Below are 67,033 nucleotides of genomic sequence, written 5' to 3' on the forward strand. Positions count from 1 at the left end.
CCAGCCGCGAGTTGCCCAGTGATGCAAGCCGACCAGGCTAGCTAAAAGCCTTTTATGCTTGCTTCGAGGCAAGCAACACTGAACCATGCATGACAGAACCAGCTGTTCTGGATGACAGCGTGATCATGCTTTCTGTAGCCGATGTGAATAAAACCTTTAAACAGGTTAACATTCACAAGGCAGACGCATTACCAGGACGCATACTCAGAGCATGCGCTGACCAGCTGCCAAGTGTCTTCAGTGAAATGTTCAACCTCTCCTTGACCCAGTCTGTAATATCTACATGTTTCAAGCAGACCACCATAGTCCCTGTGCCCAAGAATGCCAATGTAACCTATCTAAATGACTATCGCCCTGTAGCACTCAAATCTGTAGCCATGAAATGCTTTGAAAGGCTGGTCATGATTCACATCATCATCCTAGACACCCTGGACCCACTCCAATTCGCATACCACCCCAACAGATCCACAGATGACGCAATCTCGATTGCACTCCACACTTCCCTTTCCCACCTGGACAAGAGGAACACCTATGTGAGAATGTTGTTAATTGACTACAGCTCTGTGTTCAACACCATAGTGCCATCCAAGCTCATCACTAAGCTAAGGACCCTGGGACTGGACACCTCCCTCTGCAACTGGATCATAGACTTCCTGACCCCAGGTGCTAAGGGTAGGCAACAGCACATTCGCCACGGTGACCCTCAACACGGCAGCCCCTCAGGCATGCGTTCTTAGTCCCCTCCTGTTTCCCCTGTTCACCCACGATTGTGTGGCTGTGCACGACTCCGACACAATCATTAAGTTTGCTGATGACACAACGCTGGTAGGCCTGATCACCGACGACAATGAGACAGCCTATAGGGAGGAGGTCAGAGACCTGGCTTTGTGGTGCCAGAACAACAACCTCTCCCTCAACATCAGCAAGACAAAGGAGCTGATCGTGGACTGCAGGAAACGAAGGGCTGAGCACACCCCCATTCACATCGACTGGGCTGTAGTGGAGCAGGTCGAGAGGTTTAAGTTCCTTGGTGTACACATCACTAAGAATCTATCATGGTCCCCCTCAGGAGGCCCTCAGATCCTTAAAAAGTTATACAGCAGCACCATTGAGAGAATCTTCACTGGCTGCATCAGCGCTTGGTATGGCAACTGCTTGGCATCCTATCGCAAGGCGCTACAAAGGGTAATGCGTATGGCCCAGTACATCACTGGGGCCGAGCTCCCTGCCATCCAGGACCTCTATACAAGGCGGTGTCAGAGGAAGGCCCTAAAAATTGTCAAAGACTCCAGCCACCCAAGTAATTGACTGTTCTCTCTGCTACTGCACGGCAAGCGGTACCAATGCACCAAGTCTAGAACCAACAGGACCCTGAACAGCTTCTACCCACAAGCCATTAGACTGCTAAATAGTTAGTTAAATAGTTAACCAAATAGCTACCTGGACTATCCGCATTGACCCTTTCAGCACTAACTTTTTTGACTCATCACTTATGGTGTTGCTACTGTTTATTATCTGTCCTGTTGACTAGTCACTTTATTCCTAGTTATATGTACATATATACCTCAATTACCCCATACCCCTGCACATCGACTCAGTACCGGTACCCCATGTTTGGCCTCCTGAGTGGCGCAATGGTCAAAGGCACGGCATTGCAGTGGTAGAGGTGTCAATACAGACCCAGGTTCGATCCTGGGCTGTATCACAACTGGCCAAGATCAGGAATCACATAGGGTGAAGCACAATTGGCCCAGCGTCGTCCAGGTCAGGGGGGGGTTTGGTCGGGAGGGGGCTTTACAAGTAGACTGTCATTGTAAATAATAATTTGTTCTTAACTGACTTGCCTAGTTAAATAAAGGTTTAATTAAAAAATGATATATAGCCAAGTTATCGTTACTCATTGCGTATTTATTATGAATTTTATTATTATGTGTTATTACTTTTCTATTATTTCTCTATTTTCTTTCTCTCTGCATTGTTGGGAATGTGCCCATAAGTAAGCATTTCAATGTTAGTCTACACATGTTGTTTAAAGAGCATGTGACAAATACAAATGTGATTTGATTTGGACAGTGGGCAGTGCTAGAGGGTTTCCAACACAAACCAGAAGAAACCACAAAACCGCATGCTCCTTCACTCATTCACTCATTACATTAATCAAATGATCACGTTGGAGGTGCCAACTGAGGGAGCGTCAATATTTCAGTTAAGGCCTCTCTCTCATTAATGCCAGAGAGAAAGGTATGAAAGACTGTTTGTTGATGTGATGCGCTACCTCTCCACCTAGCCTGTTCTAGTGATCCCTGGGACCTCTCCCTGCCGTGCCTCTGGAACCAAGGGAGAGCTGGAGCGCAGGGAGATTCAGGGGGGATTCATCCATAGCTTCAGATGTGAAAAAAATACTTACATTGTACAATAACCTCTTAACAGAATTTACAACATTTTCTATTACATTTCATTTCTATATTCCAATGTGAAAAATTCCTGACAAACGTAATCTGCCAAAATATTTTCAACTCCATTTTTGGTGTGTTACAGGTAACAAAAAAAAACTTTAGGATCAAAACAATCATGTTTTCCAACAGCAGTTATGGGCATATAAGACATATAACACTTAACATATAACATCATGGCCTCTTAACTGACCCTCATTTGTCTTTAACAGCTAATAGCCTAATTGCTCTGTAGGTTTATTGGCACAGGGAGAGCCTGTCCCTCACATTTGTTATGATACATTTTGTCATAACAGATGTCACAGTCCTTGGTGCAAATATAGATGTATGATGGGATGTCATGGAGACATGACTGAAAGATGAAGCAAACCTTATACCTTATAAATCCATTAAAATGAAATGTCCATTGTCCATTTAATTTCTATGGATACATATTTAAACTGAAATGCAGGGAAAAGAGATATGGATGAATACAATTGACAAATAACTTCACAATGGTTATTGACTCCTGAGTGAAATATGGTGTCATGGTTAACTAGTAAGGAAAGAAAATGTATAAAAATGACAGAATAGAGACACAATCAAAATGAACAAGAGTCCATCATTGATTTAACAGTGACAACATCATTAGTTTGAAATTAAATGCAAAAGACAAATGTCCTGTTGGTCGTCATTGAGATTTGGATGGGACGGGATTGTTATTTGTTGCTATGCAAATATCACTTGACACCTCTTGGAGAGCTCTTTGAAGAGGGAAAACGGTCACCGCTGCAAACTGTTGTGTCTGCATTTGCAATAAGATTAGATATGGCCTTCACTTGAACCCGTGGAGGGAGATCTTCCAAAACCATCCGTTTGATTGATTTTCAGACGGTATTGGGGCGCTTTGATCTTGGATTATTATACAGAATGAAGAAAGAAACAACAACAAAATGTAACCACCAGCTCAACAAATTTCCAAATACTTGCAATGAAATAGTAGTAGACCACCTATCATAAAAAGACAAATTGTGGATATTTGGCCATTAGTGAAATCAGGCTAATTCGGCACAAAGAAAAAACATTCTCCCAGATGTTCATATAGCCTACACTACTGTAGCCTATATACTATATGCTGCAAATACGCATCCAAAATAACACTGTTTTTTTTTTTACTGTAGTAATTTTGCAGTGTAACTGCAGTTAGTGGACAGTATAACTGCAGTAAGCTGCAGTTATTCTGCAATTACTGCATCCAAAATACCACAGTGTACTGCAGTTACTGCACTTTTAATGCAGTTTCAAAACTGCAATATTTTTTTGTAAGGGTAAATTATTCAGGTTAACCATATAGTAAATGTCTATGTCCCTCGCCCCTCCTCTCTTTCTGTCACTCACTGGGCGGATTCGATTATGCTGAGCTGCAGGGGACCAGGCAAAGGCCGGTCAAGTAATCGGGAGAAATGAGCGCCATTCTCAAATCAAATAGTAATCGAACATTTTGTCAACCGGGCAGCATGGTGCATCGCCCAGCTCTTTTCCATAAAATAAATGTTATAATAAAAAAATAAAAAAAATGCATTGGCAAGGCAGATAAAGCGTTTAGGCCTAATATCAAAACCAATCACCTTTGGATGAGAAAACACAGAATCCTACTATTTATGTTACTGCAAGTGCTTAATTACGTCACTTTTGTTTTGAGCCGACTTCGCCGTGGACTTTTAACAGGGCGCTTGGCTCTAGCCCGGGAGGCAGCCCGGTTCCAAATCGAATGCAATCAATTTAACTTTCAGCCAATGCAAAACACGCCAACACTGGCGCCCGGGCGAGATTAATCTAGCCCTCTCATTGACACACATGCGCGCACACACAGACGGTTCTTACTTTATCTGTACTGTGAAATCTCTCCAAAACGAGATGCTGCCAAGAATGTGTCGATTGGTTCACCGCACACTTCAAAGGATATCCAGTCATAGCGTTCGAGGCAATCAGTGAAGACAAGGATGCAGAAGGGATACAGCCGAAGCCCGTATTTTGGAATTAATAATTTCTACAATCCATTTTTTTAATCCACTTTTATTTCTTCACAACAATATAAAACACGTTATGAAGTTTTTTTTTTTTCTTCAGAAAATTAGACTGACTTTGTGCTGAGACCAGTTAAAAAACTAAGTTGGCCGCAGAAGCACGCAAAAGTCATGGCCGCTTTTCCGGGGACCGACCACTTTCTAAACCCTTTCTTACAGGTGAGGAAAATCAGTTGGAATTGTTTTTAGTGGAATTTGGTATGGGAGAGTCATTTCAGTGTTAGCCTTCTTTAGAGTACATTTTGAAATTGTCAAGTGCAATTGTTGATACATTTTCTCCCAATATATTTATAGGAATTCGTCTGGATTAATTTGTTAGAAGCAGTATTTTACCTTAAAATATTTACTCTATTTTAGTTAATTAAATACATTGACTACATCAATACAATTATAACACATATTTTAGAAATAGAGATGTAGAAGTCCACAGTAAAAGGTCACCACTGTTCTATAGTTTCTCTATATTATCACATTAGAAAGAAGGTCTAAGTTCTGTGTTATCACTATAATATCTTGATTTTGTATGTGGTTTTTGCTCAGGAATATCCAATTCAATAGTGTACAGCATGTCTAACATCCATTCTCTCTATACCCCATAGGACCGCACACCCAGCTCCTCTCCTGAGAACGGGCCCCATCCCCTCTCCTCCTTCCTGGCCCGACCCTGTGGCCAAGCCCGGCTGGGGGGCAGTGGACTGGGGCAGGAACGGCCACACTCATCCTATGAAGGGACCATGAGCTCCATGACTGGGATGCTCCAGCTATTGGGCAATGAAGTGGCCCAGACCTCCAGTCTAGGGGTCCAACAGGTGGCAACTCTGACAGTGCCAAAACTACATTTTCCTGGACACGTCCAGAGCGGACTGGACCTTCATCCCCACCAGCACCACCACCTCCATGAGCTGCCTCTCACCCCTCCTGCTGAGGCCTCCTCCACCCCGGCTGCCTACGCCTTTGAGCTCCCCCCAGTGAAGATGCTCGCTCCTCAGGTCCAGGTTAGCTCTCATACTCCATTCTTCCACCCCCAGCACAATGTTATGGGGGAGAACTTTCCTAACTTCCTCCAAGGTTCCACAGCAAGACACCCCCACCACCCTGGTCGGCATACAGAGGAAGGTCAGCAGTGGTGGATATTACCCCAGACCACCAGCAGCCCCCATGGTCATCAGCAACCTCATGGCCAGAGCCACCATCACCACCCTCACCCCTTTGCCCTGGACAGACAGCTGGTGTTGGGGAACCAGCCTCAGATTGCAGCCCTCCTCCAAGGCTCCTCCAAGTGCCTGCTGGGCTCCACACGCTGCTGCAGGCGCTGCAAGTGCCCCAACTGCCTGGCCTCCTCTGGGGGCACAGGGGCTCCAGCTAACGCTGAGGAACCAGGCCAGAGGAGGCTCTACATCTGCCACTTGCCCGAGTGTGGCAAGGTGTACAAGAAGACCTCCCACCTGAAGGCCCATCTGCGCTGGCATGCCGTGGAGCGACCTTTCATCTGCAGCTGGATCTTCTGCGGGAAGAACTTCACACGCTCAGATGAGCTGCAGAGGCACCTGCGCACACATACTGGGGAAAAGCGCTTCGGCTGACAGACGTGTGGGAAGAGGTTCATGCGGAGCGACCACCTGGCAAAACACGAGAAGACCCACCAGGGGGGAGGGGCCACGACAGCCACGACACCCAACAGGAGGCTCCACAGCCACAGGGTGGCACCAGAGGACCAGCCAGGAACATCAAGAAGGAGTAGAGAAAATACCAAAAGCCAAGTGACTCGCAGTCAGTCTGGTGTGTTTTATTGAGAACCCCAGCTCCTGTCTCTGTGTGTGTGGAGTTCAGGCCATGAGAACCTCAGAAAGAGCAGAAACACAGAAGGGCCAGTGTGGAGACAGAGTCAAGGGCAGACCAATGGCCTTTCTCTGGAGAAAGAGACTTCTTACAAACACACAAACCTTTACACCATCAAACCATTGTCATGACAACATGTTTGTCATGGTCATTGTAGCCAGCATTGTCACTGGGCCGCCAGCAGGAGGCCTGTGATCTTCAGAGGCTGTTCTGTTCAGCATGACTGCCTGTGTGGACATTGGCAATAAAAGCAGAAGAGTTGTGGTGGTTGAATATTCCTTTCTCATGGAACTCTAATGGAGATAACTGGTCTCAGAGAGGGACCAAAGACATCAGGGAGGAAGTCAGAATATAAATAATTTTGGAAATAATGCTGTAATGCTGTTTACAATGGCTATTTTCATTCAGTCTGCCAGTAGAGAATATCTGAATGCGGTGTTATGGTTTTCAATAACACCACACTAGAATGTATTGTACTAATTAAGGACCAAATTCTATTTTGGATAAGTAAAAAGTAACGGTTTATTGGCCTTATTTCTTAACTGTGTATTTTTGGGACATTTGTATTGATATAATACAATGTATTGTAAATTAATTAGATATATTAGTCAATTTAGCATGATGCACAGGATAACTGACGTTAGTTGTAATTTGGTTGTCAGAAAGCCAAAATAATAGTGTGATTCAATTAACACTGATCTACATTACATGAGTATAAAATCAGAAATAATCAAAACTATGTTTGAGTAAAACAAACTGTTTGAGCTTGGTTTCATTCAAGTAAAACAATAAAAGCCTGAACACTTTCAGTAATGTCACGGATTCCCTCGGTACTGCTGGTCATTCCATGCACCAGCTTCTGAGGTCTACTTCACCGGACTCTAGGCATCGCTGGACTGTTTCATTACGCTCACCTGGTTCCCATTCCCCCTGATTAGTAATTGTATATATGTGCCCTCTGTTCACCATTGTTTTGTTCGGTTATTGTTCCCAGGTCCGTTGTTCTTGTGAGTACCTGTACTTTGTTTTGGCTTTTGCACTGCGTGTTTTGTGAACTCGTTATTACGGGTCTCGTCCTGTGCATTGTTATTACGGGTCTCATCCCGTGTATTTATTAGAGGTTGTACCTCGCTCTTTAGTTTGGGTTACATCCCTGTGTTTTTGTATACGTGTTTGTTTTGGGATTCGTCCCCGTTCCTCTTCATGGCATGTTGTATTTTGGGTGGAGTATTGAAACCCCCTATTACGTATTCCTGCGCCTGTCTCCAATCACTTCTACAACGTGACAAGTAATGATAACTCAAATGATTGTTTAGCCATTTTGTCAACTGTTGTCAATTACTGTTGACAGCATATTTGAACATGTGCGTGAGCATCTTCTATCATCAGGTAGACATCTATCACCAAGCGCCCTATTTTGAGCATTTAAAGTTGTCCCTCAACTCACCATTTGAGGAAGCTAAATACCTGTAGTATTTTTCCAATACCCTCCCAAAGCCTGTTAGGTAGGCAAAATGAACCGCATGCACATTAAACAAATCACCAGTGGATGTGAAATGTTATTGTTTAGTCTTATACTGAATAAATTGAATTACTCTTGCTTAGCGGTGCTATTGTTCACTTTTTTATTGTTCCTGTGTGGTGGAAGTATTCATCTCACAAAGGCAACAGTTAGTGTTGGCTTTGTGAAGGAAATGGTCATTCTGGGAATTTCCAGGATATTTAAGTCATCTCACTATCAGTTTCTTTTTGGCAGTCTTATAACGTAACATGACCAGAAGTATGATGGGGAGAAACAGCAGCAGTGTTTCAGAAAGTTTTTTTATTATGATCCCACAGCAGATTATTTCCATTCATGACACTGACAGATGAGCACGCCCTCTATCCGTGTTCCCCTTTCCCCTCTCTCCAGAGTTTACAGTGGGCTTTGTATGGGTTTACGTGTGTTTTCTTCAGATAACGTTGGAACAATGGCAGGGTTAAAGTGGCCCCTTAAATGAAGGAAAAGTATGCATACCGAGCAACACAGTAATAATGGATAGACTAGACAATCATGACTGCTCAAGCCCTGGACAAATTCAGTCCCACAATCAAGCTCAAATATATCTCCAGCCCACAATGTCAACACTCTTGACCCAAAGGCTGCTTTATGAAATGGTGAGGATGAATTCAGAATAGGAGGATAGCTATTTAGGAAGAAGGACAGAGAATAGATATGGCATTACCTCCCCACTGCTGTTTTACTTTCCTTGTTGTGCAAAGTGATAAAAGCTGTCACACGTAGCAGTAGCATAAAGGTAATATGGTCCCCGTGTTTAAGAAAAAGCAACAGGAAAGGGCTGGCGACTTAAGTGGTAGTTCCCAAATGTCTATTTCTATATGAAAACAAATGGTGTTAAGAATGTCACCATATGAGTGATGCTGTAGAAACGGTTTCCAGTGTGAATAGGAACCGTTGCAATGCAGATGCATTCCACCAGTCACACGCATACCAACATGCACACACACACAGAGACCATTGGTTACTTTTCCTTTTCTCTCACAGAAACACCAGAGGGCTGCATTTCTGCTTCACTTCTCGCATCCCAATAGTAAGTACAGGTTACAAAATAGTAGAAAATGTAATACGATAACAGAAATACCAACAAAAAAATCCTAATTAGAAGCTAGAGATACCATAGTAATCGTAATATGTTATTAGGGTAATCACAAGAGTTGTGCTAGTGAACCTGTCTGAACTAACCCCGCCCCAGGCCCCCTGCCTGTCCTAAGTGGAGTGGAGCCAGGTTAACCAGGGCTCTATCAGCCTGCCCCCTCATTCGCTCTGGAGTGAAGGTTACACTAGGTACAGATCTAGGATCAGCTTCCTCATCCCCCAAACCTAACCTGGGGGAAATTCTAAACTGACCTAAGATCAGCGTCTAGGGGCAACTTCACCCTACACCCCTTCATTCAGGCTGTGAAGTCAAAGGTTATCACAGGTTATCAGCACTCATGCTCATGCAGAGAGAGTTCAGTTAGCTGATCCAGGTTGCCTGGGCGATGTGATGCGTAAGCCCCTCCCTCCCCCGGCATGGCTCCATGGTAACAGTCAGTACCCCCCTGAGAAGACCAGAGTAGACAGAGGCAGCGTGTTCAGTTACATACACATAGTGGAGTCATACCTGGGCCAAGAGGCCTAATATGTCAACTTTTATATCAAAGCCTTTATTACATAATCCGTTTGTACATCTGTGCAGTCTGAGTCATATTCCAAATGTAAGTATGTATCTGCTCCCGAGTGGTGCTGCGGTCTAAGGCACTGTATCTCAGTGCAAGAGCTGTCACTGCAGTTCCTGGTTCATATCCAGCCTGCATCACGTCCGGCTGTGATTGGGAGTCCCATAGGGCGGTGCACAATTTGGCCCAGCGTCATCCGGGTTTGGCTGGGATAGGCCGTCAACCCAGTGACAGGACTACACTTTTTTTTTCCAAAGGCCCCAAAAGTTCCCTATCCCCCTGTCTGCATCTACCAGAGAGAAAGAGTTGAGGAACTAAATGAAGTGTGGAAACATGCATGACAAGCCTCTGATAAGAGCCCTGAAATCAAACCCATTTCCTCATTTTAATGGGGAGAGTCTGGCTAAATAAGATAAACCACCAGTAAGGGCACTGGGCTAGTTATCCCTGGCAACTGACTGGAGAACATTGGGACAAAGGAATGTTTTTAACCCCTGAGCCTATCCAAAACTGACTAAGGATCAGATTGTCTGCTGAAGATGAAGTCAACCTCAGAGTTTTCTGACTTGGGATCAGCGGGACTTGACAGCAATCTTTATCTTTATGGTTTCTATAGTATTTCTAGGAACTGACCATAGATCAATATGACAGCCAGCCAGGGTGCCGTTAGTAGTGTAACCCCAGCTGGGAACAACAACAGGATATCTCCATTCGGACAGAGGATAGGACTGGCCCAGTCATTTCCCTCTAGCACTGGCAACCACGACAACCCGGGCCAATGGCCAGGGGAATAATATGATAAAACAGTAAAGAACCTGGGGAAGAGCTGAGTTCACAGCTATTTATAAACTAAACTAGTCACTGATCTGTAGTGATGAGAGAGTTTAATGACAGATATCCGGCACATTTTTTTATTTAACTAGGCAAGTCAGTTAAGAACAAATTCTTATTTACACTGACGGCCTACCCCAGCAACACTGGGCCAATTGTGCGCTGCCCTATGGGACTCCCAATCACAGCCAGTTGGAATCGAACCAGGGTTTTTAGTGACAACTCTAGCCTTCGACCGCTGCGCCACTCAGGAGCCCAAATGGCAGTGAGTCCTAAGTTAACTCAGACTTTCCCGTAATGTAAATCATGCTTTGATTATATTTCTGTAGAAATAGGATTTTGTCAATGTGGATAGCAGTATATCACTGCTATACTACGAGTGTTGGAGTCAGTGGGTTCTTATTGTATTTCTCTGTAGTGTGGTTGAATACCTGTAAGCTGTGCTGGGTAGGGGGGCACAGGCCGTTGGACACCCCCTGGCAGTGCCTGGCCTCATGGGACAAGCTGAGCTTCAGAGGGAGGTGAGAGGGACGGGGTGTTGCAGGGCTAAGGTACAGTGGGGACTGAAAGAGAAAAAAGAGGGGTGAGTAAGAGAAAGACAGACATGGAGAGAGATAAATAATTAGGTAATTAGATTAAATATTTACACTTTAGTCATTTAGCAGACGCTCTTATCCAGATTGACTTACAGTAGTGAATGCATACATTTCATACATTATTTCTTTTTTTTGTACTGGCCCCCCGTGGGAATCGAACCCACAACCCTGGCATTGCAAACACCATGCTCTACCAACTGAGCCACAGGGAAGGAATATATTCTTACCAGTGGCTACTGACACTATTGTATCTTCACTTTCTGTGGTCAGCCTCCCAAATGGCACCCTATTCAATAGGGCTTCGGTTCCCTACTATTATTAGTGCCTACCTGTGTGTCTGCAGTGGGTCCCTGGCTGGGCAGGTGCAGGGAGGGCAGAGAGGTGTTGTAGGAGTGCAGGTAAGGTAGCCGGTGGCGGTCAATGGAGGCCGAGGAGTGGGGTCGCAGGCCAGAGGTCGTTGCCACGGGCGCCCTCATGGCTCGTCCCAGGCTGTTGGACTCCCTGCGCTGGTACTCTATAGGAGACTGGAGAGCTATGGACCACAGGAGATGGGGGAGGACAGGAGGTTAGTTGTAGGGAGAAGTGAGATACAATCATGCAGTTGATGCTTAACAAATGGTACTATTCATTTGTTTATTGAGCGTCTATAAATGTATCCATATACGACAGAATCAGTCAATTGATACAGTGTTGCTCCCCTATTGCAAATACTTAATAAACACAGCTTAAAAATATCCTGAAATGTTTCATCATATTTTCAAACATGCACTGAGTGTACAAAACATTAGGAACACCTTCCTAATATTGAGCTGCACCCCCTTTTGCCCTCAGAACAGCCTCAATTCGTCGAGCCATGGACTCTACAAGGTGTTGAAAGGGTTCCACAGGGATGCTGGCCCGTGTTGACTCCAATGCTTCCCACAGTTGTGTCAAGTTTGCTTGATGTCCTTTGGGTGGTGGACCATTCTTGATGCACACAGGAAACTGTTGAGTGTGAAAAACCAAGTAGTGTTGCAGTTCTTGGCACACTCAAACCAGTGCGCCTGGCACCTACTACCATACCCCGTTCAAAGGCACTTCAATAGTTTTTCTTGCCCATTCACTCTCTGAATGGCAGACACACAATCCATGTCTCACTTGTCTCAAGGCTTTAAAATCCATCTTTAACCGGTCTCCTCCCCTTCATCTACACCGATTGAAGTGGATTGAACAAGTGACTTCAATAAGGGGTCCTAGCTTTTACCTGGATTCACCCGGTCAGTCTATGTCATGGAAATGTTTTGTATACTTGTGTAAACATCAGAGAAAAAAGTAGTACACTAAATAGGGAATAGGATGTCATTTGGAACACATGATGTATGTGGCCCTGGGTCCAGCTGTCAGCAGCAGTACCGTTGAGGAAGTTCCTCTGTGTCTCCAGGATCTGGACCAGGTCGTTGACCCAGGCCCTCCGCGTCTCAGGGGACGATGCCTGTAGGACGAAGCGCGTCACGCTCCCATCGGGCCCGCGGGACGTCAGCACCAGACGACATGGGTCCTCCTCACAGTGGTCCTCCACACCCAGACAACTGAGCTGCAGTAGAGAGAGACAAGGGTCACACACACACACACACACACACACACACACACACACACACACACACACACACACACACACACACACACACACACACACACACACACACACACGCGCGCGCCCAGAAACACAAACACACACAGTACTCCGTCATTCTTACCTTGATGCTGTTTTTAAATGTGTACCCTGGCAGAGAGAAGCCTTTCTTCCTGTCGATTGGCTCACTGATAATGACCAGCTGTTCAAACAGGAAGACACGCCTCTCCTTGGCACGAGACAGGAAGCTGCTGTCCTGCTCACTGACTGTAAAGGTGTCCTGCTGGAGCAGCTTCCCCTGGGCTGTGATCTTCCCCTGAGAGAGAAAGAAAGAAAAACACTCATTTGAGTCATATAGCAGACACTCTTATCCAGAGCGACTTACAGTAGTGAGTGAATACATTTACATACTTTTCTGTACTCATCATGTATAATGTTTTTGTTTGACAAGTGATATCAAACTGGTTTCCACCTGTTTTCAGTAATCTCATACATGCTTGCCAACTGTACTAGAAAACAGCGTCTGGTGTCTGATATCTCACCTCAAAGCCCTGCAGCCTGCCCACATTCATCATATCATTACAGCGCTTGGGCACGAAACACATCACCTCCACCGCTCTCTGTGTGTGGAGGGAGGGTAGAGAGGGGGGAGAGAGAGGGGGAGAGGGGGGGGAAGAGAGAGGGAGGGGGGGGAGAGAGAATTATGGTTTGCAACTTAAAACAGTATTTTTTTTCTCGTTCTCCAACAGAGCTGTGTACATGAGAGAGAACTCTGTGTGCAGTTCACAGTAATATCACAAGTAAGTGTTGGAAATGTTTTGACCATGACTGTTTGTACCATGGTTTTGGGAGAACTCTCACCTCCAGCTCTGAGGTATCCCTTCCTGCTTTGGTGTAGTACTTCAGGAAGTCCTGAGGGAGCCAATCAGAGAATAGTTACTGAATGTTTCAGAGGGATTTCTGAACAAAATGGGACTGTAGTGTATCTTGTGTTTCATCATGTAAGAGCGACATATTATCCACAGTGAGATGAGGGAGCTGATAAGAGGACTTGGGACTCTTGGGACAAAAGCTTTCAACATTCATCTCTAAATCACAGTAAAAGCTCCCACAATGCTGGGGGGGCAGGCTGCTTATTCTCCAGTCACTCACAATTTGTCTTTCTTCCTGCCTTTCTTTCTCTTCATCTCTTCCAGTGACACGTCATTCAATACAGCTCCATTACACGATGACTCAAATCAGCTAGGGCTAGATGACATCATGCTAATTATACCAGTTCTTTTCCATATTCCAGAGGGATTTCAAACACACACGTATATGCACACAGGCACACAGGCCGACGCGCTTGGACAAGTACACATACAGAAGCGCACGCAAACACACACACACACACACCTTGAGCAGTAGTTGGTATTTCATGATCCTCTGTACTGGTTTGATGAGCAGGTCGTTGAGTTGTAGTCTGTGGCCCAGCTGCTGCCTCAGCTCCTACAGAACCAGACAGGTTAGCTCCTCATAGCAACACACACATAGGACACACACATAACTAAGGGCAGCTTCGGGTCAGTCAGACAGAACCCACTGAACAAAAATGGATTGAATCAACGTTGTTTCAACGCCATTTCAACAACAAAAAATGTATGTGATGATGTTCAATCAACATGGAAAACTGATTGGATTTTCAGAAAACGTCTTTTTTTGTTGATTTCACATTGAATTCAAGTTAGTTGACAACTCAACCAAATGTAAATCAAAACTAGATGTTGAACTGACGTCTGTGCCCAGTGGGAAGACATACAGAACTAAGGGCAGGTTTGGGTCAGTCAGACATAAACAGACATAGAATTAGCACTTAAGATACAAACAACCCAAACCAGAGTTAGAGGAATTGGGCTAGAATGATGCCTGAGTGGGATTCAAGTGCTCTTAAACTGTCCTTGTAGTTGTACTGTGAAGAGTCACTCACCTCGAAGTAGGTCTCGATATACTCTGAGACAATGTGCTCTGACTTGGGCTTGTTCTGACAGTACACTACGTACATGTGGAGACGCCGCTCCTAGAGGTCCAAAAACAAACACAGAGATGATGAGAGAGCTATACCAGATGGTGGCGCCTGTGGTCCCTGTGTGTGAGCAGGTCTGTGTGTGTGTTGGTGTGTAGGCTAAGTGTCTCCCCCATTATGGATGCTCTAACCCTCTTATTCCTCTGTTTGACTCGGTTCTCCTTCCCCTCCAGGCCCTTTTGAAATCTGTTAAATAAGAGGAGGAACTTTGCCTTATTAAATGGTTCCGGCAGCTTGGGAAGAATCGTTTAATTCACTGTTGCTTAATAAACTTGCTGGACTAATGAAGGAACAGAGAGAGAGAGACAGGGAAGTGGGAGAGAGAAAGAGAGCGAGTATGTGCGTGTGTCTATAGAAAATAATGTAAGAATGTGTGTATGTGTGCATGGACTATTTCCTGCCAAGGTCCTGCTCTTCTCACTCGGCCTCATTTTTTCTGTGAGATCCTGACCTTCACACACAAACCCAGCTGTGTGTGTGTGTGTGTGTGTGTGTGTGTGTGTGGTGTGTGTGTGTGTGTGTGTGTATGCGCACGTCTGTGTGTTTGTGTGTGTGCACTAAGTACAAACACAGCTGTTTATTTGCTTTGAATGTCATTTATCTGTCATTATGGCTCATTTGGTTCTGCAGTTTCACAAACAGCCTGGCGTTTGAACACTGGCTCTTTGTAACTGGACCTGTTAGCTGACCGTAGCACAGCACAAAGCCCTGTAGGATAATTATGCCTGCACTTATTATTATTCTACTGGCTTTCGCCTCTCCTCTCCTCCAGGCAGCCTGAACGATCAAGACACATCTGGATGGCAGTGAACCAGAGACGGGGACAGTAAACACAGTAGTACTCTGAAGAGACCAGGACTTCTTACCAGACACACAGAGGGACACCCTGGAACTTCATTCCAAATACAAGAAAACAGAATCAAAGACCATGTAAGGGGCTAGGTTGTCATGGTGCGCCCGCAAACAAAGAGTTACACTTATGCAAACACATACACGAATGCACACACACACACAGACTCACATGCTTGATGAAGAGTTGGGCCAGTCTGTCGGGCTCAGACACACACTTCTCCAGCTCCCCCAGGAGATAGCTGTGACACACAGAGCAGAGAGGAGGGTCGAACACCAATATACACTCGTCTACACACACACAGGCAGAGGGGAAGAGACACACAGATACACACGCAACTATACACATGGAAACAGATACACACAGAAACACAGAAGGAGCGAGAGAAACAGCTCTGACAGGCTTTCCCGAGACCACACACACACACACACACACACACAGGAAATATCTGACAGCCATGTGGATTCAGTGTGAGAGCATCAGACTTATATGATACGTGCTGATGAACATGCTCCAGTCTCAGTGAGCTCTCACACACACTCCACACACGCTCTTCACATAAACAGCGCTCAGTATTCACATTCACATACACACACACGTTTAGCCAAGAGCGTGAGACCTACTCTTTATGCCAGTCATAGATCTGGTGGATGTTCCCGAACACTATCTTGTCTTTGCCCTTCATGTCCTCTGGAATCCCGTGAGTGGCCATGCTGGCCATGTAGCCCTGGGCAGAGTAGAAGACACACACACTACCTCAGGACAGGAAGTACTGCTACTTCACAGGAGGGCATCTGGCTATAGTCATCATTGTGTAATATGGTAGAGACAATAGCATAATAACTTCTATGGCATAACAAAAAAAAGGAGACTTTAGGTGTACTGTACTTTATATCACAAAAATAACTAATAGGGGGTCAGCATAAAAAATGTCACATGATCGATTTGTCACACACCTCTACTATGAGGCCCAGGTCGTCCACATACAACTTCTCTGTCTCTATCAGCTCTGTCAGCACATATCTGAGAGAGAGAGAGAGATGAGTTGGCTGTAGTAATAGAGGGCAGCCATGAAACAGCGTCTTCTCTCATCACAGTGAGGGATGGGGTTCTCCCAGAGTGGAGCCAGCACTTCCATCACACCGTTAGCTCTCATTAGGACACAGCATACTGAATTACATCCCAACTGACACCATATTCCCTGTATAGTACACTACCAGGGACTTAATGACTGCAGCACCAGGAGCACTTAGATGCTGCATTATACTGTGGTGGAAAACTGACAGTCCATTAATGGGATAGGGACCACAAGACTGGACACATTGTGGGTTCACGTGGAGGTCACAACCACCTACATGCTCTTCTCTAAGGCACTCCTCCTGTCCTCCTCACTGTCCATGGTGGCTGACCATTGGCTGGTCGAGTCATCAATCAGGGAGGAGCCATCTTCTTCTCCTGGGAGAATAGTGGAATAATGTTGGTTCTGAAAGAAGAGGGTGGAGAGGTGAGCTCATACATGTATTCACTCCAGGTCTGTTGACTGTAAGCATATGTCTGCTATACAAAAAAAGCATAGAGTCCAGGCCCGACAGACAGTTCATGAATTGGACCTATGGCTGGTAGCTCCTAATCCAGGAAGCAGACGTCCATGGGAAGGAGAGGGAGGAAGTAGGTAGACTCCTCAAGACAAGGCCAGCACCCTGTGGGCTGTTCCAGGAGGGAGACTCCTCAGGGCAACTCCAGCATCCTGTAGGCTGTTCCAGGAGGGAGACTCCTCAGGACAACTCCAGCACCCTGTAGGCTATTCCAGGAGGGAGACTCCTCACTACTTATCCCCTCTGAAAAAAAACTGCCTGCCGTGACACTTAGTCTACACCCCCTGTACTCTGATAGCAATAAGCACTTTTCCATTTATTTTCCTTTCTCTCTTTCTTGCCTAGGTGATAGCAGGCTGAAATAGCAAGAGATTAATATTTCAAAGAATAAATAAGTCTTCACCTCAAATACAGGCTAATCTCTGAATAGGAATAAGAATGTAATCTTCTCTTTCTAAGACTTCAGCCACCCCTGTATTTATCTGCACCACCGCTCAACCCCTCTCTCTACTACACTAACACTCCCCATTGTCAATTTATGGACCAGTTCTATCTCTCTCTCTCTTTCTCTCTCTCTCTCCTGGCCTTGTCTTGTCCCCCTACTTCCTCTCTCACGTTCCCTCTCTATGACCTGTTTTTAATGCTGGGTTAAGTTATCCTTCCATCACTTTCACCTCCTTCGTGACCAATCCAGGCCTGGTTAGGCTCAACAAAACCCCCAATCATGACAAGATCCTGAATTGCCACACACACACAAATGGGTGCTGATGTCCATGATAGCCATATCGCGTCTGACTCATGCTTCCTCGTATCCTAATGTTACCACTGCCAGGCAGCCCACAGACAGTAGGTCTTTTCACCAGTACCTAAGCTATGTTAAAGGGATCGCAGAGCTCCTGATGGACCTAGTGAGGTAGCCTATTCATGGCAGCTCAGCTCAGGGTCATCTCTTCTGACCGCGAAGGGGAGGTAAAGGCAATGGCAGAGCTGTGATAAGAGTCCTAAAGATTTAGATATTTATTGACCCTCATGGAGCGTTTCAGTGGTTAGAATGTGTCATGGGGTGTAAACGCTGGAGTTTCAGTAAGAGTTAAGAGGGGGGAGGGATTGAGAAAACATTTCCAGCCTGGCCATTCCCCCTAGCACTTCCTCAAGCCCCCCCCCCCCATTTCCTCTTCTTCCGTCCCGTGAATTCTCCAGTCTCTCTAAGCCTGACCTAGACTCACCCAAGACACCCTGTTCTGACCTCCAGTCCCCCTCTACCTCCCTATTTCCTCCCCTTGACAGCCTCCCCTGGTTTCTCTTCTATCCCTATTACCCACGTATCCCTCAACCCCTCTCTACCCCTACCCCTGCTCCCTAACCATGTTATATCCAGCATCCCTGTAGCTCTTTCTCTAACACCCACGTCTTAGTCTTCCCTGGACCTCTACTCTACTAACCCCCCTCCACCCACCCCTCCAGCCCTCCACCCCCAGCTCTGAACCTGTTTTCAGCTCCCCAGTGAGTCTGTGGACGCATTAGGCTGTCCGGGGCTGATCTGCTGCCTCGCTGCTTGATCACTTCCAGATGCAGCCTGGAAAATCCCACAGGATTGATCCCACTGCACAGGGCTTTCTTAAATGTTCTTTAGATTTAAAGTGGTGAGAGTTTTTTCCTGATTGTTTGAGGGCGAGAGCGTGTGTGCGTGTGTGTGTATTTATGTGTTTTTGTGTGCATGTGCGTGAAATAACTGATAAGGCAAAGTTGTTCTTTGAAGATAATGTTTGGGTGAATGGGAGTTACTGCCAGATACACTGAATATACTGTACAGCATTCCCAGTGACTATGGATTTGCGGGGGAAACTGTTATGTTTTATAAACATTAGCTATACTAATTTAGCATACTCCTCTGGTTTGTTTGATGACTCTAGCATTGCTTATGTGTTCTGTTTGAATGTTAATGCTCTAATTTCCAGGATTTTTGCATTAACCAATAAGCGGTTGCCCAGCAACAGAGGTATCTCAGGTTACATGAGGACAGACTTGATGTTTTCTGACCTTACATCTATTTATGGTTAATTCTCCTCCGCTTTCTCTGTGGGTCAGGATTCTTTTTCTCTCTTTCTCTCTCTACCTCTCTTACTTTCTTTTGTTATTTCTCTCTCTCTCTCTCTCCTCTTTCTCTCCCTCCCTCTCCCTCCCTCTCCCTCCCTCTCTCTCATCCCTCTTTCCCTCTTTCGCCACCTCCCCCCACTCTCTCCTTATTGAATATTGATAGGGGTTTTAAAGTGAGTTGTTTCAGCCTCAGTGCCCGTGTTTGACTAACAGGGAAATGAATGCTCTGACAGCTGTAATACTGTGAGGGAAAAATGTATTTGATCCCCTGCTGATTTTGTATGTTTGCCCACTGACAAAGAAATGATCAGTCTATAATTTCAACAGCAAGAGACAGAATAACAACAAAAAAATCCTGAAAAACTCATGTCAGAAATGTTCTAAATTGATTTGCATTTTAATGTGGGAAATAAGTATTTGACCCCTCTGCAAAACATGACTTAGTACTTGGTGGCAAAACCCTTGTTGGCAATCACAGAGGTCAGATGTTTCTTGTAGTTGGCCACCAGGTTTGCACACATCTCAGGAGGGATTTTGTCCCACTCCTCTTTGCAGATCTTCTCCAAGTCATTCATGTTTCGAGGCTGACGTTTGGCAACTCTATCCTTCAGCTCCCTCCACAGATTTTCTATGGGATTAAGGTCTGGAGACTGGCTAGGCCACTCCAGGACCTTAATGTGCTTCTTCTTGAGCCACTCCTTTGTTGCCTTGGCCGTGTGTTTTGGGTCATTGTCATGCTGGAATACCCATCCACGACCCATTTTCAATGCCCTGGCTGAGGGAAGGAGGTTCTCACCCAAGATTTGACGGTACATGGCCCCGTCCATCATCCCTTTGATGCGGTGAAGTTGTCCTTTCACCTTAGCAGAAAAACACCCCTAAAGCCTAATGTTTCCACCTCCATATTTGACGGTGGGGATGGTGTTCTTGGGGTCATAGGCAGCATTCCTCCTCCTCCAAACACGGCGAGTTGATGCCAAAGAGCTCCATTTTGGTCTCATCTGACCACAACACTTTCACCCAGTTGTCCTCTGAATCATTCAGATGTTTATTGGCAAACTTCAGACGGGCATGTATATGTGCTTTCTTGAGCAGGGGGACCTTGCGGGCGCTGCAGGATTTCAGTCCTTCACGGCGTAGTGTGTTACCAATTGTTTTCTTGGTGACTATGGTCCCAGCTGCCTTGAGATCATTGACAGGATCCTCCCGTGTAGTTCTGGGCTGTTTCCTCACCGTTCTCATGATCATTGCAACTCCACGAGGTGAGATCTTGCATGGAGTCCCAGGCCGAGGGAGATTGACAGTTCTTTTGTGTTTCTTCCATTTGCGAATAATCACATCAACTGTTGTCACCTTCTCACCAAGCTGCTTGGCGATGGTCTTGTAGCCCATTCCAGCCTTGTGTAGGTCTACAATCTTGTCCCTGACATCCTTGGAGAGCTCTTTGGTCTTGGCCATGGTGGAGAGTTTGGAATCTGATTGATTGCTTCTGTGGACAGGTGTCTTTTATACAGGTAACAAGCTGAGATTAGGAGCACTCCCTTTAAGAGTGTGCTCCTAATCTCAGCTTGTTACCTGTATAAAAGACACATGGGAGCCAGAAATCTTTCTGATTGAGAGGGGGTCAAATACTTATTTCCCTCATTAAAATGCAAATCAATTTATAACATTTTTGACATGCGTTTTTCTGGATTTTTTTGTTGTTATTCTGTCTCTCACTGTTCAAATAAACCTACCATAAAAATTATAGACTGATCATTTCTTTGTCAGTGGGCAAACGTACAAAATCAGCAGGGGATCAAAAAAAAAATCCCTCACTGTATCTCTTTGTTCTCTAAATCGCCACAGAATCAGCCTTTGTGTACAGAGCTCTAACAATCAAAATGTATTTGTCACATCTGCCGAAAACAACAAGTGTAGACCTTCCCGTGAAATGCTTACTTACAAGCCCTTAACCAAGAATGCAGTTTTATGAAGAGTTAAGAATATATTTAATAATTAAACTAAAATGAAAAAATATTTTACAAAAAGGAATGCAATAAAATTGCAATAACAGTGCCTTCGGAAAGTATTCAGACCCGTTGACCTTTTCCACATTTCGTTACGTCACAGCCTTATTCTAAAATATATATATTTTTAAAGAATCTTCAGCAATCTACACACAATACCCCATAATGACAAAGCAAAAACAAGTTGTTAGAATTTTTGCAAATTTATAAAAAATAGAAAAGACAAATACCTTATTTACATAAGTTTTCAGACCCTTTGCTATGAGATTCTAAATTGAGCTCAGGTGCATCCTGTTTCCATTGATCATCCTTGAGATGTTTCTACAACTTGATTGGAGTCCACCTGTGGTAAATTCAGTTTATTGGACATGATTTGGAAAGAAACACACCTGTCTATATAAGGTCCCACAGTTGACAGTGCATGTCAGAGCAAAAACCAAGTGATGAGGTTGAAGGAATTGTCCGTAGAGCTCCCGAGACAGGATTGTGTCGTGACACAGATCTGGGGAAGGGTACCAAAACATTTCTGCAGCATTGAAGGTCCCCAAGAGCACAGTGGCCTCCATCATTCTTAAATGGAAGAAGTTTGGAACCACCAAGACTCTTCCTAGAGCTGGCCTCCGAGCCAAACTGAGCAATTGGGGGAGAAGGGCCTTGGTCAGGGAGGTGATCAAGAACCCGATGGTCACTCTGACAGAGCTCCAGAGTTCCTCTGTGGAGATGGGAGAACCTTCCAGAAGGACAACTATCTCTGCAGCACTCCACCAATCAGGCCTTTATGGTTTAGTGGCCAGACGGAAGCCACTCTTCAGTAAAAGACACATGACAGCCTGCTTAGAGTTTGCCAAAAGGCACCTAAAGGACTGTGTGTGTGCGTGTATGTGTGTAACCCTTACCAGACTGTGTGTATCCCTGTCCTGTAGTAGGTCAGATAGGTAGCTGTGACAGAGAGGGTGTGTTGGAGAGTATGCTGCTGGACTCACCAGGCCATCATTCCCCTGCACAACACACAACATACACATACACGCACACACACACATATATATATATATACACACACACACACACACACACACACACACACACACACACACACACACACACACACACACACACACACACCACACACACACACACACGTAACCTATTCACGTTACTTGGGCATTCATATTAAGTCATTGGCGTCAGGGGTTTGTCCTGAAGTGACGTTATCACAATCTTTTTTATAAAAACCTCTGTGTGGATTCCAAGGCTATAGTAGAGAGTAATGCCTCACCAAGTCCACATCAGTGCAGGGGAGGATGGTGTAGTTCTCCCCCTGCTCCAGAGGCCTTCCAAGGGCTTGGCCGTTAGGGAGGAGGGGAGAGGGATGCTTCCCATCCAGCCTGTGGACCTGCCTGTCCTCCTTGCATCCCCCTCCTCCTTTCACTCCTCCTCCTCCCCCCACGCTCAGCTTGCGGACAGGGTTGGTGAGCCACTTCTTCAGGGCACTGACGGAGTGCCGTGACCCACCAGGGGAGGAGGGAGAGCAGGGGCTGGAGATGCCAGAGGCCTGGGGGGCCACAGAGCCTACGGATGGAGTGATGCTGCCCTCACTGCCGGCCACAGAGTACGACTCTACAGGGGATACAGAGAGAGAGAGGTTTTGGTTATTCAGTTATTGAGGTAATTTAGTCCGACTTGATTTAAGCACAGGTTTTTCTATTGGTTACTTCCTTAGAATACCTTGACTTTATAGATTAATGTATTAACAGTACTCCATTTCCCAGTACCAGCTTTAATACCACAGCAACCAGGCCATTTACTGCTTTCTAACCCACACAGAGCTCTCATGTGGATATTGCCTTTCCACCTCACAAAAATGTGCTTAAATGATCTGTTTTAAGCCGATAAAGTATTAATACCAATGTAGCACAGGGAGTCACATGCCGGGCCGAAATAAACCACATTTAATCAACAAATCCACAGGTGGAAACTCACTTCACAGTACAAAGAAAGAAATAGAAAGAACAAGATACTTTGGCTCGGACACTGTTTATCTACAGAGGTGCTATCTGTGTGTGTGTGAGTGTGTGTGTGTGTGTGTGTGTGTATGAGGGGTGGTGGTGGGTGGGGGGGGGGGGGGGTGGGGGGTGGTAGGAGGCATTCTAAGCTATGGAGAGAGCTGTTGATTAGACGTCCTAAAATAGTTCACACGCGACAGCTGACACAGCCATCGAGTCAGCCTACCGATGTGATATCATCACTGAGAGAGAGACAGGAAGAGGAGGAACAAGAGTGTGGAGTGGGTCTGCAGGGAGAAAGGGGTAAACATATTGGAGGAGGTTTATGTTAACACATACTGTATATGTCCTCAACGAGAGTGTGGATATGAGTTTTAAACTCATGCTGTGCTGGGCTGAGTCCGACCCACCCTGTCTTCTCTCTCAGGGGGTAAGGAGTTGGTGTTTACAGAATGGTATACACTGGCTGACCCCACTGTATATTTGGATTCCAGTGAGACATTGCAATGACAGTGAAAACGAGGAAAGGAAGAGGTACAAAGGGGAAAAGGAGTGAGAAAGAGTGAGAGGAATTGAGAGGCAGGAGATGGAGGGACGAGCACACAGTAAAATAGTTTGAGAGGAGAGAGAGGAAGACAAGAGTGAAGAGTTTTCTTGGGAGACGAATGAGGCCTTGAGAGAGTGCAAGAGCTAGCTGACTGAGACACTGTCTGTCTGTAAGTCTGTCTTGTAGTGATGGAAAAGCAGCTGATGTAAATCATGACAGCCAAAGCCAGCCCTAATCACACATTCTATCCTAACCATTGTTTCCTGTACTCCTAACTTAGCATTAGTGGGCTAATACAAGTGCTGTCACTCACTCACACCACAGAATGAATTCCATTAACTAAGCCTTTAGACTATGGAAAAGAGTATGATCTCGAACACACTGTTCTGATTAGGAAGCCCCAACATTAACGTTTGATTTTGTTCTGCTGATCTTAGCAGTGGCTTAAGCTCTTTGTGGCTCTTTGCTGCCACTTTGGCCACCTCCCAGACTCTAACTATGTACCGTTAGCACATTGATTTAAGCTGTAATCATAAAAATGGGGTATCGGGCCCAGAGAAAAGCTGAGACAGAGATCTTCTGTAGAAGTCTGACACAGCCGTTTTTAGGAGTCACCACATTGGCGGTAACATTGTTAATAACATGGCCATTTCTCTGGTACTGTTCACTTTTAATTTATACCCAGCTAGCACGTTTGGTTTCTTGGAAGTTGTGGAAATGTATGTTTTGGTTTCACATTGGTTGTGGGAATGAAGCCATACGTTTCCTGACCGTTAAAACTGAACGTTTTTTAAAGTGGATATTTCATCTGTTCAGGGAACTTTTATTTTTAGGTTGCAGGAAGGTTCTGAGAACGTTTTACTCTGGTTCCTTGAAAGTTTTCCTGGGAAGTTTTATTAATGCTCTGAGAACGGAAACTGTAGGTTATTTTCAGTTTCTTTTAAACTTCCTTAACTTTTACTGAATATTTCAATAAGAGTTTTAATAACACTGCTAGCTTATTTTCGGTGAACTTTTTTTTACTCCAATCACAGATAGGACACATGGAAATTAATTTCCTTGGGCTTTAATCGTGCAAACACTTTTTTTTTTATTGTGACACGACATCAGTGAGATTGAAACCTATAGTCTTCTGTTCTCTATCCATAAAATTAGTCCACTGCACCACCATGATGGAGCGAGAATACAATGTTTTTTTACACATACATTCATTTTGGTCTTTTCAAACAGTCTCCATTTCAAAGGAAACAAGCACACATTAAGATGTGTGGCCAATTAGAGGGCACGGCCAACACACCTGAACACACTTAACAAGATTGAGGATAGAGAGAGTTTTGTTGATGCTGAGAACGGAATGTATTGTAAATGTTTTTACAGTGCATTCAGAAAGTATTCAGACCCCTTCCCTTTCTCCACATTTTGCTACATTACAGCCTTATTCTAAAATTAATTGTTTTCCTCATCAATCTACGCACAATAGCCCATAATGACACAGCAAAAACAGATTTTATAATTTTTTGGAAATGTATTTAAAATAAAATACATATATACCTTATTTACATAAGTATTCAGACCCTTTGGTATGAGACTCAAAATTGAGCTCAGGTGCATCCTGTTTCCATTGATCATCCTTGAGATGTTTCTACAACTTGATTGGAGCCCAAGGCACACACCTGTCTATATAAGGTCCTACAGTTGACAGTGAATGTCAGAGCAAATCCAAGCCATGAGGTCGAAGGAATTGTACCTAGAACTCCACGACAGGATTGTGATGAGCAACAGATCTGGGGAAGGGTACCAAAACATTTATGCAACATTGAAAGGCCCCCAAGAACACAGTGACCTCCATCATTCTTAAATGAAAGAAGTTTGGAACCACCAAGACTCTTCCTAGAGCTGGCTGCCCGGCCAAACTGAGCATTCGGAAAAGGGCCTTGGTCAGGGAGGTGACCAAGAACCCGATATTCACTCTCACAGAGCTCCAGAGTTCCTCTGTGAAGATGGAGAACCTTCCAGAAGTACAACCACCTCTGCAGGACTCCACCAATCAGGCCTTTATGGTAGAGTGGCCAGACAGATGCCACTCTTCAGTAAAATGCGCATGACAGCCCACTTAGAGTTTGCCAAAAAGCACCTAAAGGACTCTCAGAACATGAGAAACAAGATTCTCGTCTGATGAAAGCAAGATTGAACTCTTTGGCCTGAATTTCAAGTGTCATGTCTGGAGGAAACCTGGCACCATCCCTACGTTGAAGGATGGTGGTGGCAACATCATGTTGTGGGGAGATTTTTTCAGCGGCAGGGACTGGGAGACTAGTCAGAATCGAGGGAAAGATGAACGGAGCAAAGTACAGAGAGATCCTTGATGAAAATCTGCTCCAGAGCGCACAGGACCACAGACTGGGGTGAAGGTCCACCTTCCCACAGGAAAACGACCCTAAGCACAGAGCCAAGACACCGCAGGAGTGGCTTTGGGACAAGTCTCTGAATGTCCTTGAGTGACTCAGCCAGACCCTAGACTTGAACCAAATCAAACAGCTCTGGAGAGACCTGAAAATAGCTGTGCAACAACACTCCCCATCCAACCTAACCAAAGATTGGTTCACATCCATGGATCTGAAGGATGCGCTTTTTCATTTAGTCATCTTCTTCAGGATTGGTGGGTCCCCTGCGGGACAGTTGAGGTAATGTTGGCTAATGTGATTAGCATGAGGTTGCAAGTAACAAAAAAATCCAGAAAAACGCATGTCAAAAATGTTATAAAATGATTTTGTATTTGACCCCTCTGCAAAACATGACTTAGTACTTGGTGGCAATCACAGAGGTCAGACATTTCTTGTGGTTGGCCACCAGGTTTGCACACATCTCAGGAGGGATTTTGTCCCACTCCTCTGTGCAGATCTTCTCCAAGTCATTAAGGTTTCGAGGCTGACGTTTGGCAACTCGAAGCTTCAGCTCCCTCCACAGATTTTCTATGGGATTAAGGTCTGGAGACTGGCTAGGCCACTCCAGGACCTTAATGTACTTCTTCTTGAGCCACTCCTTTGTTGCCTTGGCCATGTGTTTTGGGTCATTGTCATGCTGGAATACCCATCCACGACCCATTTTCAATGCCCTGGCTGATGGAAGGAGGTTCTCACCCAAGATTTGACGGTACATGGCCCCGTCAAATGATGCGGTGAAGTTGTCCTGTCCCCTTAGCAGAAAAACACCCCCAAAGCATAATGTTTCCACCTCCATGTTTGACGGTGGAGATGGTGTTCTTGGGGTCATAGGCAGCATTCCTCCTCCTCCAAACACGGCGAGTTGAGTTGATGCCAAAGAGCTCCATTTTGGTCTTATCTGACCAAAACAATTTCACCAGTTGTCCTCTGAATCATTCAGATGTTCATTGGCAAACTTCAGACGGGCATGTATATGTGCTTTCTTGAGCAGGGAGACCTTGCGGGCGCTGCAGGATTTCAGTCCTTCACGGCGTAGTGTGTTACCAATTGTTTTCTTGGTGACTATGGTCCCAGCTGCCTTGAGATCATTGACAAGATCCTCCCGTGTAGTTCTGGGCTGATTCCTCACCGTTCTCATGATCATTGCAACTCCACGAGGTGAGATCTTGCATGGAGCCCCAGGCCGAGGGATATTGACAGTTCTTTTGTGTTTCTTCCATTTGCGAATAATCGCATCAACTGTTGTCACCTTCTCACCAAGCTGCTTGGCGATGGTCTTGTAGCCCATTCCAGCCTTGTGTAGGTCTACAATCTTGTCCCTGACATCCTTGGAGAGCTCTTTGGTCTTGGCCATGGTGGAGAGTTTGGAATCTGATTGATTGATTGCTTCTGTGGACAGGTGTCTTTTATACAGGTAACAAGCTGCGGTTAGGAGCACTCCCTTTAAGAGTGTGCTCCTGATCTCAGCTCATTACCTGTATAAAAGACACCTGGGAGCCAGAAATCTTTCTGATTGAGAGTGGGTCAAATACTTATTTCCCTCATTAAAATGCAAATCAATTTATAACATTTTTAACATGCGTTTTTCTGGATTTTTTTGTTGTTATTCTGTCTCTCACTGTTCACATAAACCTAACATTAAAATTATAGACTGATCATTTCTTTGTCAGTGGGCAAACATACAAAATCAGCAGGGGATCAAATACTTTTTTCCCCCACTGTAAGTTCAAAGATGAAAAAGCCTGGAAGGAGGAGAGATGACTAGAAACGATTCGGTTGGCCGTTTTATCTGTGGATTAATTGTCGGAGTAGAGGACCTTGTGCATTTCAGGTAAAACAACAACTCAATGTTTATATCCCAGGACAAATTAGCTAGCAACAGCAATTTAGCTAAATAGGATAAATTAGCTAGCAAGTACAAGCTAACTAGCCAAATTGCCATACATGTTTAATGCTTTTTAACCTGTCCCCAAATTAATGTAATTGGTTCAGAGTTTGTTTTGACATTTTAACCTGCGTGTCGTGATCGCGGTTGGTGTAGGGGGACAAAATAAATGTATGCACAATAGCGCACGATGGCGCACGCGCGCAGCCGGTTTGGGTTCTGTGTTACTGTGTGAGGTGAAGAAAAAATGACTGAGAAGCTCAGCTTATTAGTGGTGGTGAGTTAAGTCAATAAGAAATCAGACATCGCGAAATGGGTACTTTCATACATTTGCTTGCAGCAGGCTAGTTAGCCTACTTCTGTGCATGCTCAGGTCCGCACGCTGAATCAAAATTCAGAGGACAGAGAAAACAGACACATCCTAATTGCTCACATGAAGCACTCCAAACAAAATACAATGACAAAATTGGGGGGAAAAAACTTGTAAATTACTGTATGAAATAAACCAAAACTCACAAGTGTAGCAGGTATTGGGACAAATTCACTTATATGTGTATTAAAGAAGTAAAAAGTTAAATATTTGGTCCCATATTCATAGCAGGCAATGACTACATCAAGCTTGTGACTCTACAAATCGGTTGGATGCATTTGCTGTTTGTTTTGGTTGTGTTTCAAATTATTATGTGCCCAATTGAAATTAATGGTAAATAATGTATTGAGTCATTTGGAGTCCCCTGCGAAAAATGCTAACCTCCCCTGTTATTGTACTGGTGAGAGGTTAGCATGTCTTTGGGGTATGATATTTGTGTGTGTCAACTTTCTTACTCATCATTATTCACGATTCATTAAGGATAATCCGTAATCATGGTAGCATCCACAAATTTCTAGAGTCCCAAGCATGATGTAGTCATTGCGTGCTATGAATATGGGACCCAATATTTTACTTTATTCTACTTTAATGCACATAAGTGAATTTGTCGCAATAATATGTTTGCAGGAGTGCAGAGCCAAAACAACAAAACATGTGTCACTGTCCCTATACTTTTGGAGCTCACTGTATCTTTAGGAAGTCCTTTAATTCAAATCGATATCCTTTCCTTCAGACCCCTGCCGGGATGGCAGGTAGCCTAGTGGTTAGAGCGTTGGGCCAGTAAAACGAAAGATTGCTGAATCAAATCCCTGAGCTGACAAGGTAAATATCTGTTGTTCTGCTCCTGAACAAGGCAGTTAACCTGCTGTTGCCTGGTAGGATGTCATTGTAAATAAGAATGTGTTCTTAACTGACTAGCCTAGCCTAGTTAAAGGAAGCACTCAGCACAGTTACAAATCTTTCTCTCACCTACTTTTTTTATTCCTTCATCACCCTGTCTTTTATTTTCCTTTCCTCTCTCTCTCTCTCTCTCTCTCTCTCTCTCTCCTACTGTGTCCACATCCCTCATACTGTGTCCACATAGTGAGTAGTGAGGTGGTCTCATTTGTTTTATCTTGCAGTCAACGAACTTTCATTTTGACCCTGCTGGTCATCTATGAACGTTTGAACATCTTGAAGAACGATCTGGCCTTAATGGCCATGTACTCTTATAATCTCCACCCAGCACAGCCAATAGAGGACTGGCCACCCCTCAGAGCCTGTTTCCTCTCTAGGTTTCTTCCTAGGTTCCTTCCTTTCTAGGGAGTTTTTCCTAGCCACCATGCTTCTACATCTGCATTGCTTGCTGTTTGGAGTTTTAGGCTGGGTTTCTGAATAAGCACCTTGTGACATATGCTGATGTAAAAAGGGCTTTATAAATACATTTAATTGTTTTGATTGATGGATTGGCAGACCTATCAATTTTCAGACGTGTGTGTGTGTGTGTGTGTGTGTGTGTGTGTGTGTGTGTGTGTGCGTGTGCGTGTGCGTGTGTGTGTGGGTATTAAGCTACACTGCACTTTAACCTCATTGTATAATTTCCTCATTGTGTCACTGTCTTAATACTTTTGGAGCTCACCGTATATAATTTTGTCTACTTTAGGCTGCAGTGACTACTGTTACCGAAGAACCCTTGTTGAACCCCTAATTTTTAGGGGTTCAACGTGGGTTCTTCCTATGTGTGGAGGTGCTATCTTAATCAGTATCATAAAAGCTGATAGTATTTCAACAACATAAAATATGCATCTAAGTCGAACTGAAAATGTCATTTGGACATTTTGCATAAAAACCATTCCGTTTTTTTTTGTTATGAGGAGGGAGGGAGGGAGGGAGGGAGGGAGGGAGGGGAGGAAGGAAGGAATCATTTTATTAATTCAGTTTGATCTGTCCTCGCCCCACACTGCACCTTGGAGTCACCAAACAGTGTTCTAGACTAGTGATTTTACAGAGAGTGTCACTGAGTATGAACATTTGTCAAATTGAGGGAAAGTGAGAATGTGGCCCATGTACAGTGCATTCAGAAATTGTACAGACCCCTTGACTTTTTCCACATTTTGTTAAGTTACAGCCTTATTCTGAAATGGATTAAGTTATTTTTGCTCTCATCAATCTACACATAATAGCCCATAATGACAAAGCAAAAACTGGTTTTGGGAAATTGTTGCAACTAATGATAAGTTCATAAACATTCATTATCACCTATAGTCTATAAGCTATTCTCAGAGCTCCACTGTGTGAATAGTTTATATTCAATGTTATCCATATGTCCGCAGACAGTTGATAGAAAAACTATTCCACTTTCCCCTCACTTCTATATATATCGTTTATGTGTGACGTAAAGGTATGCAGAGGTCTTAACATAGATCAAATCCCATATGTTTAGAAATAGTAGGTTTGCAGAGGGATAACTGGGGGATGAAAAAGAATGTTCCATTTACATTAGTCACACGCATGCACACACTTACACACACACACCTTATGGACCTGTAGGCGTATGTCTCTGGCTGTGTGCCGTGATCTTCCTGTACCCAGTCTGCTGAGAATGTCTCTCTCACACCACTGCTCTCCTGTTGTGGTGGGTTGGATTTCCCATCGATTGAGTGACAGCTCAGCTCATGGGGCGGAGCGAGGTCTTGTGGGTTTGTGTGTGTGGTTGTGTCCCAAATGGCAGCCTATTCCCTACATAGTGCACTAAGTTTGACCAGAGCCCTATGGGCCTTAGTCAAAAGTAGTAAACGTTATAGGGAACAGGGTGCCATTTGGGATGTGACCTGTGTTTTTCTAATCCCATAGGCCCAGTGCCTGTATCTGTCATGAGTGACTGTGTGTGACTGCTTACATCACGACCTGCAGCACATCAGCAGCCAGCCGGTTCAATCTCTACAGAATTAAAACTTGACTTTACCATTGTGATAGACAGACAGAGACAAATCAACTGATAAAATACAATAATAACATGTTGGCTACTATGGTACTGTTTTCACGTCCCCCGAATCCTGAATCTTAGTCTTGAGAATTAGAAATGGCAAATTTCACAAATGGCAAAGCTCCATGGAGCAGGCTGCTGTGGACAGGAGTGATCTGGCTCATGACTGCAGAAACAGGGCATATCAACAGGGCTTATCTTGTCCTGCTGGAAACTGGTCAGTCACACACGCACGCACGCACATACACAATACACATACAGTTGTAAAGTTGGAAGTTTACATACACTTAGGTTGGAGTCATTAAAACTCGTTTTTCAACCACTCCACAAACTTCTTGTTAACAAACTATAGTTTTGGCAAGTCGGTTAGGACATCAAATTTGTGCATGATACAAGTAATTTTTCCAACAATTGTTTACAGACAGATTATTTCACTTATAATTCACTGTATCACAATTCCACTGGGTCAGAAGTTTACATACACTAAGTTGACTGTGCTTTTAAACAGCTTGGAAAATTCCAGAAAATGATGTCATGGCTTTAGAAGCTACTGATAGGCTAATTGACATAATTTGAGTCAATTGGAGGTGTACCTGTGGATGTATTTCATGGCCGACCTTCAAACTCAGTGCCTCTTTGCTTGACATCATGGGAAAATCAAAAGAAATCAGCCAAGACCTCAGAAAAAAAGAATTGTAGACCTCCACAAGTCTGGTTCATCCTTGGGAGCGATTTCCAAATGCCTGAAGGTACCACGTTCATCTGTACAGACAATAGTATGCAAGTATAAACACCATGGGACCATGCAGCCGTCATACCGCTCAGGAAGGAGACGCGTTCTGTCTCCTAGAGATGAACGTACTTTGGTGCGAAAAGTGCAAATCAATCCCAGAACCACAGCAAAGGACCTTGTGAAGATGCTGGAGGAAACAGGTACAAAAGTATCTATATCCACAGTAAAACGAGTCCTATGTCGACAACCTGAAAGGCCGCTCAGCAAGGAAGAAGTCACTGCTCGAAAACCGCCATAAAAAAAGCCAGACTATGGATTGCAACTGCATATGGGGACAAAGATCATACTTTTTGGAGAAATGTCCTCTGGTCTGATGAAACAAAAATTGTAATGTATCTGTGTGTAGCTGGTGTAGATGAGTCAGGTGCAGGACAGCAGATATGAGTAATGTAAGCAATTTTACTCAACAATAAATAACAAACACGTCAATAAATCCCAGGCAACAATTACAGACCGCAATACAATAAACAATCACTCACAAACAAACATGGGGGAACAGAGGATTAACCTGTTATGGATAGGGGGCAGTATTTTCACGGCCGGATAAAAAACGTACCCGATTTAATCTGATTATTACTCCTGCTCAGAAACTAGAATATGCATATGATTATTAGCTTTGGATAGAAAACACTCCAAAGTTTCTAAAACTGAATGGTGTCTGTGAGTATAACAGAACTCATTTGGCAGTGCCCTCTCTGACCATTCCTTGGGCTTCTTGACTCTCTTTATTGAAAACTGAGGATCTCTGCTGTAACGTGACACTTCCTACGGCTCCCATAGGCTCTCAGAAGGCGGGAAAAAGCTGAATGATGTCTTTGCAGCCCCTGGCTGAAAAACATTAGCGCATTTTGATAGTGGTCGATCTGAGGACAATGAGACTGAGGCGCGTGCACGAGCCGACCCCATGTTTTTATTCTTTCGTCTTTGAACGAAAACAACGGAATATTATCGCTTTTTTACGAGAAAAATAGCATAAAAATTGATTTTAAACAGCGGTTGACATGCTTCGAAGTACGGTAATGGAATATTTAGACATTTTTTGTCACGAAACGCGTCGGGCGCGTAACCCTTCGTCACCCTTGGATAGTGTCTTGAACGCACGAACAAAACGCCGCTATTTGGATATAACTATGGATTATTTTGAACCAAACTAACATTTGTTATTGAAGTAGAAGTCCTGGGAGTGCATTCTGACGAAGAACAACAAAGGTAATCCAATTTTTCTTATAGTAAATCTGAGTTTGGTGAGGGTCAAAACTTGGTGGGTGTCAAAATAGCTAGCCTGTGATGGCGAGCTATCTACTCAGAATATTGCAAAATGTGCTTTCACCGAAAAGCTATTTTAAAATCGGACACCTCGATTGCATAAAGGAGTTCTGTATCTATAATTCTTAAAATAATTGTTATGTATTTTGTGAACGTTTATCGTGAGTAATTTAGTAAATTCACCGGAAGTGTTCGGTGGGAATGCTAGTTCTGAACGTCACATGCTAATGTAAAAAGCTGGTTTTTGATATAAATATGAACTTGATTGAACAAAACATGCATGTATTGTATAACATAATGTCCTAGGGTTGTCATCTGATGAAGATCATCAAAGGTTAGTGCTGCATTTAGCTGTGGTTTTGTTTTTTGTGACATTATATGCTGGCTTGAAAAATGGGTGTCTGATTATTTCTGGCTGGGTACTCTGCATAATCTAATGTTTTGCTTTCGCTGTAAAGCCTTTTTGAAATCGGACAGTATGGTTAGATAAAGGAGAGTCTTGTCTTTAAAATGGTGTAAAATAGTCATATGTTTGAAAAATGGAAGTTTTTGTATTTTTGAGGAATTTGTAATTCGCGCCACGCCTATCATTGGATATTGGAGCAGGTGTTCCGCTAGCGGAACGTCTAGATGTAAGAGGTTAAATAATGAAGAAGTAATTGGGGGATTGAAACCAGGTGTGTAAGACAAGGACAAAACAAATGGAAAATGAAAAGTGGATCGGCGATGGCTAGAAAGCCGGTGACATCGACCGCCGAACGCCGCCGAACAAGGAGAGGGACTGACTTTGGCGGAAGTTGTGACAGTACCCCCCCCTTGACGCGCGGCTCCAGCAGCGTGCCGACACCGACCTCGGGGACGACCTGGAGGATGAGGCGCAGGGCGATCCGGATGGAGACGGTGGAACTCCCGCAGCAATGAAGGGTCCAAAACGTCCTCCACCGGCACCCAGCATCTCTCCTCCGGACCGTACCCCTCCCACTCCACGAGGTACTGAAGGCCCCTCGCCCGACGCCTCGAGTCCAGGATGGCTCGAACAGCATACGCCGGGGGCCCCTCGATGTCCAGAGGGGGCGGAGGAACCTCCCGCACCTCAGAATCCTGGAGTGGACCAGCCACCACCTGCCTGAGGAGAGACACATGGAACGAAGGGTTAATACGGTAATCAGGGGGAAGCTGTAACCTATAACATACCTCGTTCAGTCTCCTCGGGACTTTAAATGGCCCCACAAACCGCGGACCCAGCTTCTGGCAGGGCAGGCGAAGGGGCAGGTTTACGGTCGAGAGCCAGACCCGGTCCCCCGGTGCATACACCGGGGCCTCACTGCGGTGGCGTTCGGCGCTTGCCTTCTGCCGCCTCACGGCTCCTTGCAGGTGCACATGAGCGGCGTCCCAGGTCTCCTCCGAGTGCTTAAACCATTCGTCCACCGCAGGAGCCTCGATCTAGCTCTGATGCCAAGGTGCCAGAACCGGCTGATACCCCAGTACGCACTGGAAGGGGGAGAGGTTAGTGGAGGAGTGGCGGAGTGAGTTTTGGGCCATCTCTGCCCAGTGGATGAATGCCGCCCACTCCCCCGGCCGGTCCTGGAAATATGACCGCAGAAACATACCCACATCCTGGTTTACTCTCTCCACCTGCCCGTTACTCTAGGGGTGAAAACCTGAAGTGAGGCTGACCGAGACTGATCCACAATGACCAGGATCGTGGTGTTGCCCTGTGAGGGAGGAAGATCCGTCAGGAAGTCCACTGACAGGTGCGACCACGGCCGTTGTGGAACGGGTAGGGGTTGTAACTTCCCTCTGGGCAGGTGGCTGGGAGCCTTGCACTGGGCTCACACCGAGCAGGAGGAAACATAAACCCTCATGTCCTTGGCCAAGGTGGACCACCAGTACTTCCCACTAAGACAGCGCACTGTCCGACCGATGCCAGGATGACCAGAGGAGGGTGATCAACCGGTCGCAGACAGCAGACGGAACGTACAGACGCCCAGCTGGACACTGGAGAGGAGTGGGCTCTGCACGTATCGCCCGCTCGATGTCCGCGTCCAGCTCCCACACTACCGGTGCCACTAGGCAAGAGGCCGGGAGTATGGGAGTGTGATCCATGGATCGCTCCTCTGTGTCATACATCCAGGACAGTGCATCTGCCTTAGCGTTCTGGGAACCTGGTCTGTAGGACAGGGTAAACACAAAACGGGTAAAAAACATGGCCCACCTTGCCTGGCGAGGATTCAGTCTCCTCGCTTCCCGGATGTACTCCAGATTGCCGTGGTCAGTCCAGATGAGAATAGGGTGTCTCGCCCCCTCAAGCCAATGTCTCCACGCCTTCAGAGCTTTGACGACAGCCAACAGCTCCCGGTCCCCCACATCATAGTTTTGCTCCGCCGAGCTAAGCTTCTTCGAAAATAAGGCACAGGGGCGGAGGTTCGGTGGCGTACCCGAGCGCTGAGCGAACACGGCTCCTATCCCAGCCTCGGACGCGTCCACCTCCACTATGAACGCCAAAGAGGGATCTGGATGAGCCAGCACGGGAGCCGAGGTAAATAGAGCCTTCAGGTGACCAAAAGCCCTGTCCGCTTCAGCCGACCACTGCAGTCGGCTGAAGCGGTGAGGTAATGGGAGCCGCTACCTGACCAAAGCCCAGGATAAACCTCCGGTAGTAGTTGGCAAACCCTAGGAACCGCTGCACTTCCTTAACCGTGGTGGGAGTCGGCCAATTGCGCACGGCTGAAATGTGGTCACTCTCCATCTCCACCCCTGACGTGGAAATGCGGTACCCTAGGAAGGAGGGACTGTTGGAAGAACAGACATTTCTCAGCCTTGACGTACAGGTCATGCTCCAACAGTCGACCAAGCACCTTGCGCACCAGGGACACATGCTCAGCGCATGTAGCGGAGTATATCAGAATGTCATCAATATACACCACTACACCCTGCCCGTGCAGGTCCCAGAAAATCTCTTCAACAAAGGCCTGGAAGACTGATGGAGCATTCATCAACCCGTACAGCATGATGAGGTACTCATAGTGCCCTGAGGTGGTACTAAATGCCGTCTTCCACTCGTCCCCCTCCCGGATACGGACCAGGTTGTAAGCGTTCCTGAAATCCAATTTTGTGAAGAAGCGCGCCCCGTGCATTGACTCGATCGCACTGGCAATGAGAGGCAGCGGGTAGCTGTACCTCACCGTGATCTGATTGATACCCCGATACTTCTTCTTACAGAAGGCGAGAGCCAAATCGGCATATTCTGAGGGGATGTGTACAGTGGAGACCTGTTCTGGACTTTCCACCGTAGTCGCACCGATGGAAACCCCCACACACCTCCCTGAGCACTTTCGTGACCACCCCTTGAGAGCCCTCTGTTGCCACGAAATAGTGGGGTCATGACAGGCCAACCAGGGTAGGCCACGGGAAACGCAGGAGAATCAATAAGGAAGAGACTGATTCTCTCCTTGTGACCCTCCTGCGTAACCATGTCTAGTGGAGTGGTGGCCTCCCTAATCAGCCCTGACCCTAATGGTCGACTATCTAGGGCGTGCACAGGGAAGGGCATATCCACAGGAACAAGGGGGATCCCTAAACTATGGGCAAATGAACGGTCAATAAAATTCCCAGGTGCGCCTGAATCTATGAGCGCCTTATGCTGGGAATGCGGGGAAAACTCAGGAAATGTAATAAACACATACATGTGAGCAACAGGGGGCTCTGGGTGAGCCTGGTGCCGACTCACCTGTGGTGACATGATAGTGCCCTGCCTGCTGCCTCGACTCCCTGAGGAACCCCCCCAGCACCGACCAGCAGTGTGCCCTCTGCGGCCACAGATGGTGCAGGGAATGGCTCCTCCTCCGGTCGCCCTAAGCGCAGCACCTCCCAGCTCCATGGGCGTCAGAGCGGAGGTGCTGGGGGATGGAACTGACAGGCCCCAATCCGGACGTCCGCGGGTAGCCAGCAGGTTGTCCAGCCGGATGGACAGGTCCACCAGCTGGTCCAATGTGAGGGTGGTGTGTCAGCAGGCCAACTCCCGACGGACGTCCTCGCACAGACTGCATCGTTAGTGATCGATCAGGGCCCTGTCATTCCATCCCACGCTGGCGGCCAGGGTCCGGAAGTCCAAAGCGAAATCCTGCGTGCTCCTCGTCCCCTGCCTCAGGTGGAACAGACATTCACCCGCCACTCGACCCTCAGGCGGATGGTCGAAAACTGCCCGAAAGCGGCGTAATGGTTTTGCCTGAGAGGCAGGAGATGTTGGCTGACACGCTCTCACATCCCGAAGGAGCCAGGTGGACGGTCGCCAGGTAGAGCTCCAGCTGGAGTAGGAACCCCTGGCATCCGGCAGCCCTCCCATCATACTCCCTCGGGAGCGAGAGCCAAATCTCGCTGGAACCGGGTGAAGGAGGGGTGGACAGTGGGGCCTGCTGTAGTGGGGCTGGTGGAGGCGTTGGAAGGCCTCCTTCTCTCTCCCATCTATCCATTGTCTGCAGCACGCGATCCATGGCAGTGCCCAGATGTTGCAACATGGTTGCGTGCTGCTGGATGCGCTCCTCGACTGCAAAAGGGGGGACGTCTGCTCCTGCTGACTCCATTGGCAGGTGAGTCATTCTGTAATGTGTCTGTGTGTAGCTGGTGTAGATGAGTCAGGCGCAGGACAGCAGATATGAGTAATATAAGCAATTTTACTCAACAATAAATAACAAAACACGTCAATAAATCCCAGGCCACAATTACGGACCGCAATACAGTAAACAATCACTCACAAACAAACATGGGGGAACAGAGGGTTAAATAAAGAACAAGTAATTGGGGGATTGAAACCAGGTGTCTAAGACAAGGACAGAACAAATGGAAAATGAAAAGTGGATCGGCGATGGCTAGAAGACCGGTGATGTCGACCGCCGAACGCCTCCGAACAAGGAGAGGAACTGACTTCGGCGGAAGTCGTGACAAGAATAGAACTGTTTAGCCATAATAACCATTGTTATGTTTGGAGGAAAAAGGGGGAGGCTTGCAAGCCAAAGAACACTATCCCAACCGTGAAGCACGGGGGTGGCAGCATCATGTTGTGGGGGGGCTTTGCTGCAGGAGGGATTGGTGCACTTCACAAAATAGATGGCATCATGAGGCAGGAAAAGTATGTGGATATATTGAAGCAACATCTCAAGACATCAGTCAGGAAGTTAAAGCTTGGTTGCTAATGGGTCTTCCAAATGAACAATGAACCAAAGCATACTTCCAAAGTTGTGGCAAAATGGCATAAGGACAACAAAGTCAAGGTATTGGGGTGGCCATCACAAAGCCCTGACCTCAATCCAATTGAAAATTTGTGGGCAGAACTGAAAAAGCGTGTGCGAGCAAGGAGGCCTACAAACCTGATTCAGTTACATCAGCTCTGTCAGGAGGAATGGACCAAAATTCACCCAAAATACCGTGGAAGGCTACCCGAAAAGATTGACCCAAGTTAAACAATTTGAAGGCAATGCTACCAAATACTAATTGAGTGTATGTAAACTTCTGACACACTGGGAATGTGATGAAAGAAATAAAAGCTTAAATAAATCATTCTCTCTACTATTATTCTGACATTTCACATTCTTAAAATAAAGTGGTGATCCTAACTGACCTAAGACAGGGCATTTTTACTAGGATTAAATGTCAGGAATTGTGAAAAACTGAGTTTAAATGTATTTGGCTAAGGTGTATGTAAACTTCTGACTTCAACTGTACACACACACACAGACAGACACACACACAGAAAGATGGGATCCACTTTTGTGACCTACTTAAGGTAGAGAGCCCTGCTCTCAGACAACCATGGTAAAAGGGGTCTTCCCAGTCTAAAGAGAAAGAGGGCAGGACTACTACTACTCATATAGAGCCCTGTGTTGCTCAGCATACAGCTACACATGGTTATGGTCACTTATAGCCAGGCCATGCAAAAACCCTTATCTACAGTACACTACAGTACACCTACTTACTCGACAGCATGACACTACAAATGGATCCTTACAAGTGGAGAGATGTAGTCCTAAAGTTTACCTACTACAGACAATAGCCATGGAAATATGTGACAAATGTCCCTTTTCACAGGGCTGTTTTGATCAGCCATACTGGTTAGAGTTGAATTGGCTCCAAAGTCAAACCAAATCTCTTTGGAAATATGTGGGGTATGATAACAGGGTCAGAGACCATTGACTTATAACCCGCGGGCGGGCTTAGGGTCATGAAATATTGTGTGGCTGAAGGGCGGTTGGGTGGCGGGTGGCTTGAATAAAGAGAAAACAATACATTAAAAAACAAATGTATAATTATTGTGCAATTCATGTCTCTAGGCTACATTGAGGGTTTTTTCATTATTTTTGTCTGGCATTAGTGGGTAGCATAAGCTTTAGGGTCTAACTGTAGCGCGCCAAATACACACAAATTGCAGGTGCATCATGCAATCTGAGGGGCACTAAGTATGTCAGGATGGCTGTGGGGTCGTCTAAATGTTTTTTTCTGCAATCTAGAGCCATAATCATTATACTTAATTCTATTTAAAAAATATTTTCATTTTTCTGCATGTCTAAGCATACCTCTTGAGCTGTCTGTATCGTCCTGACCTGTGTTTTTTTGCTAAAATCTGGGTAAAGGTTGAACGCAACTTGAGTCAGTACATTTAGTAATTGCTTGCTTTTCTTAAGTCTACTAACCTTGCCAGCAGGCATGCCAGCTAATAAAGTTAGACAAGCTAGCTACTCAAACTTGATTGATAGCCTTAAATGGCTTCTTGGTAGCTAGTTATGAAGTTAAGAGATTGGGAACCTATCCAGGCTGGCTAAAGCCAAATTGCTAGGTGGCTAGTAGTATTACAGAGAAGAACAAAAATCTTAAACAAAAAATAATATATACATTTAAAAAAAAGGACAAATCTGAGGTGGCACATGATTGTATGTAGTTTCTTGCAAAAGCCCTCTGTGACCTTAAAGAATAATTGTAGAAATGAAATGCCTTTTATTGAGTTGACATAAATCCAGTTACTGTAGTTGCATTTTATGAAGAAAAAATATATAATTAGGAGGTTGGTTTGATAGCTAATGCTTTGGTCTATCAAAATATATGTTTCAAATGTTGTTAATATTAACACAAATATTTGGTATTGTCCCATCTTTTAAGAATCCTTGAGCTGTAAAACCGCAACATTGTCTCTCAGCTTCATGGCAAAACGTATAAAATAGCATGAGATTTGCTATAAAACTGCACATTTTTCATGGGCAGTACACAATTTTCTATACAGTGAATTTCAATCATAGATGAAGACAGTAGGTAACTTAAGACAGAAACAATAGGAGGGAGGTTGGTCGAGGAGGATGGGTAGGCTTTCAACATGAATGTCTAGCAACCTGAAGGTTGTGTGTTCGAATCATGAGGAACTTTTCCACTACTTACTACTTGATAGCTACTGTTCAACTACTTAGCATGTTACTTAACCCTTCCCCTTCCCCATAACCCTAACCTTAACCCTTTAACCTAACTCCTAACCCTAAACTTAAACTTAACCCTTTAACTACTTAGCTAGCATGTTACCTAACCATAACCATAACCTTAACCCCTAAACCTAACCCTAACCTTAAACCCTAACCTTAATCTTAACCCCTAGTCTAGCTAACGTTAGCCACCTAGCTAGCCTAACTAATGTTAGCCACCTAGTTAATGTTAGCAACAACAAATTGGAATTTGTGTAATGTACACGAACGAATGCTTTATAAAGAAAGAAAATTGTGTAATACACACAAAATACATTGTTATGAAAATAGTGTAATACACCTGCCTGTTATGAATTTTGAATAAATAATTTGTGTCTATTTCAAAAAAACTGTGCCTTTAGATGAGGTCATCCCCACTGCAGTAAACTGTGGACTGTTGGGCTGTGATGGCTCCTATGGCTAGCTGCTCTAAACTTCCTGTCGGAAAGCTGCCAAGGCAAATACCCCTCAGTGCACACTGCTCTCATCAGCAAACTATGAATCTGTTATAGAACAATTTAACCCTTTCCTATTCTCTCCCATCCGATTAGTAGTCACTCTGCTCATAGGCAAAAAAGGGTACAGAAACTGTCACTGTACATCCCTGGAAAGCGAGGGATTATACTGTGTTTTATACACCGAACATAATCATTCTGGTTTCACATGAGCCTGAGTAATTTAATCTGATAATGATCCTTAATCTGGTACACCCAAATAAAACAGGACTGTTTGTTTTTGTGACCTGGTTCAATCCACATTGTTTCCATGTCATTTCAATTCCAAAATTCTATGTGATGACGTTGAATCATCATGGAAAACTGATTGGATTTGAAAAGAGTAATCAGTTTAAGGGAATTTAATATTTTTTTCACCCAACTTTTAGCCTAACCTTTTTGTTGATTTCACATTGAATTCATGTTAGTTGACAACTCAACCAGATGTTGAAATGACGTCTGTGCCCAGTGGGTTCTCTAAATGTCAGAAATTATAGATACACTGTAGGGCCAGGAGTTTTGCCTGGTCAGGATCACATGTTCAAGAAGAGGAAAAACTCCAGGCCCTGATCATAAACAGTTAGTGTGCATTAGGAAAGTCTGTGGTGAAGAAGTGAATACAACACACTGACTATTGCTTCATCTTGACATTCCATCAAGAGCAGGTGACCCAGAGGAACTCCCTTGGTTCCATCTAACTCACAGCAGAGGCTTTCACACTGACGAGATCAGCGATGGAGCGTCAGCTCAACCACACTTCACCACCATCATTTCCTTTTTAGTTACTTTGTATCAGGTTTATTTTTACACTTACCAGCAGTGGTGACCTCATACACACACACAGAGACTGGGTAATTAGTCAGAGTTTATGTGCTGCAGTAGTTTAGGAGTCAGAGACGCTAAATTCTCTTTGAGGGCTCAGTGTGTTTCCGAGCACGTTTTCCCAAACATTTTCATAACATATTCAGTCTTTCTCACTTTGTGTTTGTATACAGTTCACTGATTATTGAGCCTAATGAAAAGTGGGAAGAGAGGATGAGGAAGAGAGGAGAGAAAGAAAGAAAATAAAAGTTTATGTGTGTGAGTGACAAAATTAGTGACCAAGTTCGATGAAAAGACAGTGGCCTTGATAAGTACAGTATAAAAATATCCCCAGCCTCCGATTTCAGTTGAATTTGCTTGAATTGCTTTCAATTGTGAGCTATTAAAACTATTAATACAGATTTTTCCATCATGAAAGGAGGGGTCTTGATTCTGCCTTATAAGCTGATGACAAAGAGAGAAAACACAGCTAGCACATAACGTTCTGAAAACCGTGTTTCTTAGAGCTTGGTGAGAGCTTGATTGTCCTATGGTTATTTTGCATACAACCTTCCCACAACTTTCTGGGAATGTTGCAGGATATTGCTTGGCTTTGGAACATTCTCAGCACATTTAAGGAAAATGACAAAATAATGCTATTTTCTTGGCATTTCATTACTTTAACAGAACGTTTCCTAAAAGTTCAAACATGGTTACATTTAATTATATTTTTGGTCATGTTCTAGGAATGTTCTCCAACTGGTTTGACATTGGGAATGTTGTCAAACAGTCCAGAGAATGTTATGAAACAACGTTCTTCTGTGGGAATTTCAATACTTCAGCATAACATTTCCTACAGGTATCCTCATGGTTCTATTTAAAGTCATGTTCTCAGAACGTTCAGAGAATCTTAAGAAACAATGTTCTTCTGTCGGAATTTCAGTACTTTAGCATAACATTTTCTGCAGGTTTTCTCATTGTTCTATTTAAAGTGATGTTCTCAGAACATTAAGACAACATTCCATAAAAAACACAAGAAAACATTAGTAACGTTCAAAGATCTTGATGAGTGCTTGTTTTCTTTGAAACTGGGTCCGTTTGAATAGACTAAAATGAACAGCTTTGTATGAGTTTAAAAAAACATGGCATGGTAGCTACATCCTGGTGGCGCCGAACAGAATATAGAGAACAGAAGATCATAGGTTTGAATCTCACTGACGACCATGCCATAATAAAAAATAAATGTGTTTGCATGATTAATGCCAAAGCAAATGAATTTCCATGTGTCCTATCTGTCCTTTGTGTTCAAAACAGTTAACCCAAACTATGCAAGGAGTGTAATTGAAAGTCTTGTTGAAACATTCAGTGAAAGTTTAAAAAAAATACATTACAATTTGGTTCAAAACGTTCACTAGATTTATAAAATGTTCTCAGAATGTTTTTTAATCATGTTCAAATAACTTATCATTTCCATTCTGAGAACGGTAATAAAACCCTTCAGGGAACCATAGAGAACCATAGTAAAACATTATCAGAACCTCCCTGCAACCTAAAAATGTACATTACCAGAACAGGCAAAATTGTCCCTTCCATTCTCAGAAAGTAAAAAAAAAAGATCAGTTTTAATGGCCAGGAAATGTATGGTTATGTTCCCAGAACCTATGGGAAACCTAAAATGTACGTTCCCACAACTTCCAAGGACCAAATGCACTAGCTGGGAATGCACTAACATCACCAGGCATTCCTGCCTATTTATCCCCCAAAAATGATGGCGTCTCTGACCCTGACATCACTGATAGACAACAGCTGCTGAACAATGTTCACATCAACATATAGAAAGTCACATTACATCTTCTTAGATTAACTGGGAGAAGGGGGAGATAAAGAGAGAGAGGATGAGAGAGTAAGAGAGACAGAGAGAAAGTGAGAGAGACAGAGAGAGAAAGTGAGGGATTGAGATGTAAAGAAGAGAGAATATGGTTCTGTTTTGACTCTCTGTCTCAGGTTAATAAACAAGGGAGACGGAGGAGGAAAAGAACAGGTTGGGTCACTGGGGTGTTGGGGGAGAGGTAATGGTTAACACAGAGAAAGGAGAGAGAGGGGAGGTAGAGGGTAGAGAGATGAGATAAGATGGCGCCGGAGAACAAGGCTGACGTTTTACGTATTCCCAACCAATTGTGTTTGTTTGGTTGTTTCTTTGTGTTGTTTGTAACTTATTTTTTTAAACTTATTTTGTACATAATGTTGCTTCTACTGTCTCTTATGAACGAAAATAACTTGCAAAAAAATAACTGCAATTACTCACCACGGACTGGCAGAATCCTTTTTTTCCTTTAATGAGTCCGACGAGCCCAAGGTGAATGATATACTGCTTCCCCGGGAACAGGCCCAGATCCCCGTCATTTGCGTGAATAGAATGCGGAGAAAAAGTGGCCAGAGGGCAGGCTGCCTTCTGAGAATTCATAGGCGATTGAATGAACCCCCACTTCCTTCCATTCTGCTAGCAAACGTGCAATCTTTGGAAAATAAAATCGATGACCTATGCGGATGATTAAACTACCAACAGGACATTCAAAACTGTAATATCTTATGCTTCACGGAGTCGTGGCTGAACGACAACATTATCAACATACAGCTGGCTGGTTGTACGCTGTATCGGCAGGACAGAACAGTAGCATCTGGTAAGACAAGGGGCGGCGGACTATGTATTTTTGTAAATAACAGCTGGTGCATGATATCTAAGGAAGTCTCGAGGTTTTGCTCACCTGAGGTAGAGTATCTCATGATAAGCTGTAGACCACACCATCTACCTAGAGAGTTTTCATCTGTATTTTTCATAGCTGTCTACATACCACCACAGACTGATGCTGGCACTAAGACCACACTGAATGAGCTGTATTTTGCCATAAGCAAACAGGAAAACGTTCACCCAGAGGCGGCGCTCCTAGTAGCCGGAGACTTTAATGCAGGGAAACTTAAATACGTCTTACCAAATTTCTATCAGCATGTTAAACGTACAACCAGAGGGAAAAGAACTCTGAGCCACCTTTACTCAACACACAGAGACGCGTACAAAGCTCTCTCTCGCCCTCCATTTGGCAAATCTGACCATAATTCTATCCTCCTGATTCCTGCTGACAAACAAAAATTAAACTCGATCAATAAAAAAGTGGTCAGATGAAGCAGATGCTAAGCTACAGGACTGTTTTGCTAGCACAGACTGGAATATGTTCTGGGATTCCTCCGATGGCATTGAGGAGTACACCACATCAGGCAATGGCTTCATCAATAACTTCATCGATGATGTCATTCCCACAGTGACCGTACATACCCCAACCAGAAGCCATGGATTACAGGCAACATCCGCACTGAGCTAAAAGCTAGAGCTGCCGCTTTCAAGGAGCGGGACTCTAACCCGAAAGCTTATAAGAAATCCTGCTATGCCCTCCGACGAACCATCAAACAGGCAAAGCGTCAAAACAGGACTAAGATCGAATCATACTACACCGGCTCTGACGCTCGTCGGATGTGGCAAGGCTTGCAAACCATTACAGACTACAAAGGGAAGCACAGCCGAGAGCTGCCCAGTGACACGAGCCTATCAGACGAGCTAAACTACTTCTATGCTCGCTTCGAGGCAAATAACACTGAAACATCCATGAGAGCACCAGCAGTTCCGGAAGACTGTGATCACGCTCTCCGCAGCCAATGTGAGTAAGACCTTTAAACAGGCCAACATTCACAAGGCCGCAGGGCCAGATGGATTACCAGGACGTGTACTGCGAGCATGCGCTGACCAACTGGCAAGTGTCTTCACTGACATTTTCAACCTCTCCCTGTCCGAGTCTGTAATACCAACATGTTTTAAGCAGACCACCCAGGTCCCTGTGCCCAAGAACACTAAGGCAACCTGGCTAAATGACTACCGACCCGTAGCACTCATGTCTGTAGCCATGAAGTGCTTTGAAAGGCTGGTCAGAGACCCTAGACCCACTCCAATCAATAAGCTAAGGACCCTGGGACTAAACACCTCCCTCTGCAACTGGATCCTGGACTTCTTGACGGGCCGCCCCCAGGTAGTAAGGGTAGGTAACAACACATCTTCAACACAGGGGCCCCTCAGGTGTGCGTGCTCAGTCCCCTCCTGTACTCTCCGTTCACTCACGACTGCATGACCAGGGAAGACTCCAACACCATCATTAAGTTTACCGATGACACAACAGTGGTAGGCCTGATCACCGACAATGACGAGACAGCCTATAGGGAGGAGGTCAGAGACCTGGCCGTGTGGTGCCAGGACAACAACCTCTCCCTCAATGTGAGCAAGACAAAGGAGATGATTGTGGACTACAAGAAAAAGAGGACCGAGCACCCATTCTCATCGACGGCGCTGTAGCGGAGCTGGTTGAGATCTTCAAGTTCCTTGGTGTCCACATCACCAACAAACTAACATGGTCCAACACACCAAGACAGTCGTGAAGAGGGCATGACGAAACCTATTCTCCTTTAGGAAACTCAAAAGATTTGGCATGGGTCCTCAGATTCTCAAAATATTCTACAGCTGCACCATCGAGATCATCCTGACTGGTTGCATCACTGCCTGGTATGGAAACTGCTCGGCCTCCGACTGCAAGGCACTACAGAGGGTAATGCGTACGGCCCAGTACATCACTGGGGCCAAGCTTCCCGCCATCCAGGACCTCTATACCAGGCGGTTTCAGAGGAAGGCCCTAAAAATTCTTAAACACTCCAGCCACCCTAGTCATGGACTGTTCTCTCTGCTACCGCATGGCAAGCGGTACCGGAGTGCCAAGACTAGGTCCAAGAGGCTTCTAAACAGCTTCTACCCCCATGCCATAAGACTCCTGAACATCTAATCAAATGGCTACCCAGACTATTTGCATTGCCCCCCCCCCCCCCCCCCTTCACACCGCTGCTACTCTTTGTTGTTATCATCTATGCATAGTCACTTAACTCTACCCACATGTACATACTACCTGAACTAACCGGTGCCCCCGCACATTGACTCTGTACTGGAACCCCCCTGTATATAGTCTCGCTATTTTTATTTCACTGCTGCTCTTTAATTACTTGTTCCTTTTATTTGTTATTCTTACTCATATTTTTTACATTTTTTTTAAACTGCATTGTTGGTTAGGGGCTCGTAAGTAAGCATTTCACTGTAAGATCTACACCTGTTGTATTCGGCGCATGTGACTAATACAATTTGATTAGATTTGATTTTGATAGAGAGAGAGAGAGAGAGAGAGGTTGAGAGAGAGGTTGAGAGGACAAACACGCACTGGGGGGTTGTGAAGGGAATAGAGGTCAAGAAACAACAGAAACACACAGAGAAAGAGACAAGTAGGAGGTGGAAAGAAAGGAAAAGTAGAGGCCTAACTGGCTCTAACCACTTTTCTCCCCTCATGTGTCCTAAGAGTGGAGGATGGAAAGCCAGATGAGAGGGTGGAAAGACAGAGGAGAGAGAGGAAAGACAGAGAGAGAGAGGAAAGACAGAGGAGAGAGAGAGAGGAAAGACAGAGAGAGAGAGAGAGAGGAAAGACAGAGGAGAGAGAGAGAGGAAAGACAGAGGAGAGATAGAGAGTGAAAAGGGGGACAGAAAGCTCCATGAGGAGATAGGCAGACACTTACACCCGGCAGAGTCAATAAAGAACACATACACATACATTCTAAATCAGAACCAGACTTAACAGTGGACTTACCCATCCTCTCTCAATTCAATTTCAATTTAAGGGGCTTTATTGGCATGGGAACATTTTTACATTGCCAACGCAAGTGAAATAAACAACACAAAGTAACAACAGTAAACATTACACTCACAAAAGTTCCAAAATAATAAAGATATTTCAAATGTCATTATGTCTATATACAGTGTTGTAATGATCTCTTTCTCTCTCTCTCTCTCTCTCTCTCTCTCTCTCTCTCTCTCTCTCTCTCTCTCTCTCTCTCTCAGTATAACAGAGCATCAAACCACCATGGTGATGGTGACCTCACTCAGAAAGGGTTTCTTTTAAAACACCAATTATCACTGTCACATTAACAGGAACACTTTCTCACTGTCTGACAGGCTTCATGACAATTACGGTAGAGAAAGATAGATCTTCCAAGAGGAATGATGGTTGAAAATACACTGAGATCATCATCATGGCTTAGTCTATGCTGTGTGCGTGTGCATTTGTGTGTGCGTGTGTCTGTGTGCGTGCGTGCGTGTATATGGTGCAGTGGCCAGGACCAAAGAGACACTTTGTGTAAGAGATATGCTGTCACTTGCTTTGAAAGACAACAGCGTGGAATGAGTGAGAGAGAGGCAGCATAATAAGAGTGCCATCCTAACATGATACTTTCCTAGTTTACCCATTTCACACATCTACTCTGTCTCTGCAGCATGGATAGAACTGCACTTTAATCACTGCCTGAGCAACTGGAACAACAGAGGATTTAAGAGGGGGGGAGAGAGAAACAGGGACAGAGAGAGGGAGAGAGTGGTAATCTGTCCCACACAGTACTGACTCCCCTGCGCACACACACCACTCTGTGCAAACCAAACACTGTCACAGAAAAAGAGGAAAGGCAGACAGACACTTGCACATATACTTACAACCACACTGGGAGATGTGACACACACAGGCACACCCACGAACACACACACACACACACACACACACACACACACACACACACACACACACACACACACACACACACACACACACACACACACACACACACACACAACCAGTGGGCATTAAGCTCTCTGGTTGATCAGTATTATCTTGTTGGTGCAGAAGTGGATGGTCCCAGTCAGAAGTCAGATTATAACAGCATGATATTCTGGAGTCTCTATCTTCTCCTGGTATATCAGCTCTACTGCACTACGGCGCAGAGCAGTTGTTCCTATGGTACATCACTGCGCTTTGATGAATAATACTAGGTCCATGTCCCAAAAGCAACCCTATTCCTATGGGCCCTGGTCAAATATAGTGCACTATATAGTTTGGCTGTTAATAAGGTACGTAGGTCTTATCTACACTGACATGCTAAAAGGTTAACATGCTCCACAAATAGGTTGTTCGATTGACAATCTGCGTGCATGTACGTATGTGTGTTTGTGTGTGTGTTGGCTCATATTTGAGGATGTGTGCAGGATGGATAGAGGATGTAATCCTCAGGCAGCCAGGCAGCAGATCTGTCATTCAAACAGGCCTCAAGCCTCAGTATCTTTATATTTAGCCTTTGGTAAATTAGGAAATGAATCAAAACAGGGTCGGCAGAGAGAGAGAGGAGATTATCTCTACACTGTACAAACACACTTAAACATGTACACACACTTAAACAAACCCCCACACACACACACACAGTCGTGGTTACAAGAGTACAAATATTTTGGCAGGGAGGGAGCTCTCTGACATCCCTAACTCATGGAGAGGAGAGCTCTCTTGTACAGCTCCTGTGCCAGGGCAGGCTCACAGCACCGCTAAATTGTGCCAAGACAGAGCTTTGAGGAACTGAGAGGACCTCTAGTCAAAAAGAGGACAGAGTATCACAATGGTCAAATACCACAATGTTTAGACAATGGTCTATGTTCTACATAAACTGTAGTAATGTCTTCAGCATACTAATAGACCACAGTGGTCAGCAATCTATTATGTTATCTGCACCTATCAACCAACTCTCTGATGTAAAGATATATGTGCCACAGAACTGGACAGTTACCATACTACAGCACCTGTAGCCACAAAGTTAGAGCACAGCAGCACTTTTCTATCCAGCAGTCATCAGCTCTGTGCTTCTGTGAACAGACGATAATGAACATAACATTTCTTCACCACAGCGCTCCATAAATCCCCTTTCAGTTGTTGGAAACAGTTTTTTTTGGGGGGGGGATAGCTGTTCAGAGTTTGTGTGTGTATTGGGGGGGGTCAGGGGGTTGCTTAAGCCTAGCTTTTTGGGGGAAAGGAATGTTCGGCAGAGTGACTCAGTGACTCCAGCGTTTCCATGATCCAATGATCCGAAAGCAGCACATTCCGAGACACTGCAGATTTCCAGATGTGAGCGTATCGCTGACTCTCTCGGGATCTATGTAAACCCTACATCATTGAGCAAAGAGTCACAGTGTCTATGTCAACCCTACATCACTGTACAAAGAGTCACAGTGTCTATGTAAACCCTACATCACTGTACAAAGAGTCACAGTGTCTATGTAAACCCTACATCACTGAGCAAAGAGTCACAGTGTTTGTAGTTTACATCAAATATCATTTCTAAAGTGGAAGTTGGAAAAGTTATATTTGAGTGTTTCAGTGAATGGTTAGCGAGGGAGGCCCTGCTCTCTCGCTTCCCCAGTTGTTTAGTTAATTTTCATTCCAATCTCCTTTGCATTAGCGTAGTCTCTCCTGTAGCCTGTCAACTATGTGTCTGTCTATCCCTGTTCTCTCCTCTCTGCACAGGCCATACAAACGCTTCACACCGCGTGGCCGCTGCCACTCTAACCTGGTGGTCCCAGCGCGCACGACCCACGTGGAGTTCCAGGTCTCCGGCAGCCTCTGGAACTGCCGGTCTGCGGCCAACAAGGCAGAGTTCATCTCAGCCTATGCTACCCTCCAGTCCCTCGACTTCTTGGCGCTGACGGAAACATGGATTACCACAGAAAACACTGCTACTCCTACTGCTCTCTCCTCGTCTGATCACGTGTTCTCGCATACCCCGAGAGCATTTGGTCAGCGGGGTGGTGGCACTGGAATCCTCATCTCTCCCAAGTCGACATTCTCTCTTTCTCCCCTGACCCATCTGTCTATCTCCTCCTTTGAATTCCATGCTGTCACAGTCACTAGCCCATTCAAGCTTAACATCCTTATCATTTATCACCCTCCAGGTTCCCTTGGAGAGTTCATCAATGACCTTGACAAGTTCCTTTCCTGAGGATGGCTCACCCCTCACAGTTCTGGGTGACTTTAACCTCCCTACGTCTACCTTTGAGTCATTTCTCTCTGCCTCCTTCTTTCTACTCCTCTCCTCTTTTGGCCTCACCCTCTCACCGTCCGCCCCTATTCACAAGGCAGGCAATACGTTTGACCTCATCTTTACTAGATGCTGTTCTTCTACTAATCTCACTGCAACTCCCCTCCAAGTCTCCGACCACTACCTTGTATCCTTTTCCCTCCCGCTCTCCTCCAACACTACTCACTCTGCCCCTACTCAGATGGTATTGCGCAGTCGCAACCTTCGCTCTCTCTCTCCTGCTACTTTCTCCTCTTCCATCCTATCATCTCTTCCCTCTGCTCAATCCTTCTCCAACCAATCTCCTGATTCTGCCTCCTCAACCCTCCTCTCCTCCCTTTCTGCATCCTTTGACTCTCTATGTCCCCTATCCTCCCGGCCGGCTCGGTCCTACCCTCCTCTCCTGCTCCGTGGCTTGACGACTCATTGCGAACTCACAGAACAGGGCTCCGGGCGGCCGAGCGGAAATGGAGGAAAACTAGCCTCCCTGCGGACCTGGATTCTTTTCACTCCCTCCTCTCTACATTTTCTTCCTCTGTTTCTGCTGCTAAAGCCACTTTCTACCACTCTAAATTCCAAGCATCTGCCTCTAACCCTAGGAAGCTCTTTGCCACCTTCTCCTCCCTCCTGAATCCTCCTCCCCCTCCCCCCCCTCCTCCCTCTCTGCGGATGACTTCGTCAACCATTTTGAAAAGAAGGTTGACGACATCCGATTCTCGTTTGTTAAGTCAAACGACACCGCTGGTCCTGCTCACATTGCCCTACCCTATGCTTTGACCTCTTTCTCCCCTCTCTCTCCAGATTAAATCTTGCGACTTGTGACGGCCGGCCGCCCAACAACCTGCCCGCTTGACCCTATCCCCTCCTCTCTTCTCCAGACCATTTCCGGAGACCTTCTCCCTTACCTCACCTCGCTCATCAACTCATCCTTGACCGCTGGCTACGTCCCTTCCGTCTTCAAGAGAGCGAGAGTTGCACCCCTTCTCAAAAAACCTACTCTCGATCCCTCCGATGTCAACAACTGCAGACCAGTATCCCTTCTTTCTTTTCTCTCCAAAACTCTTGAGCGTGCCGTCCTTGGCCAGCTCTCTTGCTATCTCTCTCAGAATTATCTTCTTGATCCAAATCAGTCAGGTTTCAAGACTGGTCATTCAACTGAGACTGCTCTTCTCTGTGTCACAGAGGCTCTCCGCACTGCTAAAGCTAACTCTCTCTCCTCTGCTCTCATCCTTCTAGACCTATCTGCTGCCTTTGATCCTGTGAACCATCAGATCCTCCTCTCCACCCTCTCCGAGTTGGGCATCTCCGGCGCGGCTCACTCTTGGATTGCGTCCTACCTGACAGGTCGCTCCTACCAGGTGGCGTGGCGAGAATCCGCACCACGTGCTCTCACCACTGGTGTCCCCCAGGGCTCAGTTCTAGGCCCTCTCCTATTCTCGCTATACACCAAGTCACTTGGCTCTGTCATATCCTCACATGGTCTCTCCTATCATTGCTACGCAGACGACACACAATTAATCTTCTCCTTTCCCCCTTCTGATAACCAGGTGGCGAATCGCATCTCTGCATGTCTGGCAGACATATCAGTGTGGATGACGGATCACCACCTCAAGCTGAACCTCGGCAAGACAGAGCTGCTCTTCCTCCCGGGGAAGGACTGCCCGTTCCATGATCTCGCCATCACGGTTGACAACTCCATTGTGTCCTCCTCCCAGACTGCTAAGAGCCTTGGCGTGACCCTGGACAACACCCTGTTGTTCTCCACTAACATCAAGGCGGTGACCCGATCCTGTAGGTTCATGCTCTACAACATTCGCAGAGTACGACCCTGCCTTACACAGGAAGCGGTGCAGGTCCTAATCCAGGCACTTGTCATCTCCTGTCTGGATTACTGCAACTCGCTGTTGGCGGGGCTCCCTGCCTGTGCCATTAAACCCCTACAACTCATCCAGAACGCCGCAGCCCGTCTGGTGTTCAACCTTCCCAAGTTCTCTCACGTCACCCCGCTCCTCCGCACACTCCACTGGCTTCCAGTTGAAGCTTGCATCTGCTACAAGACCATGGTGCTTGCCTACGGAGCTTTGAGGGGAACGGCACCTCCGTACCTTCAGGCTCTGATCAGTCCCTACACCCAAACATGGGCACTGCGTTCATCCACCTCTGGCCTGCTGGCCCCCCTACCTCTGCGGAAGCACAGTTCCCGCTCAGCCCAGTCAAAACTGTTCGCTGCTCTGGCACCCCAATGGTGGAACAAGCTCCCTCACGACGCCAGGAAAGCGGAGTCAATCACCACCTTCTGGAGACACCTGAAACCCCACCTCTTTAAGGAATACCTGGGATAGGATAAAGTAATCCTTCAATTCTACATCACTGAGCAAAGAGTCACAGTGTCTATGTCAACCCTACTTGTGGCAAAGAAGGGGGTCGAGTGATAAATGGCAGATATGTGAGGGCAGAACTAATAAACGGGCTCTGCCCGATCACTAAAATGGCCACCCCGATCAGAACTACAGATCACAAAATGGCCGACTGCCAAAACTACAATTCCCAGAAGCAAGGGGAACGCTCAGAAGGTGGAGCCGACCCACAGATAAAGAGTCAAGAAAAATCAGGAAGAGAGTGAGAGAGAGAGCGGGAAGGATCTATGAACCATAGAGAAAGAGACAATCTACATTGGCTGGATTTACCGTGTACGAGCTGGACTGTTTTGGACTTACCTGTTGGCGTTTAGACCTGGACCTACCGAGAACCAGATTTGTGTACCGAACCCTGCTATCCTTGACCTTACCTGCGGCCTGGGTGGACCAGGACAGAGAAACAAACATACAGGTACTGTCATGTTCGAAAGAACTTTAATTCTGGGCTGACTTTGGTGACAGTTTCCCACTTAATTTGTGACAAACGCTCCTAGCTTTGAAGAGGTTTGCCACATACTTCTGTCATGTCCTGACCATTGTAAGAAGTCATTTTTCTATAGTAGATGGGTCAGGGCGTGGCAGTGGGTGTTTGGTTGTTTGTCTGGGTTGCTATTTCTATGTTTTGGGTTCTAGGGTTTCTATTTCTATGTCGGGTTTTGTTTGGGGTTGATCTCCAATTGGAGGCAGCTGCTTCTTGTTGCCTCTGATTGGAGATCATATTTATGTAGGGGGTTTTCCATTTGTATGCCGTGGGTTGTTAATTTTGTGAGTAGTGTATGCCTGCTCTGCATCACGGCTTTCTTGTTTTGTATTTCAAGTTTATTGTATATTGCATTAGTTTCACGATTGAATAAAAGATGTTGAACTACGATCACGCTGCGTATTGGTCCGATCCTTCTGAAAGCCCTGACAACTTCACTGAGCAGAGAGTCACAGTGTCTATGTACATTTTGCAACCTTAGTTTAAACCCAATAGTACTATATACAGTGCCTTCAGAAAGTATTCAGACTCCTTGACTTTTTTCACATTTCGTTAGGTTACAGCCTTATTCTAAAATAGATTTTAATTTTTTTAAATCTTGAGCAATTTACACACAATACCCCAAAATGACAGCGAAAACAGCTTTAGAGAAATGTTTTCAAATGTATTAAATGTAATAAACAGAAATACTTTATTTACTTAATTATTCCGACCCTTGCTATGAGACTCAAAATTGATCTCAGGTGCATCCTGTTTCTGTTGATTATCCTTGAGATGTTTCTACAACTTGATTGGAGTCCACCTGTGGTAAATTTCATTGATTGGACATGATTTGGAAAGGCACTGTCACGCGTGTCATAGGGTAAAGACCAAGACGCAGCGGGAAAATATATACTCATCTTCTTTTTATTTGGTGAAGAAGGAAAACACAATAAACGTATACAAAACACAAACGAACTGGACAGTCTTGTCAGGCACACAGCTAAACAAGCACAATCTCCCACAAAATCCCATGACAAACAAACTCCTAATTATAGGCCCTTCAATCAGAGGCAACGACAACCAGCAAAAACCAAGCCATGAGGTCGAGGCACAGATCTGGGGAAGGGTACCAAAACATTTCTGCAGCATTGAAGATCCCAAAGAACATAGTGGCCTCCATCATTCTTAAATGGAAGAAGTTTGGAAACACCAAAACTCTTCCTAGAGCTGGCCGCCTAGCCAAACTGAGCAATCGGCGGAGAAGGGCCGTTGTCAGGGAGGTGACCAAGAACTCGGTCGTCACTCTGACAGAGCTCCAGAGTTCCTCTGTGGAGATGAGAGAAACCTCCAGAAGGACAACAATCTCTGCAGCACTCCACTAATCAGGCCTTTAAGGTAGATTGGCCAGACAGAAGCCCCTCCGCAGTAAAAGGCACATGACAGCCAGCTTGGAGTTTGCCAAAAGACACCTAAAGGCTCTCAGACCATGAGAAACAATATTGTCTGGTCTGAACTCTTTGGCCTGAATGCCAAGCATAACTTCTGAATGCCAAGTGTCACGTCTGGAGGAAACCTGGCACCATGGCAGCATCATGCTGTGGGAGGTTTTTCAGTGGCAGGGACTGGGACAGTAGTCAGGATCGAGGCAAAGATGAACGGAGAAAAGTACAGCGAGATCCTTGGTGAAAACCTGCTCCAGAGAGTTCAGGACCTCAGACTAGGGTGAAGGTTCACCTTCCAACATGACAACGACCCTAAGCACACAGCCAAGACAACGCAGAGTGGCTTCAGGACAAGTCTGTAAATAGCCTTGAGTGGCCCAGCCAGAGCCTGGACTTGAACCCAATCAAACATCTCTGGAGAGATATAAAAATATCTGTGCAGCGACGTTCCCCATCCAACCTGACAGAGCTTGAGAGGATCTGCAGAGAAGAATGGGAGAAACTCCCCAAATACAGGTGTGCCAAGCTTGTAGCGTCATAACCAAGAAGACTCGATGCTGTAATCTCTGCCAGAGGTGCTTCAACAAAGTACTGCGTAAAGGGTCTGAATACTTTTGAAAATGTGATATTTCAGTTTTTCATTTGTAATAAATTAGCAAAAATGTATACAAATCTGTTTGGGGTATTGTGTGTAGATTGATGAGATGTTTGAATAAGGCTGTAACATAAATGTGGAAAAAGTCAAGGGGTCTGAATAGTTTCCGAAGGCACTGTATAGTTTCTGTTTTTGTTTGAACTCTATATTACTGAGAATACAATAATTATGTCACTGTTCTAACTTTATATAACTGATAGTCTCTCTAACTAGATGTGTAGCGTGATACATTTTCACATTCTGCACAGCTTCCCGCGTCAGCATGAGACTAGCATTGTGTCTGCTGCAAACCCCAGAGCAGAGTGAACACAACCAGGGCCCAAAGACATTTCATTTCCTCTGGAGGAGTTGGAGTCTCAGCAAAACATCACCATCAATTACCGTCAGCTGTCTCTCCCCCGAGAGAGAACAAGAGAGAAGTTTGCAAAGGAATGAGGAGTTAGAGAAAGATAGAGACACTGACGTACCACACACCTCCTAGAGGTCGCCCCCATAGAATTAGGACTTAGAATACTAGAATTGGGTGAACCTTCTTATGATGGAACAAAGGTCTGCCATTTTGGTCAGGGAGTTGGTCAACCATGGTTGCCATTTCTGTGGTAAGATATTGTGTAAAATAATGAATTTGAAGAATTTATCTGCACTATATGTTTGTTAGCTAGCTAGCCAGACCGTTTTAGAGGAAGGATTCCATAAATGTTCACAGCCATACACTGGCTGAAAGCAGTAGATGTTAGGACAAGTTGTAAATGCAACAAGTACTGATATTGTATCATATAACAGCACTCTCAGCTTTCCAAGAAAACAAAAATTTAGATTTTTATGGTCAGTTTACATATATTTTAGAAGCTATTTATACGGAACATTTGTATAAAATGCATATAAACTGTATTTATGATCAGATGACAATATTTTAGGTTGACAAAAATATTCTATTACACAATTTCTGAAATATCACATGCCTTTGTTTTATTTTCCTGCATAAGTAAAATCAGGATTATGCCTCTACTGCCATTCATTCCAATAGAGTACCATAGTATGAGTCATAATACCCCAATAAAAAAGGATAAATTCTCTCAGCCTATAGCTGTAGCAGTGTCTCGGTCTCAATATCTGATCACAGAACAACAGATTTGGACAGTGAAGAAGAGTATAGGCTATACTTAATGGTGCCCATTTGCTAGTGTTATCTGACCTAAAAACAGATTGAATATCAACCAACAATCGATGGAGCACTGCTGATTCGCTCTCATCATCTGATCTCAGACCATCTCGGACAAACGTGTAAGTTTACCGAAGCAAAAAACACAGACTTCACAACTGCACAGACCATCTGACCTACAGTATAACTGAGAAAGCAAACTAAACTCCCATCTCATCTGAGATCAGTAAAGCGAAGAGAAGTAGCTGGGTGAAAATGACGGACATAAGGCAGAGATGTACCAACCTCGGACTCGGGCGTAGCAGCAGCCACACTTAGCCAGTACTTTTCGGAACAGGTGTTGACACCCGCACCCCCGCTGATGGTGACCCCCCTTCATGCTGATCCACTGCCGTTAGTCCCAAAACGACCAGGGGTGGGCATGGCACAGGACACACACACTCACACACACTCACGCTCAAACGCACACACACAGGAGGTATTCCTGTGGTAATCCCCAGAAGATAAAAGTTTTAGAACAACAGGAAAAAAAGCTTGCTCTACTCTCAGTTAAATCCCAAAGCAGGAGGAGGATATCCAAGAAGAGATAGTCCAGTCTTTTAGAATCCCATGTGGAAGAGTGAAAGAGAGAGGGAGAGAGAGATGTGGAGAAACAATATGCTTTCCACAATTCACTGAGCTCACTCTGTGGTCAGATAGTGGGCTAGCATTCTGTGTGTGTGAAACAGAGAGAGAGATAGAAATAGAGAGAGAGAGGGAGGCAGGGAGAGGGGGGGTGGAGTCTACAGCTCTGCTCGCTGGCTATTCCAGCATGTAGTTCCCTCCTCTTCATATTTTTTTTCTACCTTTTTTATCCTTCCTATTTTCCCTCACCACACCAGCCTTTCATTATCATTTACTCATGGTGCTTTTCCACTGACACTTACCCCCACACCAGTCTGTCACCAATGTTTATGTTAATGTCTCTAGTGTAGTTGTGTTTCCATCAGGAGTGTGACACTAAGACTTGGGGCGAGCAGAATCAACAACTTCTGCATCATTCAAGACAGTTGCTTTTCAAGAAGGTGTTAAAGTTCAGAGTTAGCCATTGTTAGTAAATGGAGGCTGAAAAGTACCCAGGGCCTGGGCTTGGCCCCTTGTCAGGGCAGGTTCGCAGGAGCCATGACCCAGTGAGACATGGCTGCAGGTCTGAGTAGATGGAAACAGGAAAGTTTGAGTCTTTTGGGTAAAACACCATGGTAAATCCTCAACTGAAATGCACCACCGGTGTCTGCATCTCTCACCCAGACATTATCCTGGCAACCCTGGCTCACTCTTTTTCTTCCTATGGACTTTTTGTGGGAAAGTGTATGTTGTTTATAATACTCACTGTTAATTGACCTTATGGTATACCTGTTTGCTGTATACCTTCTGTTCTCCTTTATTCCTGGTAGTGTCATTAAGGTCTCAATATAAGTGCATATATCTTTGCCTAAATGTTTGATTGGAGTATAAGGAATGAAACTGGTCAATATAAAACTGAGTGTATATCAAATGTTTACTCCAGGGCGATATCTTTGAGGAGGTTCATTTGTTTATGTAAACACATGTGCATATCAACAGCGTTCAGCAACACACATTCAAAATCCACGCACGCACGCACGCACGCACGCACGCACGCACACACACACACACTCCTGTAATTCTCACAGAAACCACTTCATGGCTAAAAAAAATGTCAACACTTTCCCTGGATGCCACTAGTCTTGCTCAACAAAACATGTCATCTGTCTAATCTCAACATTTTCAATCACTCCAACAAAAATATTTTGAGGTACGTTGATCTAATATTTTATCATTTTAAATGTTGGAATTTACCACTAATGAAGCCTAAAGATAAATAATCAGCTTGGTTAAAGAGAAAAAATATATTTCGTTTTTAATAAAGTAGTACAATTTAAAGTGAGAATTTTTTGTTGCAAACATGTATTTACAGAGAACTTATATAATATATTTTATATGTATTTTATTAATCATAACACCTTCTCTACTTCCACAGTCCCTCCCTCCCTCTGTTTCTTGTTAATCAAGAGGACAGCTGCCTTCTAAAGGGGATTTGTAGATGTAAATGGACATAGTGTGTAGTCTGCAATAGTGTAGTCTGTAATAGACCAAGGCTTATAATGTTAGTATAGAAATCTCTCTTTCTCAATTCAATTCAATTGACTTTATTGGCATGGGAAACATATAATAAACAAAAGTTAAATATACAGTCAGAAATGAACAGTAAACATTGTATTTCAAAAGAATGGGTGGCATTTCAAAAGAATGGTGGCATTTCAAATGTTATATTATGGTGAATTAAATAAACATAAATATGGGTTGTATTTACAATGGTGTTAGCCTCTCTCTCTCTCTCTCTCTCTCTCTCTCGCTCTCTCTCTGGAGTAAACAGCAATGTGCAGGTAAAATATCCCACACACATTAAATAACAAAGCATGCCTGAGGCCTGGAGTCTTGTTTTCTCTAATCTCAGATAAAATAATTATGACCAGATGATCTCAGCAGCACAGGTGCGTGTGGCCGTGGTAGCGTTTATTCAATGGAGAGCTACGTGTAAAATAATTTATATAAACCTAGAAATGGAGAAAGACTGCAGCAGGCTTACTGGAGCAGAAATTATAGGAAGGTTGTGAAGAAGCAGCATATGTGTCTCTCACTCTCTCACCCTCTGTCTCACCATCCATCTCGCTCCATCCATCCTCTATCTCACGCCCTCTCTCTATCCACTCTCTCGATCATGGGTGGACCAGCACAACCCAGCAATCTGAATCTACCCAGGAGATTAAGGCTATAAAAATATCTAAATGCGCTTGGTCCCTTGGCCATCTACTTAAGCCTCTTTAAAAACCCTGCTTAAATGACAAACCCAGTGAGCTGAAAAGCGTTGATCTTTCTCCAATGTGTGTGTGTGTGTTGCATACGTGTGTATGTTGAGGGGTTGGATCACTGTGTTGCTGGTAGGACGGAATTGTTGCTCAGAAGGTGAGTGTAGATTAGATATAACTATGCTTCTAGAATCAAAACACCTTCAGATCAGCCTTTCCTTCCCAATCCAAACTGTGTAAACATCTGCACCCTGACCCAGCCTCAGCCCCGGTACCACTTCTTCCTTTCTGCACTCTCCTGAAACCATTTCCAACTCCTGGTCGAGGAAATGTGGCTGATTTCTCTCCCTACCAAATCTAATTTGCCCTCCTCCTTCCTTCCCCTCCCTACCCTCTGCTCTGGTTGGGGCTAAGGAGCCGTCAGATGTTTGTCCCAAATTGCCCCCTGTTTCCTATATAGCGTACTACTTTTGACCAAGGCCTATAGCGCTCTGGTTAAAAGTTGTGCACTATGTCGGGAATAGGGTATCATTTGGGACATAGCTGACAGTTCCTCTGGTGGAGACGGGGAGGAGAGGGAGGGGGACTTGGGACAGACTGCAGAGCTCTGGCCCGGAGCCCTCCAGCTGCAGACAGATAGGCAGGCCTTGCTGTGTTTACCTGCCCTGTCTGCAGCGAGGAGGGACACAGCCCAAGGCACAGAGACTGGGTCTGATACTGTCACCTAGTGGTGAAGCAAAGCACTGCATCATATTATCAATTTGGATACTTGAAATACTTTTGTGTGACCCCCAAGAGTTGATGGTTATTTTGATTCTGATTGACAGGTCAAACTGACCCTACCGGGCTGTATGTCTATGGACATATAGTACCAGTCAATAGTTTGGACACACCTACTAATTCAAGGGTTTTTCTTAATTTTGACAATTTTCTACATTGTAGAATAATAGTGAAGACATCTAAACTATGAAATAACACATAGGGAATCATGTCGTAACCAAAAAAGTGTTAAACAAATCAAAATATATTTTAGATTTTAGATTCTTCAAAGTTGCCACCCTTTGCCTTGATGACAGCTTTGCACACTCTTGGCATTCTCTCAACCAGCTTCATGAGGTAGTCACCTGGAATGCATTTCAATGAACAGGTTTGCCTTGTTAAAAGTTAACTTGTGGAATTTCTTTCCTTCTTAATGCATTTGAGCCAATCAGTTGTGTTGTGACAAGGTAGGGATGGTATACAGAAGATAGCCCTATTTGGTCAAATAAGCAAATAAAAATGACAGTCCATCATTACTTTAGACATGAACGGCAGTCAATGCAGAATATTTCAAGAACTTTGAAAGTTTCTTCAGGTGCAGTTGCAAAAACCATCAAGCGCTATGATGAAACTGGCTCTCATGAGGACCGCCACAGGAAAGGAATACCCAGAGTTACCTCTGCTGCAGAGGATAAGTTCATTAGCGTTACCAGCCTCAGAAATTGCAGCCCAAATAAATGCTTCACAGCGTTCAAGTAACAGACACATCTCAACATCAACTGTTCAGAGGAGGCGAGAATCAGTTCTTCATGGTCGAATTGCTGCAAAGAAACCCCTACTAAAGGACACCAATAATAAGAAGAGACTTGCTTGGGCCAAGAAACACGAGCAATGGACATCAGACCGGTGGAAATCTGTCCATTGGTCTGATGAGTCCAAATATTCGATTTTTGGTTCCAACCATCATGTCTTTGTGAGACGCAAAGTAGGTTAATGGATGATCTACACATGTGTGGTTCCCTCCATGAAGCATGGAGGAGGAGGCGTGATGTGTGGGGGTGCTTTGCTAGTGACACTGTCTGTGATTTATGTAGAATTCAAGGCACACTTATGGTTATGGCAGCGATACACCATCCCATCTGGTTTGAGCTTAGTGAGACTATAATTTGTTTTTCAACAGGACAATGACCCAACAGACCTCCAAGCTGTGTAAAGGCTATTTGTCCAAGAAGGAGAGTGATGGGGTGCTGCATCAGATGACCTGGCCTCCACAATCACCCGACCTCGACCCAATTCAGATGGTTTGGGATGAGTTGGACTGAAGAGGGAAGGAAAAGCAGCCAACAAGTGCTCAGCATATGTGGAAACTCCTTCAAGACTGTTGGAAAATCATTCCAGGTTAAGCTGGTTGAGAGAATGCCAAGAGTCTTCAAAGCTGTCATCAAGGCAAAGGATGGCTACTTTGAAAAATATGAAATATATTTTGATTTGTTTAACACTTTTTTTGGTTACTACATGATTCAATGTGGGTTATTTCAAAGTTTTGAATTCTTCAGTATTATTTTATAATGTAGAAAATAGTAAAAATAAACAAAAACCGTTGAATGAGTTGGTGTGTCCAAACTTTTGACTGGTACTGTATGTGTATACGCTTGTATATATATTATATATATATATATATATATATATATATATATATATACTGCTCAAAAAAATAAAGGGAACACTTAAACAACACAATGTAACTCCAAGTCAATCACACTTCTGTGAAATCAAACTGTCCGCTTAGGAAGCAACACTGATTGACAATAAATTTCACATGCTGTTGTGCAAATGGAATAGACAACAGGTGGAAATTATAGGCAATAAGCAAGACACCCCCAATAAAGGAGTGGTTCTGCAGGTGGGGACCACAGACCACTTCTCAGTTCCTATGCTTCCTGGCTGATGTTTTGGTCACTTTTGAATGCTGGCGGTGCTTTCACTCTAGTGGTAGCATGAGACGGAGTCTACAACCCACACAAGTGGCTCAGGTAGTGCAGCTCATCCAGGATGGCACATCAATGCGAGCTGTGGCAAGAAGGTTTGCTGTGTCTGTCAGCGTAGTTTCCAGAGCATGGAGGCGCTACCAGGAGACAGGCCAGTACATCAGGAGCCGTGGAGGAGGCCGTAGGAGGGCAACAACCCAGCAGCAGGAACGCTACCTCCGCCTTTGTGCAAGGAGGAGCAGGAGGAGCACTGCCAGAGCCCTGCAAAATGACCTCCAGCAGGCCACAAATGTGCATGTGTCTGCTCAAACGGTCAGAAACAGACTCCATGAGGGTGGTATGAGGGCCCGATGTCCACAGGTGGGGGTTGTGCTTACAGCCCAACACCGTGCAGGACGTTTGGCATTTGCCAGAGAACACCAAGATTGGCAAATTCGCCACTGGCGCCCTGTGCTCTTCACAGATGAAAGCAGGTTCACACTGAGCACATGTGACAGACGTGACAGAGTCTGGAGATGCCGTGGAGAACGTTCTGCTGCCTGCAACATCCTCCAGCATGACCGGTTTGGCGGTGGGTCAGTCATGGTGTGGGGTGGCATTTCTTTGGGGGGCCGCACAGCCCTCCATGTGCTCGCCAGAGGTAGCCTGACTGCCATTAGGTACAGAGATGAGATCCTCAGACCCCTTGTGAGACCATATGCTGGTGCGGTTGGCCCTGGGTTCCTCCTAATGCAAGACAATGCTAGACCTCATGTGGCTGGAGTGTGTCAGCAGTTCCTGCAAGAGGAAGGCATTGATGCTATGGACTGGCCCGCCCGTTCCCCAGACCTGAATCCAATTGAGCACATCTGGGACATCATGTCTCGCTCCATCCACCAACGCCACGTTGCACCACAGACTGTCCAGGAGTTGGCGGATGCTTTAGTCCAGGTCTGGGAGGAGATCCCTCAGGAGACCATCCGCCACCTCATCAGGAGCATGCCCAGGCGTTGTAGGGAGGTCATACAGGCACATGGAGGCCACACACACTACAGAGCCTCATTTTGACTTGTTTTAAGGACATTACATCAAAGTTGGATCAGCCTGTAGTGTGGTTTTCCACTTTAATTTTGAGTGTGACTCCAAATCCAGACCTCCATGGGTTGATAAATTGGATTTCCATTGATTATTTTTGTGTGATTTTGTTGTCAGCACATTCAACTATGTAAAGAAAAAAGTATTTCATAAGATTATTTCATTCATTCAGATCTAGGATGTGTTATTTTAGTGTTCCCTTTATTTTTTTTTGTGTGTGTGTGTGTGTGTGTGTGTGTGTGTGTGTGTGTGTGTGTGTGTGAGTGTGTGTGTGTGTGTGTGTGTGTGTGTGTGTGTGTGTGTGTGTGTGTGTGTGTGTGTGTGTGTGTGGGTGTGTGTGTGTGTGTGAGCGTTTACTTTGTAATGCTTGTTTCTGTGAGAGCCACACATTATGTTTCCAAGAATCCTAGTATCATCACTAACAGAGGCATTGTTTGTCCTCTGTCTCCTCTGTATAAAACATGAAGTTAGAACACTCTCAAAACACCCACTCACCATTTGCCCCAGTGGCCTCTATCTCTGAGACAACACAAAAACAGTTTTCAGACAGTTGCAGCATTACATTGTTGTCCTCCTCCACATACCATTTGTACATGTGATGTAGGCTACATGTGTATGTGTTTGATACACTGAAAGTAAGTGAGAAAGGGAATATTTGATTCAGTATGTGTGAGTGTATGTAGGGGAGAGCAGGGTAAGCTGAGCCATTTTTTACATTCAGCATCACTCCGTCAAGGGAAATATAGTAAACTTTACAGTTTCGAAAAAACACTGTAGCTTGCCCCAAAAAAGTGGTCTCTTGGCACAACTTATGCCAGGTATGGGGTAAGTTGAGCAACGGGACAGGGTAAGTTAAGCCGTTTACACATTTCTGTATTGAATGAAATTACCACTACATTTTTAAATCCATGTCTATCTTTTTTTCCCAAAGATAATTCAACACACACACAATTTATTTTTGTATTTGAATAATTTTAAGCATCTTTTAACACAGGCTTAACACCTAACAAAGATGTTGTACTTTTTTAAACACTTACAACATAGGCCAGGCCCTATTGTTACCTTATATCCCAATGATAATGCCTTGCATTGGGCCTGGGAAGAAAACACTTGAGTTTGCTTAACTTGCCATTGGCTCAAACATTTGCTCACCTTACCCCATGGTTATTGGCTCAACTTACCCCAAGGCAAACATTTTTACTATATTAGCCCACACAGCTACAAGGATGCACCTTCATCATGTTAGGTTTAGGAGCTCATATTGAAACTTATAGAGACACCAACTGATGTATAGAACTACCTTAAAATGATCTACTTTGGTTTAGATACAAGCATCATGTAACCTCTAACACAATAAATTAATTTGACTTGGTGAAAGTCTAATTGGACCTAAGTTGCATACCACTTTTTCCATGTGGTTTCTTCATTCATAGACTCCATGAAATTATGACCTCTTCCTAAATATTTGGTGAAATTATTCATTTTGTGTATGGTTTCCTAGAAACAAGGTGGCTCAACTTACCCCTTTGGCTCAACTTACCCTACTCTCCCCAACAGTATGTTTTTAAATGTGTTTATGACTGAGTCACTGAGTGAATGAAAAATAGAACATTATTAGGAATAACCAGCAGGGAATATGTCTATTTAAACCCTGTTTCAAAGCCAAAACCATTGGATATTCATTATTGATCAACTGCCAAGAAGCCAGACCCATGACTTTGGTTAAAACATAGTTTTGGTTTTAGACATAGCCCCAGTTCCTTTCCAGGAAAGATATTGTAGCTTCTTTCCAATGTCCGATATCAGGAGATAGGATGAATGAGTGTGTCCATGAACAAACGTATGAGGTCAAACCCAAGTACTGAATCAGAAACAGCAGCTAAATCTCTACTGTAAAAGGACAGGAGTGCTGTTTTGTTTTTAGCTCAGCAGTAGCGCCACTCTGTGGTATATCTAAGCTGTTCCACTAGTCTGCGAAATCAAACCAACAGATCTGAAGATCTTGGTGGGAATTAAATGACCAGGAGAAAAGTGTTAGGTGCATGTGGATGAGAATTATATAAATGTAAATATTTGACACGTGTGTTATAAAGGCCACCATCCTCTGAAGGTTCTCTGTACGTTAACATGCACACTACCCCCGTAGGTAGATTTGATGAGATTTGATAGATTTGAAGTCCTAGGAAACATTTAGACTCCGCTGGCATAAGCTGCTTTCAATAAAGCACCAGATTCTTGCTCTCTGTCTGGCTCTGGTATGTTGAACAACAAACAACACTCTTTAAAAGATGAGAAGAAGTTGGCTGTTTTTAGTGTGTTATCTAATCATAATCTAAATAGAAAGAGTAAGATCGAGAGAAAGAGGTGATGGGAGTGTACTGGAAGGTTTTTTAAAGTTGTTTTTAAGAGGGTCACCTCTCGTTTTGTATCCATGTCATGTGTCGTTATACGAGTACTTATACTACTTAATTCAAGCCTTATCCCAGTCTAGGCCATCCCATTGGTGGGGCTTGACAAGCAGCAGTGTGTTTGGTAACAAAGCTGTGTCCCACAGGAAACTCTGATCAGGCAGGACTATGTGTATTTGGATGGAATGAGAAGCTGGAGGGAGTCACCCTGCCAGACAGGTGGAACGTCAGAGAAAATAAAGAACAGACAAAATAAGATTATGACAGAGGCATCATGGGAAAGGTTTGTTGGGCAGACTTTGCTGAGTCATCTCTTTGCCTCCTTCTTCCTTGTTTCCCCTACAGTTCTGTCTTTAACACCACTGGACTGTTTACTCTGTTCTGACTGCAACTCTCACATAGACCTTTGTAATGGGTCATAAACACATCTGTGTTATTTTTAAACCACAAATCACATAATTTGTAAAAAAATACGAGACTGGTC

The 67,033-nt window shown here is 44.8% G+C and overlaps 1 protein-coding gene and 1 pseudogene across 2 annotated transcripts; one reads left to right on the top strand and one right to left on the bottom strand.

Moving 5' to 3' along the window:
* The first annotated feature begins 4,630 nt into the window (after window positions 1-4,630).
* On the top strand, window positions 4,631-6,312 carry LOC106583227 (transcription factor Sp5-like; annotated as a pseudogene).
* Window positions 6,313-8,160: 1,848 nt separating this feature from the next.
* Window positions 8,161-58,170, bottom strand: LOC106583226 (rho guanine nucleotide exchange factor 25). Of its 2 annotated transcripts, XM_014167150.3 has the most exons (16): window positions 57,739-58,170; window positions 22,506-22,846; window positions 22,126-22,227; window positions 16,884-17,011; window positions 16,485-16,551; window positions 16,152-16,255; window positions 15,700-15,769; window positions 14,583-14,672; window positions 14,012-14,104; window positions 13,478-13,528; window positions 13,159-13,236; window positions 12,741-12,932; window positions 12,397-12,577; window positions 11,334-11,536; window positions 10,840-10,971; window positions 8,161-9,460 (listed from the first exon to the last, which is right to left on the bottom strand). In XM_014167150.3, the coding sequence occupies exons 1-16, from the start codon at window positions 57,830-57,832 to the stop codon at window positions 9,344-9,346; spliced, it is 2,043 nt and encodes a 680-aa protein (XP_014022625.1). In that variant the 5' UTR covers window positions 57,833-58,170; the 3' UTR covers window positions 8,161-9,343. The 2 variants fall into 2 exon arrangements, with proteins under 2 accessions (XP_014022625.1, XP_014022626.1); XM_014167151.3 differs by lacking the exon at window positions 22,126-22,227.
* Between the last annotated feature and the right edge of the window lie 8,863 nt (window positions 58,171-67,033).

The sequence above is a fragment of the Salmo salar genome, chromosome 22 (genome assembly GCF_965601325.2).
Source record: "Salmo salar chromosome 22, fSalSal1, whole genome shotgun sequence".
Classification (NCBI taxonomy): Eukaryota; Metazoa; Chordata; class Actinopteri; order Salmoniformes; family Salmonidae; genus Salmo; species Salmo salar.

Bases quoted from the DNA above. Each gene is read 5' to 3' on its own strand.
- LOC106583226 (XM_014167150.3), bottom strand. From the start codon at position 57,832: ATGAAGGGGGGTCACCATCAGCGGGGGTGCGGGTGTCAACACCTGTTC. The intron at 14,673-15,699 runs GTGAGTCTGTGT...TTGGACCTCTAG, and splicing joins CCCAACTCTTCATCAAGCAT to GAGCGGCGTCTCCACATGTA. The intron at 13,237-13,477 runs GTGAGAGTTCTC...CTCCACACACAG, and splicing joins GGGATACCTCAGAGCTGGAG to AGAGCGGTGGAGGTGATGTG.